At 42.8% G+C, this 72,089-nt stretch overlaps 5 protein-coding genes across 5 annotated transcripts in view; all 5 read right to left on the reverse strand.

Moving 5' to 3' along the window:
* The window catches only part of TAAR5 (trace amine associated receptor 5), a 1,173-nt gene extending 482 nt beyond the window's left edge, over positions 1-691 (reverse strand). Inside the window, exon 1 of the mRNA XM_073336668.1 lies at positions 1-691. This exon is cut by the window's left edge and continues 482 nt beyond it. Within this exon, the coding sequence (XP_073192769.1) occupies positions 1-691 (691 nt within the window).
* Positions 692-10,943: 10,252 nt separating this feature from the next.
* Positions 10,944-11,987, reverse strand: LOC140908250 (trace amine-associated receptor 4-like). Its single transcript, XM_073335200.1, has one exon. It carries the CDS (start codon positions 11,985-11,987, stop codon positions 10,944-10,946), a length of 1,044 nt encoding a protein of 347 aa, XP_073191301.1.
* Positions 11,988-25,887: 13,900 nt separating this feature from the next.
* Positions 25,888-26,931, reverse strand: LOC140908251 (trace amine-associated receptor 4-like). Its single transcript, XM_073335202.1, has one exon. It carries the CDS (start codon positions 26,929-26,931, stop codon positions 25,888-25,890), a length of 1,044 nt encoding a protein of 347 aa, XP_073191303.1.
* Positions 26,932-50,189: 23,258 nt separating this feature from the next.
* On the reverse strand, positions 50,190-51,233 carry LOC140908252 (trace amine-associated receptor 4-like). The gene has a single exon (XM_073335203.2). It carries the CDS (start codon positions 51,231-51,233, stop codon positions 50,190-50,192), a length of 1,044 nt encoding a protein of 347 aa, XP_073191304.2.
* A 13,505-nt stretch (positions 51,234-64,738) lies between these two features.
* Positions 64,739-65,668, reverse strand: LOC140908794 (trace amine-associated receptor 2-like). The gene has a single exon (XM_073336669.1). The coding sequence runs from the start codon at positions 65,666-65,668 to the stop codon at positions 64,739-64,741; it is 930 nt and encodes a 309-aa protein (XP_073192770.1).
* Positions 65,669-72,089: the final 6,421 nt, after the last annotated feature.

The following is a 72,089-nucleotide window of genomic DNA, read 5'->3' on the forward strand; positions in this document are numbered from 1 at the left end:
AGAAATGGCCCAACCCTTCCTCAATTGGATTGGTATAGAGCAAGACAAAAGTATAAATCATGGGGACCCCCCACCCAATCGCTATATATACACAAGCCACTCTTACGGTAAACTTAGTGGGGTAGAGCAAAGGATCACAGATAGCATAGTGACGATCAATGGAAATAAAACACAGATGAAATATAGAGGTCAAACAAAAGACAGTGTCCAGAAAGGTATGCAGCCTACAAAAGTCATCTCCAAAATACCAGCAGCTCTCCACAGATCGGATAGTGCTGAAGGGCAGCACCATTAACCCCAGGAGGAGATCTGCGAGGGCCAGGGAGAGTAGTAAGAAGTTGGTGGGAGTATGTAGAGTTTTGAATTGGGAGACTACAATCATCACCATCAGGTTCCCCAGTACTGTGAGCAGCATGCCCATGGCACAGACCATGTAGATGGCCAGCTGGACGCCAAAGGAGTGAAGCGTTCTGGAGCAGGAACCATTCACTTCATAGCACAATGTAGTGGACACCATTTCATTAGCACTGGGCTTCTGGACAGAGCTTATTTCTTCCTTATCAGCTGTCCACACCTTCTCCAGCTCTTCCACACTTCCAATAAATGACTCGGCTTTTAATGGGGATCCAGACACTTTATCTTCTATGTGAAAAAAAATAAAAAATAAGGTAGGAGGGAAAGAAAACCACATGTTCATGAATACATTGGAGAGTGTCTATCTTTCAAATGAAAAAGGCCAGTTTCTTGATGAATTTGCCTATAACTTTTTAAGGCATAGTTTTTCATATATATTTTTCCTTTACTCTCTCAGTCAGAAATATTTATTTATGCAACCACTTGGAATAAATGAAGGAAATATAGCAAAGGGAGAAAGGGAGATTGAGTTAACATTTTGTCATAGAAGTATACTGAGTACAAGTCTCTGGAAGCTGGGGTGTGTGAACGGGTCTTTATAGCTGATCCTATATAATAATGAATTAGTTCTTGTGAATTTCCACCAGCAGTGATGTTTTCCTTTAATTAGTTTTTGAGAGGTTTTCAATCAGTAATGAAAATAATTATTTTTTTATTGTGAGACTGACTAGAAACTGTGTTTGCTTCTTATGGAAAAATGATCTTTTCTTACAAAAAAATCCATGTCATATTGCAGATAGAAAATCCAAAAGGGCAAATTGCTCATTTTTGTATACTTCCAGTTACACAGATGAATGCAGAAAACATTATAAGACTGAATATTCCACATTCAACTAATCAGTTGTAATGACTAACAGACTTCCTAAAACTCTATCGCTACTTTTCTCCCATGTCATTACTATGTAACTCCTTATTCAATAGGAACATTAACCATAATATATATAGATATACACGTGAGAATTTTCAATGAGTATTTTTAATGAATCAGATAATTAACCAATATGATTTTAAACACACATTAGTTATGTTCCTTGAAAGTTTAGACAGATGTACTTAAATATATATTTTCCTTTATTTTATTTCAGTTTTTAATAATCACTAGGGTTGCAGCCAGAATTAGTGAAGGAAGTTAATTTCTGAACAAACACACACACAATGATGCTGGATTTCTCTTAACTGAAACAAAATACAATTATAAAACTATGTTTATAAATCATGGTACTTACAGTAAAACAGAATCACCTCTTGTTGTCTTATGTGATCTGTATTACAGTGAGTGGATCCCCCTTCTAACGATGTATCCATTGGCATACCTGGGAGATGTGCGATTAATCAACGCTTTATATAATCCAGATGGAGAGATGGGTCCCTCAGATGAATAACATGCCTGAGGGAGTGCACAAAGCATTATTTGTACAACAGAACATCACTTGTTTTAAAGAACAAGGAGTCTTAAACATGCTCATGCTCACATAGAATCTATCGACCCCTTTCAGAGGATGCCTATGAACCTCCTTGCCTATGACTTTCACTTGGAAGGGTTCTAGTAGCTCCTGGCCATGTCTTCTTGTAACATCCCTCCATCCCCACTCATTCCTGCAGATTCCAGCCCTCCTTTGACTTTTCCTCCACCACGCGCTAATAGGCTCCCAATGTCCATCCCTTTTACCTCAAAAACCAAGCAAGAAATCACAACACCCCATGATCTTCCATATTTCCTCGTGAGAGCCTGTCCTGAACTCAATCCCACAAGAAGTTCCTGACCAACTAAGATTTTCTCATCACCCAGAACAAGCGATTATTACAACCTTTCCTCCCAATAGACTTGCTGTGAATTTTAAAACAGGCTCCTGGCTCCCAGACTAAACCCTTCATATCCACAAATCCCTCCCTCCTTTTTTTGATCTAAAATTCATGACCCTCTGACTACCCACAAATCTGTCACAGACTCCCTGAAAAATATCCTTTCTCACCTGGACTCTTCTCACGATATCTGCTGCCTTGACCTGCAGCTCTAAGTTCTTTATGTGCTCCCTAAGCAAGATCTTTGCCCTTTGCCACTCTTCCTCCCTACTTCTGGTCCCCTCATTAATGCACCTTCAATTGCCCATGGCCTTTCCTCACCAGAACCCATTGTGACCGAGGTCCCAGGGAAGCCAACTGAGGTCACTCAATTAGTGTGAACTGCAAATAATGGGGCAGACAATCCCCAAAGCTGGTGGATATTCCAATACTTATATTTATGAAGCCAGCACAAAACGGCCTCTATAATGCCTCACTGATTATCCAGAAGCCAACAACACAGTTCCCTTAAAGCAACCTAGCCTCAGGCCTCCACCCAGACACCCAAGTCAACTATGATGAGGATCACTGAAAATCTTATTCATTCTATAAAAAATTTCTACCAGTCCCAAAGGATCAAACACATTACCTCCCAGGTTAAATGAATATTCCAGATCTTATCCAAATACACGCTTACAGCCAACTCTTATTAACTTAGTTAAAATTTATTAAAAAAGAAAAGAGAGAGAGAGAGTATTGGTTAAAAGATCAGTATATATACAGACATGAGTACAATTCTTGAGATTCAGATTCATAGCATAGATGCTGAGCTTTGTAGATTCAAAGAGTTCTTTCATAGGTTGCATAAAAGTGGAAAATGCAGTGAGGATTGAGGCAGTGAGGCAGCTTTGTTATGACTAAGTCAAGAATTATAACATTCATAAACCAGTCGGAGAACACTTCAATCTCTCTGGTCACACGATTACAGACATGAAAGTTGCGATATTACAACAGAAAAACTTCAAAACCAGAGTCCAGCGAGAGACTGCTGAATTGGAATTCATTTGCAAATTGGATACAATTAACTTAGGCTTGAACAGAGACTGGGAGTGGCTAAGTCATTATGCAAGGTAACCTATTTCCCCTTGTTTTTTCCTACCCCCTTCCCTGCCCCCCCCTCCATTCCTCAGACGTTCTTGTTAAACCCTAGATTTGTGCTGAAAATAGCCCACCTTGATTATCATACACATTGTAAGGAGAGTGATCACTTTACATAAGCTATTACCAGCAGGAGAGTAGGGTGGGGGGAGAGAAAACCTTTTGTAGTGATAAACACCCATTTTTTCATGGTTTGTGTATAAAAACATCTTCTGTATTTTCCACAGTATGCATCCGATGAAGTGAGCTGTAGCTCACGAAAGCTTATGCTCAAATAAATTGGTTAGTCTCTAAGGTGCCACAAGTACTCCTTTTCTTTTTGCGAATACAGACTAACACGGCTGCTACTCTGAAACCTGTCAAGGGGTAATGAAGCCTTTTACCAGGCATTTGCCAGCCCCCAAATATATGTCAGTTTCTGAATTTACTGACAAAAACAGTTGTGCATTACTGTAATATTTATTCAGAACATGTCAGTCTACAGGACCTTAGTTTAAAATTTGCTTTAAAAATACTTCATTAGTGAGTTGGTGAAGATTAAAAAATCACATCTCTAAAAAATCCTTGCATAGATTTTTAGATGCACAATCATCTTTAGCCTTAAATGCTTGGATCTTCAGACATATCATTTTTTAAATAAATCCTTTAAAAGACTACACTTATCTAAAATACACATTTTAATTGCTATAATAAAAAAAACTTGCTTCTAAAGTCTTCCAGTCCTTTCTGTCCATCCCTTTCTCCCTTCACCCCCTCTGCCCCCACCCTCCCACTGAAGAGAGCCCTTAAAGGGACAACACCCCTTTCCTTCCAGATAGCTGGACAAAGAGTTTCCCTTTCTTTACTTCTGACTATCTGATTAACTACTTTTAAGAAAACCCTCCAGTAAAATCAGTACCTTACTAAGATATAAAATCCTTTGTTATGCCTAAAATCTTTGGAAACATATTTTTTAAAGTTGGTGAAATTTCATAAACATGTCTATTGTTATGGAGCTCACACAAAGTAAATTAGAATTCCCTTTTTCTAAAAGCAATAAACATTGTTATGAACACACTAAACCTCTGTGACTGATTAATTTAAAATAATGTCTTTGTTTCAGTGAGTTAAATATGTAGTAATCTGGAATGATTACTTTATGGAGGCTTAAGAGTACATTTAAAATATAAAATCAGCTTAGAAATACAGGTTAAGAAAATGTAAAACAGAGAAGGGCTGCATCATGTATTCCATAATATTTAATGTTCTATTCAGCAAGACAGCTGAGTCACCCGTACTTCAAAGTTTTTGCAAATAAATGTCTGACAAACTTCAGGGCATATCAAAAAACCTGTGACTGACATTTTGTATTCCCAAGTTTAGTTCTTTTAATTAGGTACCTTCTGCATGTCCATTCTGCGTGAGGGAAAGGATACATGGGTCTCTGCGGGGAACTGTGACTCTCTGCCGCCGTGAGGCAGGCCGAGCGGCTTGGTATCCTTTGCTGCCTTGTCCCTCCCCACCTGGGCTGTGAGCCCGGGCTGCCGGTCGGGCATAGGGACACCAGTTTAATAGTACTGTGTAGGGCCCTATAAATCCTAAGGGTGGCCCTGTCCAAATGCACTGTGTAGCAGAGCAAACAAAAATGGGAAAGGAAGTGTGGCGGTCCCTTAGAGAGGTTGCCATGGCAAAAGTGGGAGGCACTCCTTTTATATGGATCTTTAAAAGAGGATTCTGTTGAAGTTGGAGCCAGTTCTTATCTTTCTAAGCTGGTACACATTCCATGGCAGATCTCAAGAAATGATACTAGGTCCTCTACCCTGAGTGGAAAAAAAACTTCCCCAAAACTTTCTGCATAAAGACTATAAGGGCAAGGCCTTGGACAATTTTTCCAATGGCATTTGAAGTTTTCCGGTTGTGTTTTTGCAATATAATGAAAATTTCTGTCCTATATAAAAAATTCATAGTGAAAAAATGGTGAATTTTGCATAACTTTACAAACTGCCAGAGAAAAAGGTTGCTGCCATGTCAGTTCCAAACACTGGACATATATACAGAGAGCGAGAAAGAGAGAAAAAGAGATAGAGACAGAGATTATGTTTAGAATATCAAAGGTGTTTATGGGCATTGAATAGCTCATCAGATTACTAGTATAGTACCTATCTGTCTTTGTTGTTTTGTCATCTATCCTCATATTCTTCTATGTTTTAATATAAAATGAATTCAAGGTCTCTTTCCAATTCCTGTCTATCTAACTATATATCTATCAGTAGGGACCATGGCATGAGCAGAAATGTTGAATGGTTTAGTCAGGTGTCTGGAACCTTGATCAGAGTCCGATGTCAACCCAAAGATCAGATCCAGAGACGGAGTCAGAAGTCAAACCCAAGGTCAGAACTGGAGTCAAAGTGAGGAGTCAAGCCAGGGATTGAAGCCAGAGTCAGTGCCTGGGTAAGATATAGAAGCAGGGATGAAAAGCAAGAACCATGCACAGATGGGGGAATGGGATAAGAAGGACAAGAACCAAAACCAGGGTGGACGGCAGGGCTTAGGAACCAGGCAAGTATACAGAGTCCATAATAGCAGCCATCCAGGGATTCACCTAGTTTCTCAGACAGCTTCCTAGGCCTATTTATGGTTTACGTAGTGCAAGTCAGTCAATCCATGGGACTGGATGACTCCCCCAATCATGAGCTTTGTGGATAAGGCCTTTGTGAGCTAGAGCTTTGGTGGATGTCTTCTCCGCCACTGGTTCAGATGAGCTGCTGGGTGGCGGCCATGGTCTGAGCACCGGGGTTTGAAGCCTGCAAACTCTTACATTACCCCTGCCCCATTCAAATATGTGGGCAGTGGTCTGGGTTTTCCATAGTGTTTTTTGTGGAAAGCATTTACCAGGTGAGGAGCCTGGACATTCTCACCTGTTCCCAGGAGCACTCTTCAGGACTGTAGCCTTCCCAATCTACCAGGGTGGTGGCTAGAAGTTGTGAGGGAATGTGGGGCTTCAGAATCAGGCAGGAAGGCAGGGCTTAGGAGTCAGGCAAGTAGGCAGTGTGCGTAATAGGAGCCAGCCAGGGAATCACCTAGTTTCTTAGACAGCTTCCTGTGCCTCTTTCTAGTTTAAGTATTGCTTCCCAGCCAAACAAAGGGGCTAGATGATTCCCACAGTTTAGGAGCATTGTGGGTGGGGCTTTTGTGAGCTAGAGCTTGGCTGGCCCTCTTCTCAACTGCTTTGGTAAGCTGGTGGGTGGTGACCACATTCTGGGTACTGGCGGAGAGCCCATGGGCCTGGTTTTGAGGCTCACAATTCCTCACGTTATCTATCTATGATAGCTCTAAAGTGTTCATCACCATTGTATTTAGGTAGCAAATATCAAAACTATAGATAGGTCTTAACTGTCCAGAGCAACTTCAATTGTCCATTTCATCATTATACATTTGGGTTTTTCTTTCTTCCCCCCACCCCTTTTCTTTCTTTCTGCTTCCTCATCATCTACTGACCATGTGACAAGAAACCATCTAACCAGAGGGAGAAGGTTTTCACAAAAGAGGAGCTGTGCATTATGTTCTGGAAAAGGCGAGACTTGGACTACACATGTCTTATATATATCTTTTATTTGCTTGAGTAAACAGAGGCAACTGAATTCCAGTGCAGTCAATATGGCACATTTTGTGTCAGTTTTTCAAAGAGTGACTCAGCTGCTGCACCCTCAAAAAACTGCACACACCTGCAAAATACCTAACCGAACATTACACAGTTTTTGCAATATCATGCCCATGGATATGCTGTCACCTGATGTATGCAAATGTCCACTTAATTGAGCAAATGGTGTGCGGGGGGAGAGGTTGTGAGTGCATTGCATCCACAGGCATTTTTGCCAGCACTTTCAATACACCCTCTGTCAATAATTTAGTTGTGTATGTTTAAACAGTGCTATTTGAAAAAACCAATCTTCAAGCAGGGAATGGAGGAGCTAGCAGTGCACCGGCATTGCCTGTTAGCTGTGGATGCAACCAGCTAGACGAACACTGCAGAAATCTGACCAGCAGAGGAAATACAAAAGATATGGGAGAGAGATTGTCATGCAGCACTCTCTTTCTTTTACAGGCAATTCTTGGGACTCAAGGCCTTACTGTATAATAAGAATGTACACATTCTATCCATTATTTGGGAGCCAAAATTTAACAAAGAGTTCTATCTGAAACAGCTTTAGTCAAAAAGTTCTTAAGAAGAGTCACACTAATTATGGGAGTTTAAGATGACGAAAACTCTGCAAAAAGACTGTTAATGAGACACCCATTATATCCTCTCCCCAGAGCTCACTCATTCCCTTTGCTGTTCTGCTGCATTTTGCTGCTGACTGAACATGAATCTCACATGGGAACCCTCAAACAAAACCAGCTTCTATAGGTTTATTCCCTGAGCTCTTGTCTGATGTCCTGCTCAGTGTTCAAGTTTTAAAAAACATTTTTTAAGCACCTGTGAAATTGCACTCCATAGCAAAACTAAACACTGAAATTATTTTAAAAAGTCACTTTTAAACTGGGGAAAAGAAGCCAGTTCATGGCACATGAAGGGCAAAATGGTAGAGTTTCTGAATAATAAGGACTGAAAGGTCAGATTCTCCAGTCTGTTTTTTCCTCCATAAGTGGAAGCAGCACAAAAGTGGCCTTCGAGCCTATGGAGGTTGGCAGCCTAGAGTTCCCTTTCAACAAGGAAATTTTGCATTGGCATAAAGCTGGCAGGGGTAGCACAAGTGCCTCCTGCATCAATTCCCCCACCCCACAGTGCCAGCGTAAGGAGAGGGAGGGTGCAATGTGGGGTGGGACAGTGCTCCATTATGTCCAGTTCTCCACTGGCTTAATATCTTGGTGGAGAAATAACTTGCACTGGAGCTGGGCAACTTCAGATCGGGGAGCTACAGTCAATTCTCTGCGGCTGCAATCTCTAATCAAGGCCTTTATGTCTAAGTATTACCCCTTGGGGAATTCTCCACCACTGCACACATACAGAATTCCTGTCCCCTGCAGATTTCTTTGCTTCCCCACAGAAAAATGACTTTCTGATGGGGAAGCAATGGAAGCCAAAAGAGCGGTCATGTGCCCCTCCCCAAAGCATGGACACATGGTTTTGGGCACCTGGAGCAGCTGGTGGTGTGGCAAATCACTGTGGTGGGAGGTGGGTCTGGGGCTAGGTTAGCTCCACCCCACCGTCTACCAAACCATCGCACACCCAGACCCCCACTGCTGTCTCCCCCTCCCACAGCCCAAATCCCACCACCAAGCCCTCTGCTGAGCCCCACCCCTCTCACACCTGGCCCTTCCCAGCCACAGCCAGCGGCTGCTACCCTGCACCGAGCTCAGTTGCTAGTTTCAGCTGGGCTGGGGATCGGGGCGGAGTGCACTTCCCCTGTAAAGAGCAGCCAGGCCCAAGTCAAACCCACCTCCAGAAAACTGACCTGTCTCCAAACCCCCCTACCCTGCTTCCTGCCCCATTGCTCCTCAGCCACCAGGGGAGGGGTCACTGTACTGGAAGCTGCTCCCCCATCTGCCCAACCCCCTTCACCTGGGACCCCCGGCAGAATCCCATTGCCCCTGCACTCAGATTTCCCACCATGAGCCCCTGTGCATCCAGATCCCCCGGCACCTGGACTCCCCCACTGAGCTGCCCACACCCAGATTACCCCACACCTTGATCCCCCTGCACTAAGCCCCTCCACACTTGGATCCTGCCTGTCTGCCTACACCCGGTGTGCCTACCACAGAGGTACAGGGCACTGGGGTGTTTCTGTGGCAGGCCCAGCCCTTGCACTATTTCAGGGTCAGGTTATAGCCTCACCGTCGAGTCCATGTCCTGGGTGGGGATGAAGGGTTATCTCCCACTTCCGTGTAGCCAGTGGCATGTGCACCCCACTGCCATGCTGGTGTCTCCACATTATTTAATGACAAATAAAATTTGTAGAATTTTGCAGAATTTTAAAATATTGTGTGCAGAATTTTTAAGTTTTTGGTGCAGAATTCCCTCAGGAGTAAAGTATATAAAGAACAGTATAACCAAGCTCACTTCACTCCTTCTCGGCTCTCTAGGGTCAGGGGGCATGTTAGGAGGCAGCAGGGGAAAGAAAGGGATGTTCTGGAGAGGGGCTCTTCCAGGAGCCCCGCAATGCATGGAGCTGAAAGGGGAAGACCCAGCCACCAGCCACTGGGAGCTGACAGGGAGAGCCCCAGCTGTCAGCAGCCCGGGACTCCTGGTGTCGGATGAAATTGCAGGGGAAGCCTAATATTGCTGGATCTGTAATTTCTGCACTATTACAAATTAAGTAGGGCATTAAATATAAGACATTTTATCAGTTTTTTATTTATTCCCAGTGTTTAAACTTCATCTTATCATTGCTATCTCTGCATGAAGGTTCATAAGCAGTACAAAATTAGTATGGCAAATATGAACTAGCGCTAGCCTTTCACCACAAGAGATCTTCTTTGTCCTGCTGACAGGAGCCAGCATAAAGAGGTGGAGTTTGGATTTGACTGTACAAGAGAACAAACCTAGTCACCACCATCTGCCCTCTTTCAAAAATGCACCATTTCATAAGAGCAGCCATACTGGGTCAGACCAAAGGTCTACCTAGTCCAGTATCTGGTTTGACAACAGTGGCCAATTTCAGGTGCTTCAGAGGGAATGAACAGAACAGGTAATCATCAAGCGATCCATCCCCTGTTGTCCACTCCCATCTTGTTGCAAACAGAGTCTAGGGACCCTCAGAGCATAGTGTTGCATCCCTGCCCATCCGGGCTAATAGCCATTGATGGACCTATACCCCTAGGAATATATATATAGTTCTTTTTTTGAACCCAGTCATACTTTTGGCCTTTCACAACATCCCCTGGCATCCTCTGAGCTCCCACATATTCGCTGGGACTGCTAAGATTCTCAGCTGATCTCGACTACTTTGGTAATGCATGGAGACAGAGGTGATTTCTCAGCAGCTACAACCCAAACCGAACACTGAATCAATGAACATCCAGAACACTTTTCTGCTAGACACTTAATTACTCATTGACTGGTGTGTATGAGACTGGCTTGCATAGCTTGCATGCATATAAAGATCAGTTATTCAGCCAGAGAAAACATTTTGGGCTTAGTTTTGTTACCCTTAAACATGCTGAGAATTAGAGAAAGATACTTTCAATTGGAGTAAGGGTGGAGATAGCAGGCCTACAATGCTGGGGACCCCATTTTTTCACATGGGCAACTAGATAACAATGCTTAAATACTGGACTTGGACAGAAATTACATTGTAGTGTAGTTGTCAAAATGATCACTGTGTATACAGGAACATAGCTGGATAGAATGTACTGTATAATTTGCCAGACATAGTTCTCTCACTTCCTATTATACAGACAAACAGCTCACTAAGACAGCATGCTAATCCTTCAACAATACCTACTACATGCTACAAAAGAGTTTCTCCAAAAGCATGTGCAGATTCTTGTAAATGTTGTCAAGATATAGGGCTCTATGTGAACTGTTCTAAAAGATCTCCAGAAATAGCATAGGCATCTAGCTATCTAGCATTAATGCTAATCCAGTCATAAAAGCTATACCTGGTTAATTAAGTGTATGCGTGAAACAAAGTAAAAGTAGAGGAATCTGATCTGAAAATTGTACCAGTCACAATCATTTTAAATGCTTTGCGAAACCAAGAATAAAATAAACCATAAATGATTGGATTACAAGTAGAATTGAAGTATCCCAGCCAGAGGAAGGCATTGTACAAGTCTTCAGGTGTTGAGAAGTTAATAAAAGGATCAGCTATTGTAAGAATAAAGAAAGGCAGCCAACAAAACAGAAACACCCCCATGACTAAACTTAAAGTTTTAGTTGCTTTGTTCTCTTTTTTTGCAGAGATTTTGTTTGTTGTTGCAGAGACACATATTATTGCACTGGGGATTTTAGCAATTTGTCTTGCATGTTTTCTTGCCACTGTAAATATGTGGACGTAAATTCCCACCATCACTGTGCCTGGGAAAAAGAAGGTTATTAGAGAAGCCAGCACTCCCCAAAGCTTGTTAAATATGAGTGTACAGAAACCACTGCAGTCAATTGAAACAACATATACTTCAATGCCCTCAATATTCAACTCTGAGAAAACTAGGCCAAAGGCAAATAAGAATGGGACAGACCAGCTAATTAATAAAAATAGTACTATCATGGGGATAGTTATCTTGGTGACATAATGCAGTGGGTCACATACCGCATAGTAACGGTCAACAGAGATAAAACACAGATGGAAAATAGAGGTGGTACAGAGCATTATATCACAACAAGTATGGAGTTTGCAGAAGAGGTCTCCAAAATACCAGCATGACTCAACAGACCTGATCATGCTGTAGGGCATAACCATGAAACTAAGCAAAAAGTCTGTAGTTGCCATGGAGCAGATCAGGAAGTTGGTTGGAGAGTGAAGCTGTTTGAAATGAGCGATGGAAATGATCACAAGCATATTTCCACCCATTGTGAGCACTATTGCTCCCACCATGAAGCTGTACATAGCCCAAAGACCGATTGTAGACCTTACATTTCTAGGACATGAATTGTTAACAAAGTCAAAGCAATACTGCACATTCTGTGGACTCCAGAGGGTGGATGAATTCATGATTTGGGATCAATGACAGTAACTTTTTCCAAAGTATTACAATACAGCCAGTCCTGGGGAAAAAGAAAAAATAAACAAAGTGACATGAACAGTAGCAACATCTGCAGACCTGTGTTTCACATTAGTTTATTAACATCTAAAATTAAAAATAATGGGCCTGATTCTGCTCTCAGTTGCATTCATGTCAATTCAGAATAATTCCCATTTACTTCAGAGGTGTTACTCCAGACTTACACCAGTATAAGAGATAGCGGAACTTGGCCCTATGCTAAAAAAGAATGGGCTGAACCATTTCCTAAATACTTGTGAATCTTAAGGTGCTCAGAACCTCGAAGTAATATTGGATATTTTTGCTATGGAGTTTATATTCAACACTATAAGCACCTTGATAAGGGGTTTGGAAAATGAAAGCCTCAAACACATGACACTCACCTGATTTGCACAGCTCTCCTCATCACCTCATAGATCTTTATTCCTGAAGGTACTGACCATACTTCCAGGAGAGATATTACAGCCTCAGAAAACCCAAATTGGTTGACAATGTAAAGATTTTAACATGAAGCACTTTGTGAAGCTGGCCAGACCTCAAGGTAAAAGAGTGACAAAAACTCACTGACAGCTTCCCCATTTTAGTAATCTTTCTGATGGGTCACTGAGTATATACCAGCAGACAAGTTTCTGTTTGTAATATTAATCCACTTAGGTGCTTACCCCAACACATACTTGGCTAGGATTAAGAGAAATATAATCGCATAATGCTGAGGAGTCATTCAGGTGTGCTAAACAATCTGTGCCTCAAAGCACTGAAAGATTTGAGAAACAGGTAAAACAACGCAAATGTAGTGAAATTTATTAATCCTTTATTATAGATAGTTCTTATTTAATACTTTTTTATTTAAACCAGTATTTGCTATTACAAATATACATATAAAAGAAGAAAAAAAACATATTTGTCACATTACAAGCTGCACACTCTCATCTACATGCTACTCCTTATGCCAGCAAACTGCTACACAATTCTTGGTGTATACAGTAGAATCTCAGAGTTAACGAACACCTCGGGAACGGAGGTTGTTCATAACTCTGAAATGTTCGTAACTCTGAACAAAACATTATGGCTGTTCTTTCAAAAGTTTACAACTGAACATTGACTTAATACAGCTTTGAAACTTTACTATGCAGAAGAAAAATGCTGCTTTTAACCTTCTTTATTTAAATGAAACAAGCACAGAAACAGTTTCCTTACCTTGTCAAATCCTTTTTTTAATCTTTCCTTTTAGTTTTTAATAGTTTATGTGCAACATAGTACTGTACTGTACAATATTTGCTCTTTTTTTTTTGGTCTCTGCTTCCTGATTATGTACTTCTAGTTCCAAATGACGTGTGTGATTGACTGAGCAATTTGTAACTCTGGTGTTTGTAACTGTGAGGTTCTACTGTAATAGAATTAAAGTGATGGAGTTTGAAGGTGGCGACTATGTGTGATAATGTGTGCACAGGCACATATATATATAGATGTACACATGTTATCTATATGTTCTTAGAGTTCTGGAGTTTAATCAACATTATTTCACAGTGGTAAAATTAGGAATTGTAGTGCCCCAGTAATGCTAACAAGAGTTCCTGGCTACATCATAAACCACAAGACTCAAGTTGTTGGGGGTTTCTCATGCTACAAGGTCTCCAAATTTAATTAGATGCTTACATTATGTACACATCAGGGACTCATTCTTCAATAGAATACAGATTTTAATCAAACAAACTGCCCCATCTGCAAGTCTCATTTCTTCCTCCTTTCAATTCTATAGGTCCATATACCCTCTCCTGTGTCAATCATCCCCTTTATTTGTCCCTCACCTATTCCTGGTTTTCTTTTATTTCTCCCACCTTGTCAGGTTCATTAAGCTATTTCTGAACCAAAGAGTACATGAAAGCTTTCTGGCATACTTTTCTAAAATCTATTGGAAACTCCATTGCATGATAAAAATACGAACATTTGCCATTATAAACATATTGCAGGTTTACAACAGGTATGCCAGGCTGATACCAAAATATAGCTTCATTATACTCTGTTTCTTTTATAAATAACGCTATAGTATGAATGCCCCAAAATGTGTGTATGCTTAACATTTTGTGATCTTTCTCCTTTCTTCTTTTTACACCAAAGATATAGAAAGTATCGTATCTATTGTAAGCCAAATCCTTACCCCATTAAAGTCATTGAGAGTTTTAAAAATGACTTTGATGGAATTAATATTAGACCTTATGTCTAATAAAGTTTATTCCTACAAGCATTTAAGCATCTGTATAACTTTACTCCAATGAACAGGACTACTGAAATCAATAGGTCTAGCCACCTGTGAATAAGAGTGTTTTCAGGAAAGGATCTTAGTATATTATCTTGCTTTAGTACTTTGAAAGGATATATGACATTAACATGTATAAGAAATTGGACAGCATTTGCTCAGCAACAGATTTTGTAAAAGTAAACTCTCAGAGACTGCAATCTCAGGAAAAACAAAATTTCTAGCCAGCCCTATGGTCCTCACATTGATAATTATCAGCTCACTAATACCATTTACAGATGTTTTTATCTGTCATTGGAATAGCATAAATTACTGAAGATGATCCAGCTGATCATCTCTAGACAGTTGCTCAATGATCTTGCAACACATTTTAAGATTCAATTGACTTCTTTATTCTACATCGTGGATCAAGTTATTCTTGTGATACAGAGACAAACATTTGCTCTAAATGAATCACGAGAAAACTTTTTGTCATTACAGTCATTCCGTTATTGAGACTGGAAAATCAAATAAATTGCATTTCTTCTAGTACTTTACAAAATGCAGTTGGTTACATCATTACATAGGAGTAAAAGATGTTTTTACCTGATCTCTCTCTATAATTCATCTCTTCACTGAAAATGTTTTTGGCTGTGATTTTTGCTTTTGTTTCTCGTCTTTGATTTCAGTTAGAAAATCTTCTGATCCAAATCAATGAACAGTTTTGGAGCTTATGTGTAAAATGTGTATATTTTTTTTTCTTATTAACTCACAAAGCTTGTTTGTTTGCTTTTTTCTTTGTAAGACTCCTTTGTGGCAATTTTCAATGAAAATGCATTTGAAATGTTCCCTCTGTTCTTATCAGATTAACTGGGTCACTGCTAGTGTATATATACAGCAGAGAAGACCTGTAGCTGTCTCTGGTGAGTTCACAAGTCTCCTATCGTGTCTTTTCTTTGGCAGATTTACTCTGTGACTCTTCATTCTGCTGCTGCAACTGAAAAAAATTATGCATAAACAACCCAGTGAGGAGATTATTTGATTTGGTTCACAGCCCTATTGGAACTGGGAGGATGAACTTTGCGTCTACTTAAATATGTTAAATATAAAGCCATAGAAGGTCTTTTAAATTATACCTTATAAGCTTTATGGGACAGGGGCTGTCATTTACTCTGCTAAGTAGGGCTGATTGAAAATGATCTGTCAAAACTGTTTTTTGTTGGAAAATTGGGTTTTTGGCTAAAGACATATTTTTTGCAATAAATGCCTGTTTTCAGTGGAAATTTTCAATTTCTCATCCAAAAAGTTAATGGCCACAAGCCAAAATATTTCATCCCAAGTCCAAAATATTTCAGTTCTGAAATGCTGTCAGTGCCTGACACTCCACTTCTCCTCTCTCCACACGCCACTCCAATTCTCCACAGCCAGACTTCATCTCCCATAATGCACCATCACCATGGAACTCTCATGCTATTTAACCGCCACTCAGCCAAAGGGGAGACTGTGGCACATCACAGAAGATACAGTCCAACCAGGGAGCGCAGCCCATAGAGGAGAATGGGGCCTGAGGCACTTGAACTAGAGCCCCCAGGAGGCATTAGAGTGGCAAAAAAACCACAAACATTTTCCAGCCCAAATTAATGATTTTTCATTTTCCTTGATATTTTCCATAGGGGAAAACCCTTATTTTCTAGTGCTGATGGGACCCTAACCTGTCTGAGGTCTCTATGTTCTATTGCAATGTAGATGTTAAATTATAATAATTAAGTCTCGAGATAAATGAAAAAAGGAACTACTTAAATGACTTCTAATATAGGGGAATGCCTCATAAGAGAAAGGGAATTCAAAGATGGTCAGTTACATTTAGGGATGGGCAAAATATGCTAGAAATTATAAGCGTCTCGTTCTCCTTTTTCCACTTCCACACCTCGGTCTTCGACCATTTCAACCCCCTAAAAATTATGAAGGGTCTTGAATGATCGTTCTCACCATGTGTCTCTGCATATCTAAATTCAAGCCACAACTAGACATACAGGTAGTGAAATACCACAAGGCAAACTGTTCTCACTTTATCCCTATCTCTATCCAAGGCCTCACTTCAGGAGACCATCCCTACTGAGCGAAGCACTAAAGCATGTACTTCACTTTGAACACATGGTTAGGTTCTACTGAGTTAAACAAACACTTAAGTTGTTCTGCTGAATTAGAACTCAGAACAGTAAGTAACACATATCTCAAAAGAAAACTTGTTTTTGTGATATTTTCAGCCAAGGATTCATACCTCAGGCATTTAGATTGCTTGGGTGTTCTTTCATTTTCTTCTATCCTGATATGTAACAGAAAGGCTGATACGTGCTGCCGATTTTTTCTTGCGTTTATCTGTGGACTCCAGAAGGGTATATAAAATACCAATCCAGAACAGTTCATGCTGTGAGAGGATCATACAAACCATACACAGGCATTTACAGGTGAAAATGATATATCCTTGCCATAAGCAGGCATTGTATAAATCTACAGGGATTGGTGAGTTACTACATCATTCAGCTATAATATGTCAGAATAAGGAAGGTTAATGAATAGTGCATTTGTCTGAACAAAAATCGTTGGAACTCCAGACAGCACCAGTCACTGCTGGGATGGGCAGAGCAGGAGTCATGATTTCCGAACAATGTTGTCAGACTATCAGGCACAACATGGCTCAGGGATGAAATAAGCTGATGTGTTCAGCACACATAGAAGGTTATGAACAGTTATTTTTTGTGTATAGAGATTGTGTATGAATAAGACTATTTCTGTAGTGGATTAATTTATCACCAAGGGAGAGTTGTGGTGGGGGAATCTGGCCTAGTGATTGGAACAGAATCAGAGGGCAGAACTCTCCTCACAATAGCTGCTTCCTTGACCTGCAGCTCTAGGTTCTTTATGTGCTCCCTAAACAAGATCTTTGCCACTCTTCCTCCCTACTTTTATTCCCCTCACTAACACATCTTCAATTGCACATGGCCTTTCTTCACCAGAATCCGTCTCCCACTCCCTTGATGTTCCCTTGCCTCTCATTCCCTCTGCTCCTCCAAAGTGTTTTTCAAGTGCACTGTGCCAGAGCAAACAAAAGTGGGAAAGGAAGTGTGGAGATGCTGCAGAGAGTTTGCCATGGCAAAGATGGAAGGCACACCTTTTATGTGGATCTTTAAGAGGCGATTACACTAAAGTTGGAGCCAGTTCTTATCTTTCTCAACTGGTACACACATTCCCTGGCAGAACTCCAGAAGTGATGCCAGGTCCTCTACCACGAGTGGAAAAAAACCTTCCGCAAAACTTTCTTAATAAAAACTACAAGGCCAAGGCCTTACAATTTTTTCAATGGCTTTTGAAGTGTTCCAGTTGTGTTTTAGCAACATTATGAAAACTTCTGTCCTGTATAAGAAATGTATAGAGAAAAAATGGTGAATTTTACATAACTTTACAAACTTCCAGACAAAAAGGTTGCTACAATGTCAATCCAAACACTGGACATTTTTGTGTGTGTTTATCAAAAAAACGTAGATAAATAGATAGATAGAGAGAGATTATAGTTAGAATATCAAAGGTTTTTATGGGCATTGGATAGCTCATCAGATTACTAATATAGTATCTATCTATCTTTGTTGTTTTGTCATCTTCACCATCTTCATATTCTTCTAGGTTTTAATATAAAATGAATTCAAGGTCTCTTTCCAATTCCAAGTATGAATGTATCTACATCAGAATAATGATCCTGTCTAGCTATTTATCTGTAGGGACTACGGCATGGACAGTTCTAATAGTTAGAATCAGGAGCCTGTAACCTTGGTCAGAGTCAGATGCCAACCCAAAGGTCAGATCCAGAGATGGAATCAGGAGTCATATCAAAGATGAGAACTGGAGTCAGAGTGAGGAGTCAAGCCAGGGGTCGAAGAAGGAGTAAGATGTAGAAACAGGGATGTGGAGCAAGGCAGGAAAGGAGAAACCAGGAACAGATGCAGAAGTGGGATAAGGAGGCAAGAACCAGGTTGGACAGCAGGGCTTAGGAACCAGGCAAGTATACAGAGTCCATAGTAGCAGCCATCCATGGATCCACCCAGTTTCTCAGACAACTTCCTGGGCCTGTTTATGGTTTAAGTAGTGTGTCCCAGCCAATCAGTGGGGCTGGATGACTCCCCCAATCATGAGCTTTGTGGACAAGGCTTTTGTGAGCTACAGCTTGATTGGACTTCTCCACTGGTTCAGGTGAGGAGCTGGGTGGCGGCCATGGTCTGAGCACTGGGGTTCAAAGCTTGCAATCTTTTACATCACACCTTCCTCTTCACATATGTGGGCAGTGGTCTGGGTTTTCCATGGTGTTTTTTGAGGAAAGCTTTTACCAGGTAAGCAGCCTGGATCTTTGCGCCTGTTCTCAGGAGCACTCTTCAGGATTGTAGCCTTCCCAGTCTACAAGATACCAGCGTCTACTTTGCCTGATTCTGGCATTGAAGATCTCATGGACAATATACTCACCATGGTCTTAAAAACACACCAGCGGAGGGTGGGATGGTGTTTGGGAGTGGTGAGGGAATGTGGAGCTTCAGGAGTGATACATGGAAAACTGGGTGTATTTGGAGAGAATGAAGTAATTTGTGTTCAAAGGTAACTGGATTAATTTGCCAGGAAATTCAATAGTGGCCAAGGGATTGATAACCAAATTTATGAAACAGCCTGTTCTTCTGTAGGTTTTTCAAGTATCAGACCTTCTGGCTTACCAAAAATGTGGACTCCTCCTGTCGTTGATGACCCACACATGGTTTGTAGCTGTTCTTGGCATCCTCCAGATGAACTTTTAGGTTATCTTGGGTTTGACATGTCTGTTGTGTCTAGTCTAGAGCTGCTGGGTTGTGGGAAGGTATGGGTAGCTCTGGGTAGAACTAAGGGGAGAACCCATAGTTTGAAATAAAAGGGCTTTGCCCCATAGACGTGTATTTTGCTTTGTACACAAACTTTGTACGCAAACCATTGTATTCAAACTCTGCCTGAGCTAGAAGCAAGGACCAGTCATTCTGGTGCAGGTTTATGAAGCATCAAAAATATCCTGAGGGATTGCAAAAGTCTGAAGTGTTTATTGTGTGGCACACTGGAGTCAGCACATACATTGCAAGAGGCCACATAGGCCTGCAACGAGGCCTGAATATGAGGCCACCAGAAGGCATGAGAGACTAGGAGCTGAGCTTTAAAGCAGCCAAACTGCCTGGTGAGAGTCATAATATATTTGTAGGGTTGCAGACCTTGGAGGCCTGGTAGGGGAACATATATATGTCCTTATACATAGGTTACCCTATCTTGGACATTGTGGGGTTCCTTACTTATGGCTTCCTGCTCGTCAGGAAGGATCCCATTGTCCAAAGCTGATCGTATGAGGATGACCAGATCCTGGCGGGGAGACGCACCCATTACATTATGAGGCTATCGATGCAGGAGGTTTTAAGGTTCAAGTCATTGGGCCAGTGTAATATTTGCCCTTCTGGGAGAATGTGCCAGCCCTGCTTTTTTGATGATGGGAGATGGGAATGATGGGAGATCACAAAACCAAAGCACAAAAGGAATAATGGCTACTACAGTTGTTACTGGTTGTGGTCTTGGCACAAAGTTCATATTCAAACATATATATTCAAAGTTCTTATGGTTGGTGTACACCTGGATGGGTCCCTTTTAGATGGTGGCACCACTCTTTGAAGGCCTTTTTAATTGCCAGGAGATTTTTGTCCAAAATTTCATAATTTTGCTCTACATATGTGAGTTTTCTGGAATAGAAGGCTTATGGATATAGCAATTGTTGAGGACTGTGCCTTTTGGGATAACACTGCTTTGATCACCAAGTTGGAAACATCTGCTTCAGTGATGACTTGCATGGTGTTGGGGTGGACCAACAGTGATAAATGTGAGTATTAATTGCTCAAGACCTGATGGGCCTTGAGAGATCATAGGAACCTGGTGTTTTTGTGGAGCAGGGCAGTGAGAGGGGTGATCCACTCCAAGAATTTTGGGATGAACCACTGATAAAAGTTCATCAGCCCCAGGAAACATTGTAGTTCATGATCATTCCACAGTACTTCCCACTAGAGGAGGTCTTTATCTTATGTGAGTCCATTGAGATACTAGTAGGAGACACGATGAACCCTAGGATTCTATGACAGACTGATCAAAGACGCATTTTTTTAACTTAGCCTAGAGGCCATGTTGATGTAGCCTCTTCAGGACTGAATGGACATCCAGGTTGTGTTGTTTGGTACTGTCTGGAAAAATAAATATGTCATCCAGGTATGCTATCATATATTGGTCCATAATGTCCTGTAGTACATCATTAATAAAACCTTGGAATGTCATGGGTGTGTTTGTCAAATGAAAGAGCATCATGAGATAGTCAAAGTGATCATAATGCATTTGGAAAGCGTTCGGTAACAGGTATTGGTTTCTCATGGTGACCTGCTTCATGGCCCAATAGTCTACATACAGTCCAAGGCTTCCATCTTTCTTTTTAATAAAGAGGAGTAATGCCTTGGAAAGCAAATTGGGCTTATGAATAAAACTGTTGGGTAGGTTCTCCTGAAGGTAGGTGCCCAGTGCAGCTAGGTTCACATTCAGACATGGCAAATATATGCTGAGTGGAATGTTTTCCCCGGTTGTAGTTTGATTGGGCAATCATAGTCCCTGTGCTGGGGCAAGGTGTCTGTGGATTTTTTCTAAAGACATCTTTGTAGTCACTGTAGTTTGACAGAACTTAAGCGCTGAAATTTAGCTTAGTTCACACCAGCTGATAAGAGGGTTGTAGAGGGCCAGCCAAGAAATACCCAGAATCAGAGGGAAGTGTAGGGAATGGATGGCATCGAACTATAGCATCTCTCAGTGCTCTTGGATAACAACCTGGAGAAGAACTGTTTCTATGTCCACTGGCCCGGAGGATAAGAGGGCCCTATCATGAACTTTTATTGATGGTTCATCAAAGTCAGGAGTCAAGCCTCGGGTTGAAGCCATCGTCAGGGGTAGGGCATAAGAGTGGGGACATGGAGTGAAGCAAGAAAGCAGGAACCAGGAGCTGAAGGGGGTTAGGGATAAGGAGAAAAGGAACCAGGAACAGGCAGGAAGAAAGGGCTTAAGAGTCAGGCAGGTAGGCAGAGTCTGTAATAGCAGCCAGCAAGTGAATCCCTTAGTTGCTTATACAAATTACTGTGCCTCTTTCTGCATTAAGTATTGCTTCCCAGCCAATCAGAAGATATCTCCCCTAGTTTAGGAGAATTTTGGGTGGGACTTTTTGTGAGCTAAACCTTGGCTGGCCCTCTTCTCAATTGCTTTGATAAGCTGGTGGGTTGTGACCACAGTCTGCGTACTGGCTGGGGACCCATGGACCTGGTTTTGAGGCTCGGGATCCTTCATGTTATCTATCTATGATATTTCTAAAGTGTTCGTCACCATTGTATTTAGGTAGAAAATTTAAAAACTATAGATAGGTCTTAATTGTCCAAAGCAACTTCAGTTCTCCATTTCACCATTATACATTTAGGGTTTTCTTCCCCCCCACACACATTTTCTTTCTGTCTCTCTCTCTCTCTCTGCTTCCTTATCATCTGCTGGCCATGTGATAAATGAAGTGTGTGTGGTGGGGGCTGGAGGGGGGAGCTCCCTTTGATGGACCCCAGCCAGCCAGGTAGCTGTAAAATCCCTCTTGGTAGCTGTTCTCTACTTGCTTTACCTGTAAAGAGTTAAAAAGACCCCCAGGTAAAGAAAAAAAATTAATACTTGCTACTCCAGGCTTGTATTAAACTACCAAGGTTATAGCTTTTCTCTGACCTTGGCTTGGTAAATGCTGCCACCACCCAAATGCAAAAAACCCCCTTGGACCCAGGAAGGAGCACTTGGGAATTCCTTCTTGTGGGGTACCCTCAAGCCCTTTCACACACACCCTCCCCCTGGGGAAGAGCTGAGAAAGAAAACAAAGGAAATGAGCTGTTGCTACCAGCTAATCAAACGACATGCACAAACCTCTTAGGACATCAAAAATCCAATCCTGTTCTTAAAAAAGGTAAATTTTATTAAAAACAAAAAGGAAGAAAATACATCTGGAACTTAGGGTTTTGCTAGATTTTAAAAGAGCAATTCCAAAAATTAAGCATCCAAAATAGTTTTCTTGGTGGTCATCTTAAAGGTTACAAGCAAGCAAAAGCATCTGGGGTTAACACAGAGGAGTCCACAAGCCTTAAAAAATAAACAGAAATAAACCTAATTGCATCTTCCTAAACATTCCTAATTTACATACATCTTTGGGTTGTTAAAAGGAGTTCTAGATATGATCTGATGGTTTTCATATCTGGGTCAAACTTTACACAGCATTCCTGCTGCCCATCTCTTCAGCCCAGAGAGAACAACAGACACAGGGAAAGTTTCTTTCCCCATTTTAAAAAGTTCTAGCCTTCCCATTGGCCCTTTTGGTCAGGTGCCCACTTTTTTTTTCTTTACCTGGAAGACTTTTCAACTCTTTACAGGTAAAGCAAGTAGAGAACAGCTCCGCAAAGGGGTTTTACAGCTAACTGGCTAGCTGAGTGTCCATCAAAGGGAGCTACCCCGACCCCCTGACCCCACTTCATTTATTATAGGCCACGTGACAAGAAACCATCTAACCAGGGAGAGAAGGTTTTCACAAAAGAGGAGCTGTGCATTATGTTCTGGAAAAGGCGAGACTTGGACTACACATGTCTTATATATATTTTTTATTTGCTTGAGTAAACAGAGGCAACTGAATTCCAGTGCAGTCAATATGGCACATTTTGTGTCAGTTTTGCAAAGAGTGACTCAGCTGCTGCACCCACAAAAATGTGCACCCTCCTGCACAATACCGAACAGAGCATGACACAATTTTTGCAATATCATGCCCATGGATTTGCCGTCACCTGACCTATGTATGCAAATAGCCACTTAATTGAGCAAATGGGGGAGGGGCAGAGGTTGTGAGTGCATTGCATCCATGGGCATTTTTTTGCCCGCACTTTCAATGCACCCTCTGTTGATAATTTAGTTGTGTATGTTTAAACAGTGCTATTTGACTGTTTAACAATCCGCAAGCAGGGAGTGGAGGAGGTAGTCGTCCACTCATAGGCTCCGACTCCATGGATCTCCATGGCTGGAGCACCCATGGAAAAAAATTAGCAGGTGCTTAGCATCCACTGGCAGCCTGCGTCCCCTGCTCCCTCCAGCGCTTCTTGCTTGCTGGCGGCCCCGCTGATCCACCCCTCCACCTCCCTCCCAGTGCTTCCCGCCCACCATGATCTGCTGTTCACCGGCATGCAGGAGCAACGGGGAGGGGGGAGGAGGAGTGGGGTTGGGGCATGCTTGGGGTAGGGGGCAGAAAGAGGTGGGGAAGAGGCAGGGCAGGGGTGGAGCAGAGATGGGAAGAGGAAGGGTGAGGGTGGGGGTTTGGGGGAAGGGGAGGAGTGGGGGAGGGCTTGGGGTGGAGGGGGGGTCGAGCACCCCCTGGGGGAGAGAGGAAGTTGGTGCCTATGAGTGCACTGGCATTGCCTGTTAGCTTCCACATAAGCTATGGATGCAACCTGCTATACGAACACTGCAGAAATCTGACCAGCAGAGGAAATACAAAAGATATGGGAGAGAGATTGTCATGCAGCACTCTCTTTCCTTTACAGGCAATTCTTGGGACTCAAGGCCTTACTGTATAATAAGAATGTACACATTCTATCTACTATTTGGGAGCCAAAATTTAACAAAGAGTTCTATCTGAAACAGCTTTAGTCAAAAAGTTCCTAAGAAGAGTCACACTAATTATGGGTGTTTAAGATCATGTTAATGAGACACCCATTATATCCTCTCCCCAGAGCTCACTCATTCCCTTTGCTGTTCTGCTGCATTTTGCTGCTGACTGAACATGAATCTCACATGGGAACGCTCAAACAAAAACAGCTTCTGTAAGTCTATCCCCTGAGCTCTGTCTGATGTCCTGCACAGTGTTCAGGATCTTTTAAAACATTGTTTAAGCATCTGTCAAATCGCACCCCCTATATAAACTAAACCCTGAAATTATTTTTAAAAATCACTTTGAATCTGGGAAAAAAGAAGACGCTACCATGCTGCATGGCATGGCACATGAAGGGCAGAATGGTAGAGTTCCTGAATAACAAGGACTAGAAGACCAGATTCTCCAGTCTGCTTTGTCCTCCATAAGTGGAAGCAGCACGAAGTGGCCTTTGAGCCTATGGAGCTTGGCAGCCTAGAGTTCCCTTTCAACAAGGAAATTTTGCATTGGCATAAAGCTGGCAGGGGTAGCACAACTGCCTCCTGCATCAACTGCTCCCACCCCACAGTGCCCGGCCTAAGGAGAGGAAGCCATTATGTCCAATCCATTAATATCGCTGTACAGAAATAACTTGCATTGGAGATGGGCAATTTCACATTGGGGAGCTACAGCTAACTCTCTGTGGCTCTTATCTCTAATCAAGCCCTACATGTCTAAGTATACAAAGGCCAGTATAACCAGACTCACTTCATTCCTTCCCGGCTCCCAGGGTCAGGGGGCGTGTCAGGGAAAAGAAGGGGATGTTCTGGAGAATGGAGATACAGGAGCCTTGACATGCACGGAGCTGACAATGGGAACCCTCGTCACCAGCCTCTGGGGGCTCACAGTGGGGCTATCAGCAGCCCTAGGCTCCCGCTGTCAGCCCCCAGTGGCTGATAAAATTGCAGGGGAAGCCTAATATTGCAGGTTCTGCAATTTCCGCATTATCGCAAATTAAGTAGGGCCTTCAGTACAAGACATTTTATCAGTTTTTTATTTATTCCCAGTTTTTAAACTTTATCTTATCATTGTTGTCTCTGGATGAAGGTTCATAATTTCATAAGCAGTACAAAATTAATGTGACAAATGTGACAAATATGAATTAGCGCTAGCCCATCACCACAAGAGATCTTCTTTGTCCCACCGACAGGAGCCAGAGGCTAGGGACACTCAGAGCATCAGGATGCATCCTTGCCCATACTGGCTAATAACCATAGATGGACATGTCCCCCCAGGAACATATCTAGTTCTTTTTTTGAACCCAGTGATAATTTTGGCCTTTCACAACATCCCATGGCATCCTCCGAGCCCACACATCTTTTTTGGGACTCATACGGTTCTCAGCTGATCTCGGCTACTTTGGTAATGCATGGAGACAGAGGTGATTGCTCAGCAGCTACAACGCAAACCGAACACTGAATCAGTGAACATTCAGAACACTTTTCCGCCAGAGACTTAATTACTCATTCATTGGCGTGCATGAGACTGGCTTGGGTAGCTTGTATGTAGATAAAGATCAGTTTTTCAGCCAGAGAAAAGATTTTGGGCTTAGTTCTGTTACCCTTATTCATGCTGAGAACTAGAGTAAGGGTGGCATCTATTTTCAAACATGGGCAACTAGATAACAAATTAATGCTAAAACAGTGCACTTGGAGGCTCAAACTGGTACTTGGAGAGAAATAATATTGTAGTGAAGCTGTCAAAATGATCACTGGAAAATAGCTGGATAGAATGTACTGTATAGTTTACCAATAGAGCAGTGGTGGGCAACTGCTAACTACCTGGCTAACTACGTATTTGCAGGAAATAAAGTAAGAATAGAGGAATCTGGTCTGAAGATTGTACCAGTCACAATCATTTTAAATGCTTTGCGAAACCAAGAATAAAATAAACCATAAATGATTGGATTACAAGTAGAATTGAAGTATCCCAGCCAGAGGAAGGCAATGTACAAGTCTTCAGGTGTTGAGAAGTTAATAAAAGGATCAGCTATCGTAAGAATAAAGAAAGGCAGCCAACAAAACAGAAACACCCCCATGACTATACTTAAAGTTTTAGTTGCTTTGCTCTCTTTTTTTGTGGAGATTTTGTTTGTCATTGCAGAGGCATATTTTATTGTACTTGGGATTTTATCCATTTGTCTTGCATGTTTTCTTGCCACTGTAAATATGTGGACATAAATCTCCACCATCACTGTGCCTGGGAAAAAGAAGGCTATAAGAGAACCCAGCACTCCCCAAAGCTTGTTAAATATGAAGGCACAGAAACCACTGCAATTAGTGGAAGCCACATATTCTTCAATGCCCTCAATATTCAACTCTGAGAAAACTAGGCCAAAGGCAAATAAGAATGGGACAGACCAGCTAATTAGTAAAAACAGTCCTATCACAGGGACAGTTATTTTGGTAACATAATGCAGTGGGTCACATACTGCGTAGTAACGGTCAACAGAGATAAAACACAGATGGAAAATAGAGGTGGTACAGAGCATTATATCACAACAAGTATGGAGTTTGCAGAAGAGGTCTCCAAAATACCAGCATGACTCAACAGACCTGATCATGCTGTAGGGCATAACCATGAAACTAAGCAAAAAGTCTGTAGTTGCCATGGAGCAGATCAGGAAGTTGGTTGGAGAGTGAAGCTGTTTGAAATGAGCGATGGAAATGATCACAAGCATATTTCCACCCATTGTGAGCACTATTGCTCCCACCATGAAGCTATACATAGCCCAAAGAGCGATTGTAGACCTTACATTTCTAGGACATGAATTGTTAACAAAGTCAAAGCAATACTGCACATTCTGTGGACTCCAGAGGGTGGATGAATTCATGATTTGGGATCAACGACAGTAACTTTTTCCAAAGTATTACAATACAGCCAGTCCTGGGGAAAAAGGAAAAATAAACAAAGTGACATGAACAGTAGCAACATCTGAGGACCTGTGTTTCACATTAGTTGATTAACACTTAAAAATAATGGCCCTAATTCTACTCTCAGTTGCAAAAACATCAATTCAGAACAATTCTCATTTACTTTAGAGGAGTTATTCCAGACTTACACCAATATAAGAGATAGCAGAATTTGGCCCACTGATAACCAAAAAAATTAAAATAAAATAAAAAAAATGGGCTGAACCATTTCCTAAATACTTTTGAATCTTAATGTGCTCAAAAACTCTAAGTAATATTGGATATTTTTGCTAAGGAGTTTACATTCAACACTATAAGCACTATGATGAGAGGTTTGCAAAATGAAAGCCTCAAACATGTGATACTCACCTGATCTGCACAGCTCTCCTCAGAGATCTTTGTTCCTGAAAGTACTGACCATACTTTCACGAGAGACATTACAGCATCAGAGAACTCAAAATGGTTGATGCTATAAAGAGGGGGCAGGCATAGCTCAGTGGTTTGAGCATTGGCCTGCTAAACCCAGGGTTATGAGCTCAATCCTTGAGGGGACCATTTAGGGATGTGGGCCAAAACTTGGGGATTGGTTCTGCTTTGAGTAGGGGGTTAAACTACATGACCTTCTGTGGTCCCTTCCAGCCCTGATATTCTATGATTTTAACGTGCAACACTTTGTCAAGGTGCCCAGACCTCAAGGTAAAAGAGTGAAAACTCACTGACACCTTCCTTATTTAGCATCCTTGCCAATAGGTCACTGAGTGAATACTTGCAGACAAGTTTCTCTTTGTAATATTAATCCACTGAGGTGCATACCCTCAACACATACTTGGCTAGGATTAAGAGAAATATAATCGCATAGTGCTGAGGAGTCATTCACGTGTGCTGAACAATCTGTGCCTCAAAGCACTGAAAGATTTGAAAAAAGGTAAAAACCCACCAGTTTAGTGAACGGTATCACACGTGTATTATGGATAATTGTTATTTAATACTCTGTTTTTATTTAACCAGTATTTACTATTACAAATATACATGTGTAAGAGGAAGAAACCATATTTGTCACATTACAGTCTGCACACTCTCCTCTACATGCTATTCCTTATGCCAGCAAACTGCTACACAATTCCTAGTGTATACAGTAGAATCTCGGTTAACGGACACTTTGGGAACAGAGGTTGTTCGTAACTCTGAAATGTGCGTAGCTCAGAGCAAAACATTAGGGCTGTTCTTTCAAAAGTTTACAACTGAACATTGACTTAATACAGCTTTGAAACTTTACTATGCAGAAGAAAAATGCTGCTTTTAACCTTCTTTATTTAAATGAAACAAGCACTAAAACCGTTTCTTTACCTTGTCAAATTCCTATTTTAAAACTTTCCCTTTATTTTTTAGGAGTTTAGGTTTAACACAGTACTGTACTGTATAGTATTTGCTTTTTTCCCCTCTCTAGTATCAGATTATATACTATTGGTTCCAAATGAGGTGTGTAGTTGACTGGTCAGTTCGTAACTCAGGTGTTCGTACCTCTAAGGTTCTACTCTAATAGAATAAAAGTGATGGAGTTTGAAGGTGGCCACTATGGCCTGAGAAGGTACATCGTATATGCTAGTGTGTGCATGCATACGCACATATACATAAATGTACACACATGCTATGTATATGTCATTAGCTTTTGGGAGTTTAATTAACATTATTTCACAGTAGTAACCTAAGGAATTGTATTTCCCCAGTAATTCCAACAATAGCAACATCATAAACCAGAAGACTCAAGTTTTGGGGTTTTCTCATGCTACAAGATCCCCAAATTTAATTAGATACTTAGATTATGTACACTTCAGGGGCTCATTCTTCAACAGAATACAGATTTTAATCAAATCAACTATCCCCTCTGCAAGCCCCATTTCTTCCTCCTTTCAATTCTATAGGTCCATATCCCTTCTCCTATGTTATCTATCCCCTTTATTTGTCCCTCACCTATTCCTGTTTTTCTTTTCTTTTTCCCAGCTTGTCAGGTTCATATAAAGCTATTTCTGTACAACAGAGTACATTAAAGCTTTCTGGCATACTTTTCTAAAATCCTTTGGAAACTCCATTGCATGATAAGAATATGAACATTTACCATTATAAACATATTACAGGTTTAAAACAGGTATGCCAGGCTGATATCAAAATGTAGAGTTATTATAGTAGGGTTCTTTATCTTATATAAATAATCCTCTAATATGAAAGCAAAGCCAATTATGCTGTATATATGCTTAATTTTGTGTAGTCTTTCTTCTCTCTACTTTTGACACCAAAGATTTAGAAAATATCAGATTTATATTAGGCTATATCCTTACCCCATTAAATTCATTGAGCACTTTAACAGTGACTTTGATGGAAGAAATATTGGACATTATGTCTAGTAAATTGTATTCCTACATGCATAGAAGCATGTGTATAACTTTTCTCCCACAAGCAGCACCACTGAAATCAATAAGTCTATCCACAAGTGAATAAGAGTATTTGCAGGAAAGGATTTTATATTAGTGTATTATTGTGCTTTAATACTTCGAAAGAATATATGACATTAACATGCATAAGAAATAGCACAGTGTGTGTGTGCTCAGTAAGAGACTGCAATCTCATGAAAAACAGCATTTCTAGCCCAGCCCTGCAGTCCTCACATTGGTAATTATCAGCTCATTAACACCATTTACTGATGTTCTATCTGTCACTGGTGTAGCATAAGTTCTTGAAGATGATCCATCTGTCCTTCTCTAGTCAGTTTCTGAATGATCTTGCCAGACCTTTTCAGATTCAGTTGACTTCTTTATTTTACTTAGTGGTTCAAATTATTTTTATGATACAGAGACAAACATTTCCTCTGAAAGAATAATTAGGAAACTCTTTGTCATACAGTAATTCCACTATTAAGACTGGAAAATCAAATAAATTGCAGTTCTTCTAGTATTTTACAAAATGCAGTTGGTTACATCATTACATTGGAGTAGAAGATGTTTTTACCTGACCTCTCACTATAGTTCATCTCTTCACTGAAAACATTTTTGGCTGAGATTTTTGCTTTTGTTTCTAGTCTATTATTTCAGTTAGAAAAATCTTCTGATTCAAACAATGAATAGTTTTACAGCTTACCTGTAAAGTGTGTATAAATCTTCTTTTTCTTATTAAATTGCAAAGCTCATTTGATTATTTTTTCTCCATATGACTCATTTGTGGCAAAACTCAATAAAAATGCATTTGAATTTTTTCCTCTTTTTTTATTAGATTAACTGGGTTGCTGCTAGTATATATACAGCAGAGAAGACCTGTAGCTGTCTCTGAGGAGTTCACTAGTCTCCTATGTGTCTTTCCTTTGGCAGACTTACTCTGTAACTCTTCATTCTGCTGCTGCAACTGAAAAAAATTATGCTCAAACAACCCAGTGAGGAAATTATTTGATTTGGTTCACAGCCCTATTGGAAATGGGAGGATGAACTTTGCCTCTGCTTCAATATGTTAAATATAAAGCCATGGAAGGTCTTTTACCTTAGAAAGTTTATGGGACACAGGCTGTCATTTACTCTGCTCAGTAGGACTGGTTGGAAATGTTCTGTCAAAACAGTTTTTTATTAGAAAACTGGGGTTTTGGCTAAACACTTTTGTGTCTGTGTGTGTGTGTTTGGGTGTGCAATAAGTGTCTGTTTTCAGTGGAAATTTTCAATTTCTCATCTAAAAACTGAACGGCCACAAGCCAAAATATTTCAGATCTGAAATGCTGCCACAGTACCTCATGGGAATTGTAATTCCAGTGTCTGGCACTCCGGTTCTCCTCTCTCCACATGCCACTCCAATTCTCCACAGCCAGACTTCATCTCCCATAATGCACCATCACCATGGAACTCTCATGCTATTTAACCGCCACTCAGCCAAAGGGGAGACTGTGGCACATCACAGAAGATACAGTCCAACCAGGGAGCGCAGCCCATAGAGGAGAATGGGGCCTGAGGCACTTGAACTAGAGCCCCCAGGAGGCGTTAGAGTGGCAAAAACCACAAGCATTTTGCAACCAAAATGGATGATTTTTCACTTTCACTGATATTTTCCATGGGGGAAACCCCTTATTTTCTAGTGTTGATGGGACCCTAACCTGTCTGAGAGATCTCTAGGTTCCACAGATAAACGCAAGTAAAAATGGGCAGAACATATCTTAGCCTTTACATTACATAACCAAGGGAGGAAAGTAAGGGAGAAATCTCCAAATCTGCTGTTATCAAAAACTGGAAGTAGGAGCAATACAGAGGAGAGGTGTCAGCAGGCCAACAGTGACAAAAGGCTCCGAAGGGCTTTGAGAACTGGCCCAAAATAACTCAAGATTTTGGGTCACATTAGGTTTTAGGGTGATTCCAAATTTTTAAACCAAAGTTATTAATACTAATATTATTATTAATGGGGGAGCAGTAGGGTGGGAGAAATGTTGTATTAAGCAGAAGTGTGAGCTGCTGAGCATATAGCTTCTGGCTAAATGACAAAGGGAGTAACCAGGGCAGAGATGGCAATTCTTGGAGGGTGAATATGGCTGCTCTTCACAATGTGGTCAAGCAGCCCAAAACATGTACAGCAGATATATGGATCACCAAATAAAAACTATGCAATAACATGTGCCAGCCATAAATAAGAGGAAACCTGAATGATCCTTTTTAGAGGAAATGTCCATTTCAGAGCCAGAGTAAAATCATAATACCTCTTTGGTAAACATGATTTCAGGACACGACACATAGAGGTCATCAGACTATCAGGCACAACATGGCTCATGGAAGAAATATGCTGATGCGTTGGGCACACGTAGAAGGTTATGAACAATTATTTTTGTGTGTCAGGATTGTGTATGACTAAGACTATTTCTGTAGTGGATTTATTTACACCAACGGGGAGTTGGGGGGTAGGGGTGGGAAATGCTTGTGATCCAAAGTAGTAATTCAAAAGAATATCTGGCATACACTGAAGTGCAGGTGGTGCGACCTAGTGGTCAGAGCAAGGGTCCGGCCTAGTGTTTGGAACAGAATTAGAGGACAGAACTGGAGGCCTGGTCAGGAGACAAGCCAAGGATCAGAAGTTCATAGGTAGGCAGGGACGAGAACTGACACAGAAGCCGGCAGAGGTTGGTGCAAGGGCTGGACAAGAAGCAAGTCTGACACAGCTACAGGCATGGAACACACTCAGCCATCACTGTGCTGCTGTTACTCCAGGGTTAAAATGGTGATCTGTTGTTCCTGCTGACCAGCTGGGGAGCACAATCACTTAGTGAGAGTTTATTGGGTTGCTAGGCGAGCAAGCCGGGAGGCAGCTGAGTTCCTGACACTATCCACCTGATACTAGACAATGATGGAAAGGAGGGAAATGAATGATTTGGCAGGAAATGCCACCCTCTACATGAATGGTGGACACTCCTACACAATGCAGTCATGCGCTGTTGATCTGCCTGTGCCACATAGGCAAATGGGGAAAACATTTGACTGTAAACACCCACCTACATACCCAGCATTGATTGGAGAAGTGTATTTTCATTTTTTAAAATCACATATTGACCTAACAACTCTACAGCTGCCAAATTAAGGCTACTGTGCATAATAAAAAACACAACTGGAACATATGAAAACCCGATTAGCCTAGGAAAAAAACTGCAACTTGTGTAATTAACAATTCAGATGAAATCAGGAGATAGCAGCAATTGCAGGCCACCTTTGCTTAGTAATGTCAGTGCCAATATGCAGGACCAGATTTACCATGAAACAAACCGTGCAGTGGCATGGGGCCCCTAACAACAGAGGAGCTCCCAAAATGCAGGACAAATATCTGACAACCTGCCCCGAGTCCCAGTTGGCGGCGCAGCAGGGCTCAGGCAGGCTGCCTGAAAGCCGTGGCTGGTGGCCCCACGCTGATCCTGGAAGCGGCCGGCTGCTGGCACATCTCTGTGCACCTCTGGCGGCAGGGGGGAGGTGGCTCTGGATGCTGCCCCCACCCCGAGCAGTGTACGGAGACCCGCTGCCCCCCTCTCTCCAAGAGGCGTGCAGAGACGTGCCACTAGCAGAGCTAAGGTGGCTCCCTGCCCACTCTGCCTCCCTCCCTCCATGCCGCTTCACTCCCGGAAGCGGCCAACATATCCCTGTGGCCCCTGGGAGGGGGGTGTCTCTGCATGCTGCCCCGCCCCAAGCGCCAACTCTGCAGCTCCCATTGGCTGGGAACAGCGGCCAATGGGAGCTGCAGGGGCGGCGCCTGCAGGAAGCGGCGCACAGAGACCCCCTGCCTCCCCCACTTAGGAGTCGCTGAAAGAGGGGTGTGTGAACCCCTGACCCAGCCCAGAGCCTGCCCCCCCCACAGTCCCCCCCCCATTACTTATATATAGGAGGAGGATGAAGTAAAAATGACAAACGGGGGAGAGCTATGAGAGAATGTTCTTTTTCTTGGCTGGGTCCTGAAAAGGGGGTGGGGGGGCAAAAATGAAGCTGCGCACAGGGACCCACTAATTCTAAATCTGCCACTGCCACTATGTCAAAAATTCCAGCCCAAAGCACTGTTCACAGAGCTCCTGAATAAAGAAATAATGTAGCTAGGCTCATCCATTACATAAAAAAAATTGAGGATCTAGCCCAGGGGTTTTAATGACAGGTGGCCCATTTCCTCCATCAGCATAGTGACTCCAGTATTTAAAGTGTTGTGATGCTATATCCAAGTCCTTTCAGGGCTGCTGCAAAGATAGGATGTGCAATAGAGTCTGCAGAACTTTACCAGCTTGTGGGGGAAGCTTCCTGCTCTACCACTACACCATTCTTGGGCTACTTCTCAAATGCCCACAAATAGAGTCTATGACAGTGAGGAAATGGTCCCAGAGAAGAAAGCTCAAGTTTATTAAGAAGGCAATGCTGGTAGTTCAGAGTTCAAGGCTGGAGGCAATGAGTAGGTAACTGTGATTCCTGTTTCTTCTCAGTGGGGAAGGACGAAATAACCCAAAGGATCTGAAGAATATATTTTAAATTATATAGAGAGTCCTATTCTCACTTTGCAAGTGAGATAAAATCATCTGTGAACAAATTCCCAGGGTAACCTCCAGCATCCAAACAGTGACAACATATATCAACAGATTTTTTTTCATAATTTTTCTCAGATGTCTTTCGATTTGGTTCAGTTCTGTGCTTCATTGTGGCCCACTGTATACCACGCCGATCACTCGGACAGTGTCCAATGCATTCTTTTGCTTATTTGCAGTTTTGCCTGCTTGCTCACACTATAAGCAACCTCCAGGTGTGTGATGGGGGTAATATTTTTACTTTCTACTGATGGATGGAGTGGACAGGAGGATGAGGATAGAATTTTCGGTTTCTGCCCAAGGCAACAAAAAGACTCTATCTAGCACAACAGCTTGCCTAATGCACTCGGGTTTGATATTCTATCAGTACTTCTTCTGGTGGGGAATCCAGAGAAGTTGATGTCACCTCCAGATGACTCCATCATGTGACTTTTTCTCTCCCCTGTTGCTGGGGTAAAAGTGTAAGGTTTATTCAATCCCCTCTCAAACCAGTTAACTGTGATTTTAATGGTTGGAGGAAATAATTCCTGCACTTTTAGTTTTTCTATTTTTCCTGGAATTAGCATGGCTTGTTCTAATACTACAGCAGTTTCCAAAATAAAACGGAGGGAACAACAGATGGTGAATGAATGAAATGAGGTTGAATGTCACTCTCGATAAAGGTAGTGAGTATCATAGATGCACTGAATGAGGAAAACATGTACGCACATTCTTAAGTGCATCTCTATTCAAGATAGCCCTTAAGCATGTGCTTTAGGGCTGCCTTGAATACTGCTGTTTTTTCTGAATTGGGGATAGAGATTAAGGACTTCTTAGATTAATAAAAAAGGCACGCATAATGAAATATTCAGATGCTGGGAACATACTTACTGCTAAGCCCAATGACGTACCCCATTTGTACTTTGGCAAGTTCATTCTTGTATATTGAATAAAGTGTATTCTTGTTATGGAAAAAGTTTACTAATATGAAACTCTGTTGGTGGCAAAACATTAAGTTATTTGGCTTTGTTTTGTTAAATATGCTGATTACAGTATGCAAGGAACTAATTCATTGAGTTCATGCTTTGTACCATACTGTTTTCATCTGTAACACTTGCTAGTGTGAACCCTTTTTGTTGTATTTTTACTTATAAGCCCTCATTCAAAACCTAGGGAAGTCAATGTAAAGCCCCTATTGATTTTAGTGTGTTTTGCCTCAGGTTCACACTGATAATCTTCCTGTTAGCTATATGCAACCTGTTCTTTAACTGTAACTGACTAGCATACACCACAGTTTGTTCCTTATCTTGTTTGTGACGGAAAAACATATGTACAACCTGACTATGACGTGCAGTGATTAAAAAAAATCTGCAGGCTTAAAAATTTTATAAGTTTTCATGTCAACAATGTGTTTATATACAACTAAATAAACAATAGAAAACAGAAAAAATACTTGTCATTACTTAGTTGCTCATTTATTTTTGTAAAAGAGATTTTACTATATTTAACAGATTTTTAGAAAAATTTCTGGGAAGTACTGTCATAAATATAGTGGGAAGAGTAACAAACTTTATGTATGCAGTAGCATAAAATCCCTCCTGGCCAGATGTACTGAATCACTTTACCTGTAAGGGGTTAAGAAGATCTAATAACCTAGTTGGCACCTGACCAGAAGGACCAATGAGGAAAGAAAATACTTTCAAATCTGGGGGGCAGGGAGGTTTGTTTGTGGCTCTCTTTGTTGGTTCCCTCTCTGGATGGAGAGAGAGACCAGCAGGTAAAACATCTCCTGAAAGCATACCTGAATGACAGGTTTCAGAGTAACAGCCGTGTTAGTCTGTCTTCGCAAAAAGAAAAGGAGTACTTGTGGCACCTTAGAGACTAACCAATTTATTTGAGCATAAGCTTTCGTGAGCTACAGCTCACTTCATCGGATGCATACAGTGGAAAATATAGTGGGGAGATTTTATATACACAGAGAACATTAAATAAGGGGTGTTACCATAAAGACTGTAACAAAAGTGATCAGGAAAGGTGAGCTATTACCAGCAGGAGAGTGGGGTGGGGGGTGGGGAGAACCTTTTATAGTGATAATCAAGGTTGGCCATTTCCAGCACTTTACAAGAACAGTAGGAGGGGAAAGAAACAAGGGGAAATAGTTTTACTTTGTGTAATGATCCATCCACTCCCAGTCTTTATTCAAGCCTAAGTTAATTGTATCCAGTTTGCAAATTAATTCCAATTCAGCAGTCTCTCGTTAGAGTCTGTTTCTGAAGTTTTTTTGTTGAAGAATTACTTTTACATCTGTAATCAAGTGACCAAAGAGATTGAAGTGTTCTCTGACTGGTTTTTGAATGTTATAATTCTTGACATCTGATTTGTGTCCATTTACTCTTTTACGTAGACACTGTCCAGTTTGGCCAATGTGCATGGCAGAGGGGCATTGCTGGATGATTCATATAAGATTTAAAAAACTGTAAGTAAGGGCAAGGAAATGCATTAGATTATCTTTTGTTTTAGCTTGTGAATTTTTCTTGTGATAAAAGGTAGTTTTATTCCTGTTTTTTGTAACTTTGAAGCTAGCCTAGAGGGGAATCCTCTGTGTTTTAAATCTTTTTCTTTATTACCCTGCAAATTTATCTTTCATCCTGATTTTGCAGGTGTGATTCTTTTACTTGGTGGTAGCAGCAATATACCATCGAAGGACAAGGAAAGGAATTGTACCTTGGGGAATTTTTAACCTAAGCTGGTAGAAAATAAGCTTAGGGGGTCAGTCATGCGGGTCCTCATATCTGTACCCCAGAGTTCAGAATGGGGAGGGAACCCTGACAAATACATTCAGAGCAGTCTAGTGATAATATTAGAATTTTAAAAGCTTACCAACTCTATAAAACAAACAAAAGGCTTTGACAATTTAGTTGCAGATATGATTGTTCTGGAAGGTAAATGACAAGGATGTATTGTCAAGTTAGGGGTCTGTCTGATCTAACTGCTTTGAGAAAGATGGAGATTGAGTTGAATAATGGCAGCTCACTGAATGTTCCAGTATCCATTATGAGAACTGGTTTGGTGATTTGTAGTTCAGTATTTCCTGGACTTTTTCTGATGTTGTCTTTCAGGATTTTGGCTCAAAGATGCCTAAATAAAATTAGAGGAATTGGGCCTCCCAACACTGTAGGTTGCTTTAAAAACCTCACCCTTCCATTGGGCAGAAATAATCTGGGTCAGTAGTATTTACCAGAGTTTTTATTTCTTATCATGTTCTCAGAATCTCTTCTCATTTCTTACCACTTTAATACATAACTAAAAGGAAAGGGTCTCCTCCTGGGGGCCATGTTTATGGTTGTGAGCTATATTCACATACAGTGTTATCTAAAAGCTCTGGTCATTCCTGGTATAAGTCTTTGGTAGATGTCTTAGAACCAAAGATATTGCAAGTTAAAACTTCCTAAACCGTCAGTCACCCAATTTTGAGAGATCCTTTTGTAACTCTTCACAGTCTGCCTGGGACTTAACTATCTTGAATAGTTTTGTATCATCTGCAAATTTTGCCACCTCACTGTTTACCCCTTTTCTCAGATCATTGATGAATATGCTGCATAGGACTGGTCCAAATACAGACCCCAGGGGGACACCACTATTTACCGCTCTCCATTCTGAAAGTTGACCATTTATTCCTACCCCTTTTTTCCTATCTTTTAACCATTTACCAATCCATGAGAGAACCTTCCCTCTTATCCCACAACTGCTTACTTTGCTTAAGAGCCTTTGGTGAGGGACCTTGTCAAAGGCTTTCTGAAAATCTAAATACACTATATCCACTGGATCCCCTTATCCACATGCTTGTTGACCCCCTCAAAGAATTCTAGTAGATTGGTGAGGCCTGATTTCCTTTTACAAAAAACATGTTGACTATTCCCCAACAAATTACGTTCATCTATGTGTCCGACAATTTTATTCTTTACTATAGTTTCAATCAGTTTTCCCGGTACTGAAGTCAGGCTTACTGGCCTGTAATTGCCAGGGTCACCCCTGGAGCCCTTTTTAAAAATTGGCATCACATTAGCTATCCTCCAGTTATTTGGTACAGAAGCTGATTGAAATGATAGGTTACAGACTACAGTTAATAGTCCTGCAATTTTCACATTTGAGTTCCTTCAGAACTCTTGGGTGAATAACATCTGGTCCTGGTGACTTATTTCTGTTAGTTTATCAATTTGTTCCAAAACCTCCTTCCTCTATAGGTGCCCCCTTTTCCAAAAGTTTCCCCAGTTCCTAATTCTGAACCCCACCTCCCTACACCTCAGTGCGTCTTATTCACACATTGAGAGCCTACAGTTCTGCCTGTCTAACTGGCCCTGTGTATGGAACTGGAAACATTTCAGAGACTGCTACCATGGAGGTCCTGGACTTCAATCTCTTACCTAACAGCCTAAATCTGGCCTCCAGGACCTTTCTCCTATCCTTCCCTATGTCATTGGTACCTATATGTACCATGACCACTAGCTCCTCTCCAGCACTATGCATAAGTCTATCTAGATGTCTCGAGAGATCCGCAACCTTTGCACCAGGCAGGCAAGTCACCATGCGTTCTCCCAGTCATCTCAAACCCAGCTATCTATGTTTCTAATGATTGAATTGCCCTTTACTAATACCTGTCTGTTCCGAATAACTGGAGTTCCCTCCCCCAGAGAGGTATCCTCAGTGTGAGAGGATACCACATCATCATCTGGTAGGAGGGTCCCAACTATGGGATCATTTCCTTCTGCTCCAGTTGGATGTTCTCCTTCCCTGAGGCTTTCATCCTCCTCAACAGCACAGAGGCTGTCAGACCGGGGGTGGGATCAATCTACTGTGTCCCAGAAAGTCTCATCTGTGTACCTCTCTGTCTCCCTTAGCTCCTCCAGCTCAGCCATCCTGGTGTCCAAAGCCCATACACAGTCTCTGAGGGCCAGGAGCTCCTTTCACCGAATGCACACATGCCACCTGCCCATAGGGCAGGTAATCATACATGCTGCATTGGGTGCAATAAACTGGGTAGCCCCCACTCTGTTGCTGGACTTCTGCCTGCATTCTCTTTTTACTCCTGCAGCTGGTTCCTTTGTTGTTATTGTAATCAATGCCTTATTTAATCCAGATGGAGAGATGGGTCCCTCAGATGAATAGCACGCCTGGGAGAATGCACAAAGCATTATTTGTACAACAGTACGTCACTTGTTTTAAAGAACAATGAATCTTAAACACACACATGCTCACTTGCCCATAAAATCTATAGATCTCTTTCAGAGGATGCCAATGAACCCCTTTGCCTATGGCTTTCACTTGGAAGGGTTCTAGTAGCTCCTGGCCATGTCTTCTTGTAACATCCCTCCATCCCCACTCATTCCTGCAGATGCCAGCCCTCCTTTGACTTTTCCTCCACCACGCGCTAATAGGCCCCCAAGAACCAAGGATTACGTCCCAGGATCTTCCATATTTCCCAGTGAGAGCCTGTCCTGGCCTCAATCCCACAACAAGTTCCCGACAAACTGAAATTTTATCATCACCCAGAAAAGGTGATTATTACAAGCTTCCCTCCCCATAGATGTTCTGACAGTCTATTGGTTTTCTCTGACTCAGAGTAAGTTCCCAGTACCACAAAATAGCCTGGTTTAATGGGACCCTGGACAATCTCTCCAAGACTATCCAGAAATGTGCTCCAGGCTCCCCACATCATAGCTGTGAATTTTAAAACAGGCTCCTGGCTCCCAGACTAAACCCTTCATATCCACAAATCTCTCCCTCCTTCTCTTGAGGACAAATTCATGGTTCCATGACTACCCACAAATCTGTCATAGACTCCCAAAAATACCCTTTCTCACCTGGACATTCCTCACAATATCTGCTTCCTTGACCTGCAGCTCTAGGTCCTTTATGAGCTCCCTAAACAAGACCTTCCTCCCTACTTCTGGTTCCCTCACTAACGCTCCTTCAGTTGCACAATGCTTTTCTTCACCAGAACCCATCTCCCACTCCCTTGATGTTCTTTTGCCTCTCATTCCCTCTGCTCCTGCCAAGTGTTTTCCAAGTGCACTGTGTGCCAAAACTGCCCCCCCACAAAAAAAAGTGGGAAAGGAACTGCAGAGGTGCTGCAGAGAGAGTGGGAGTTTGTAGATATTTGTATTGGTATTTATAGAGGCTGGTGGGGGCAGTGTGCTGGGAGAGAAGCTGAGCCCCGATTAGGGGGTGGGGCTTCTCTGACTAGGGGTCCTATAAAGGTAGCCAGCCAGCCAGTCAGACAGCAGTACAGACAGCTGCAGTGGTACAGGAGCCAGGAAACAGAGCTGTTAACAGGGGTGTTTGAGTGGGAGTTGTTTGTAGGGAAGAATAAGAGCCAGGCAAAGGAGCAGACAGGCTAGTGAAGGGAGTGTGTGGTGGTCTGGCAGTGTTTTGGTGCTCGTTAGGAGTTTGTTTTTGCTGTGGGTGCTGGTGTTTTGGTTTGGTTTGGTTTGTGTTTCCCAGCTAACAGGATTTAGGTGGGAAGGCTATGACAGATACAGAGGCAGCAGTGGTAGTGATCCAAGTAGTGGAAGACACTATGAAGATGACTGGATGTAGAAGCTGTGGCATGTACATGATCCTGGAGGGGGTACCTGAAAAGAATTTTGTCTGCATGAAGTGCCACCTGATAGAGCTGATGGAAGAGAAGATCTGAGGATTAGAGATGCAGGTTGAGACTCTGGTTGAGTTTAGAAGGGGGGTTGAGCAGATGATGGAGCAAAGACATGAGGAGGCTGAAGGGAAAAGCTCAGCCTTGCAGATAGAAGCAGGACCAAAGAACTCTGAGGGGATACTGCTGGGTGAGGAAAGTGGACAGTGGAAGCATGTGACTAAGAGAACCAGGCAGAGGAAAAGATGTGGCAGTGAAGGAGAAATAGAGCTTAGGAACAGGTTTGCAGAGTTGGAAAATAAGGAAGGGGCACAGCAGGTGGTCACTGAAGGTGAGAAGGCAAGGAAGAAGAGAAGAGCAGATAGTCCTACAGGAAGAAGGCAAGAATCAATGGAGATAACAGGACTAAATATGAGCCCCAGGAGGATACAGGACGGGTTGCAGAGGATTGCAAGGGACAATAGGAATCGAGAGGACTTGCGGCCAGAGGGAACAGGGGATAGACTAGAGAATCACACCATTGCCAGGGAAAGGCAGGTCTACGAGACTGGGGATTCATTACTGAGAAGAACAGACAGGCCTGTAACAAGAGCTGATCCAGAGAACAGAAGGGTGTGCTGTCTGCCGGGTGCTAAGATATGGGATGTGGACCTGAGGCTGAGGAGGATTCTAACGGGAGCAGGAAAGAATCCATTGATTATCCTTCATGTGGGAACAAATGATATGGCTAGATTCTCACTGGAACGTATCAAGGGAGACTATGCCAGGCTGGGGAAGACACTTAAGGAAATCGAGGCTCAGGTGATCTTCAGTGGGATTCCACCTGTTCCTAGAGAAGGACAACAAAGGTGGGATAAGATTATAATGCTCAACAGATGGCTCAGGCAGTGGTGCTATAAGGAGGGCTTTGGGATGTATGGCCACTGGGAAGCATTCATGGACAGAGGACTGTTCTCTCGGGAGGGACTTCACCTGAGTAAGTGGGGAAATAGACTTCTAGGATGGAGGGTGGCACAACTGATCAAGAGAGCTTTAAACTAGGAATTCGGGGGAGATGGTTCGGAGATGTCCAAGTAATCTCCATGCCAGATTTTCTCTTTGAGAGGGAAGAAAATGAAGTAAGAAAGGATACAGCCGTGGGTAGGAGAATGGACATAAGGCAGAAGGGCAGTGTACATACCAAGCTAATAGGTAATATTGGCGGTAGAATGTCTGTGCCCAATTGGGTGAAGAATGTGAGCGAAGCCAAACAGAAAAAATTAAGATGTTTGTAAACTAATGCGGGGAGCCTAGGTAACAAAATGAAGGAACTAGAGCTACTGGTGCAGGAAGTGAAACCAGATATTGTAAGGATAACAGAAACATGGTGGAATAGTCGTCATGACTGGAGTATGGGTAGTGAAGGGTATGTGCTGTTCAGGAAAGACCAAAATAAAGGCAAAGGTGGTGGAGTAGCACTGTATATCAGTGAGGTAGACTGTAAGCAGCGTTTCCCAAACTTTTTTGGCCACAGAACGCTTTTTAGCCTATTACGGAACACTTATAATATTATTTTGTAGTCGTTTGGTTTTCAAATTAAAAAATGCGTTATTTATGCTCAAATTTATTTTATAAAACAAAGCAAAAATACAAATTTAAAATAACTTGAACTAACAATTTCTAACTGGAAAGCGTGTATAAAGTAGTACAAAAATCAAGTGCAAGAGTCAAAATTAAATTCTAGGTTCTTTCACGGAACACCTATTCACATCATGCGGAACACCAGTGTTCTGCGGAACACAGTTTGGGAAACGCTGATGTAAAGAAATAAGAAGCGATGGAATGGATAAGACAGAGTCTGTTTGGGCAAAAATCACATTGGGGAAGAAAGCTACTAGAGCCTCCCCTTGGATAGAGCTTGGTGTGTGCTATCGACTGCCAAAATCCAATTTGGATATGGATAGAGACCTCTTTCATGTTTCTAATGAAGTAAATACTAATGGAAATTGTGTGATCATGGGAGACTTAACTTCCCAGATATAGACTGGAGGACAAGTACTAGTAATAATAATAGGGCTCAGATTTTCCTAGATGCGATAGCTGATGGATTCCTTCATTAAGTAGTTGCTGAACCAAGTAGAGGGGATGCCATTTTAGATTTGGTTTTGGTGAGCAGTGAGGACCTCATAGAAGAAAAGGTTGTAGGGGACAACCTTGGTTCGAGCGATCATGAACCTAATTGAGTTCAAACTAAATGGAAGGATAAACAAAAATAGATCTGTGACTAGGGTTTTTTATTTCAAAAAGGCTAACTTTAAAAAATTAAGGAAATGAGTTAGGGAAGTGGATTGGACTGAAAAACTTGTGGATCTAAATGTGGAGGAGGCCTCGAACTACTTCAAGTCAAAGTTGCAGAAACTATCAGAAGCCTGCATCCCTAGAAAGGGGAAAAAATTCATAGGAAGGAGTTGTAGACCAAGCTGGATGAGCAAGCATCTCAGAGAGGTGATTAAGAAAAAGCAGAAAGCCTATAAGGAGTGGAAGATGGGAGTGATTAGCAAGGAAAGCTACCTTACTGAGGGATACATGTAGGGATAAAGTGAGAAAGGCCAAAAGCCATGTAGAGTTGGACTTTGCAAAGAGAATTAAAAGCAATAGTAAAAGGTTCTATAGTCATATAAATAAGAAGAAAACAAAGAGAGAAGAAGTGGGACCACTTAACACTGAGGATGGAGTGGAGGTTAAGGATAATCTAGGCATGGCCCAATATCTAAACAAATACTTTGCCTCAGTCTTTAATGAGGATCTTAGGGATAATGGTAGAAAGACAAATGGGAATGAGGATATGGAGGTAGATATTACCACATCCGAGGTAGAAGCCAGACTCGAACAGCTTAATGTGACTAAACTGCTAGGCCCGGATAATCTTCATCCAAGAATATTAAAGGAACTGGCACATGAAATTGCAAGCCCATTAGCAAGAATTTTTAATCAATCTGTAAACTCAGGGGTTGTACTGTATGACTGGAGAATTGCTAACATAGTTCCTATTTTTAAGAAAAGTTAAAAAAAAAAAAGTGATCTGGGTAACTACAGGCCTGTTAGTTTGACATCTGTAGTATGCAAGGTCTTGGAAAAAATTTTGAAGGAGAAAATAGTTAAGGACATTGAGGTCGATGGTAATTGGGACAAAATACAACATGGCTTTACAAAAGGTAGATCATGCCAAACCAACCTGATCTCCTTCTTTAAGAAGATAACAGATTTTTTAGACAAAGGGAACACAGTGGATCTAATTTACCTCTATTTCAGTAAGGCATTTGATACGGTTCCACATGGAGAATTATTAGCTAAATTGGAAAAGATGGGGATCAATATGAAAATTGAAAGGTGGTTAAGGAACTGGTTAAAATGGAGACTACAGCGGGTCACACTGAAAGGTGAAGTGTCAGGCTGAAAGGAGGTTACTCGGATCGGTTTTGGGACCAATCTTATTTAATCTTTTTATTACTGACATTGGCACAAAAAGTGGGAATGTGCTAATAAAGTTCATGGATGACACAACGTTGGGAGACATAGCCAATATAGAGAAGGCCGGGATATCATACAGGAAGATCTTGATGACCTTGTAAACTGGAGTAATAGTAATAGGATGAAATTTAATAGTGAAAAGTGCAAGGTCATGCATTTAGGGATTAATAACAAGAATTTCTGTTATAAATTGGGGATGCATCACTTGGAAGTAACAGAGGAGAAGGACCTCGGAGTATTGGTTGATCACAGGATGACTATGAGCCGCCAATGTGATATGACCGTGAAAAAAGCTAATGCGGTCTTGGGATGCATCAAGTGAGGTATTTCCAGTAGAGATAAGGAGGTGTTAGTACCATTATACAAGGCACTGATGAGACGTCATCTGGAATATTGTGTGCAGTTCTGGTCTCCCATGTTTAAGAAGGATGAATTCAAACTGGAACAGGTACAGAGAAGGGTTACAAGGATGATCCGAGGAATGGAAGGCCTGTCTTATGAAAGGAGACTCAAGGAGCTTGGCTTGTTTAGCCTAACCAAAAGAAGGCTGAGAGGAGATATGATTGCTCTCTATAAATAGATCAGAGGGATAAATACCACAGAGGGAGAAGAATTATTTAAGCTCAGTACCAATGTGGACACAAGAACAAATGGATATAAACTGGCCATCAGGAAGTTTAGACTTGAAATTAGACAAAGGTTTCTAACCATCAGAGGAGTGAAGTTCTGGAACAGCCTTCCAAGGGAAGCAGTGGGGGCAAAAGACATATCTGGCTTCAAGACTAAGCTTGATAAGTTTATGGAGAAGATGATATGATGGGATAGCCTAAATTTGGCAATTAATTTATCTTCGACTATTAGCGGTAGATATGCCCAATAGTCTGTGATGGGATGTTAGATGGGGTGGGATCTGAGTTGCAACAGAGAATTCTTTCCTTGGTGTCTGGCTAGTGAGTCTTGCCCACATGCTCAGTGTTTAGCTGATCGCCATATTTAGGGTTGGGAAGGAATTTTCCCCCAGGGCAAATAGGCAGAGTCCATGGGGGTTTTTCTCCTTCCTCTGCAGCGTGGGGCATGGGTTACTTGCTGGAGGATTCTCTGCACCTTGAAGTCTTTAAACCATGATTTGAAGACTTCAAGAGCTTGGACATAAGTTAGGGGTTTGTTACAGGAGTTGGTGGGTGAGATTCTGTGGCCTGCGTTGTGCAGGAGGTCAGACTAGATGATCATAATGGTCCCTTCTGACCTTAAAGTCTATGATTCTGTGAGATAGCCATGGCAAAGGTGGGAGGCAGATCTTTGTTGTGGATCTTTGAAAGGGGATTACACTAAAGTTGGAGCCAATTGTGTCTAAACTGATACACCCATTCCAATGCAGAAGCCAAAAAGTATTCTAGGTCATCTACCCTAAGGGGGAAAAAACTTCCAAAAAACTGTCTTCATAAAGACTTTAAGGCCAAGGTCTTGGACAATTTTTTCCAATGGCATTTGAAGTTTTCAAGTTATGTTTTTGCAACATTATGAAATTTTCTGTTCTGTATAAAAAAATCACTGTGGAAAAAATGAAGTCAGAGTCAGGAATCAAGCCAGGAGTCGAAGCTGGAGTCAGTGTCAGGGGTAGGATGTAGAAACAGGGATGTGGAGCAAGGCAGGAAAGTCAGAACCAGCAACAGGTGGGGGAGTGGGATAAGGACAGGAGCCAGGAACAAGCAGGAAGGCGGGGTTTAGGAATAAGGAGGTAGATAGAGTCCATGGTATCAGCCATCCAGGAATTCACCTGCTTACTCAGACAACTTGCTCTAACTTCCCTCCCCCACTCTGGCCTCAGGAGGAGCTCACTCTTCACTCCACCCTGACAGGTGCTCGCTCTTCCCCTGGGGCCGGAGAAGTTCTGTGAGCCCAATGATTACGGGGGGAGAGGGGAGGCTTGCCCCAACCTTGTGTATGCCCCTGTCAGGATGGTCTTTGTGGAACACCTCCTGGAGGCCATTTACAGCAACATAACCAAGTGCAGTGTCTACACTGACACTTTGTCACTATAACTTTGACACAAAAAGCAAACTGGACAGTCTCCACGTAAAAGAATAAATGGACACAAATCAGATGTCAAGAATTATAACATTCATAAACCAGTCGGAGAACACTTCAATCTCTCTGGTCACGCAATCACAGACATGAAGGTCACTATCTTAAAACAAAAAAACTTCAAATCCAGACTCCAGCGAGAAACTGCTGAATTGGAATTCATTTGCAAATTGGATACTATTAATTTAGGCTTAAATAGAGACTGGGAGTGGCTAAGTCATTATGCAAGGTAGCCTATTTCCTCTTGTTTTTTCCTACCCCCCCCCAATGTTCTGGTTTAACTTGGATTTAAACTTGGAGAGTGGTCAGTTTGGATGAGCTATTACCAGCAGGAGAGTGAGTTTGTGTGTGTATGGGGGGGGGGGGATGTGAGAAAACCTGGATTTGTGCTGGAAATGGCCCACCTTAATTATGCACATTGTAGGGAGAATGGTCACTTTGGATGAGCTATTACCAGCAGGATAGTGAGTTTGTGTGTGTGGTTTTTGGGAGGGGGCTGAGGGGGTGAGAGAACCTGGATTTGTGCAGGAAATGGCCCAACTTCATTATCATGCACATTGTGTAAAGAGTTGTCACTTTGGATGGGCTATCACCAGCAGGAGAGTGAATTTGTGTGTGGGGGTGGAGGGTGAGAAAACCTGGATTTGTGCTGGAAATGGCCCACCTGATGATCACTTTAGATAAGCTATTACCAGCAGGACAGTGGGGTGGGAGGAGGTATATTTTCATATTCTCTGTGTATAAATAAAGTCTGCTGCAGTTTCCACGGCATGCATCCGATGAAGTGAGCTGTAGCTCACGAAAGCTCATGCTCAAATAAATTGGTTAGTCTCTAAGGTGCCACAAGTACTCCTTTTCTTTTTGCAAAAAGCACTACACCACTCGTCGAGGTGGTTTTATTTTGTTGGCAAAGCTGGAGAGTTTTGTCGGCAGAAGGAGCACTGTAGTATGTCCATTTCCACTGTTTTGTCAATGACACCTGACTTTTGTCAACAAAACTGTAGGGCAGACGAGGGCTAATAACCACCTGTGGCCTATCTAGGAGTTTTTCCATCATCCTCTGCAACACTGAGTAGGGATTATCTATTAGGATGAAGTGGGCATATCCCATGTAATCAGTTTCCCATAATTTCAGGATTTTCATTGCTGGATTTTAGTCCTTTTTTTGGTCATCTCCATTATCTTCTCAGTGTGCAAGGAATTCATTCCAATCCACCTGTACAAGTATCTCCATCAGAATACTGCTCATATCTTATATGTATCTTTTATTTGATTGAACGAGCAGCAGCTTCTGATTTCCAATGCAGTCGGTATGAACCATTTTGTGTCAGTTTTTCAAAGAGTGACTCAGCTGTTGTACCCACAAAAATGTGCACCCAGCTGCAAAATCCCTAACAGAACATGACACAGTTTTTGTAATATCATGCCCATGGATATGCCGTCACCTGACCTATGTATGCAAATATCCACTTAATTGAGCAAATGGGTGGTGGGGGGAGAGGTTTGCGAGTACAAAGCATCCATGGGCATTTTTCTTGCACTTTCAATACACCCTCTGCTGATAATTTAGTTGTGTATGTTTAAACAGTACAATTTTTAAAAAAAAATCTCCAAGCAGGGAGTGGAGGAGCTAGCAGTGGACTGGCATTGCCTGTTAGCTGCCACATCAGCTGTGGATGCAACCAGCTAGACGAACACTGCAGAAATCTGACCAGAAAAGGAAATACAAAAGATATGGGAGAGAGATGGTCATGCAGCATTCTCTTTCTTTTGCAGGCAATTCCTGGGACTCATGGCCTTTGTATAATAACAAAGTACTCATTCTGCCAATTATTTGGAAGCCAGAATGTAACAAAGAGTTCTATCTGAAACAGCTTTAGCTGAAAAGTTCTCTTAAGAAGAGTCACACTAATTATGCGTATTTAAGATCATGAAAACTCTGCAAAAAGACTGTTAATGAGATACCCACTATATCCTCTCACTGATTCCTTTTGCTGTTTTGCTGCTGTTTGCTACTGAGAGAAGATGAATCTCAGATGGGAACCCTCAAACTAAAACAGCTTCCATAGGTCTATCCCCTGAGCTCTATCTGATCTCCTGCTCAGTGCTCAGGGTTTTTTAAAACATTGTTTAAGCACCTGTGAAATCTCATTGCATATCAAAACTAAACACTGAATTTATTTTAAAAAGTCATTTTGAATCTGGGAAAAAAAGAAGACGCTACCATGCTGCATGGCATGGCACATGAAGGGCAAAATGGTAGAGTTCCTGAATAACAAAGACTGAAAGATCAGATTCTCCGGTTTGCTTTGTCCTCCATAACTGTAAGCAGCACAAAGTGGCCTTTGAGCCTATGGAGGTTGGCAGCCTAGAGTTCCCATTCAACAAGTAAATTTTGCATTGGCATAAAGCTGGCTGGGGTAGCACAACTGCCTCCTGCATCAATTCCCCCACCCCACAGTGCCCGGCCTAAGGAATGGGAGGGTGTAGTCAGATGTGGGACAGTGATCCCCTATGTTCAATCCTCCAGTGATTTAATATCGCTGTACAGAAATAACTTGCATTGAAGATGGGCAACTTCAGATCGGGAAGCTACAACCAACTCTCTGTGGCTCTTCTCTCTAATCAAGCCCTACATGTCTAAGTATGCAAAGGCCAGTATAACTAGCCTCACTTCTTTCCTTTCCAGCTCCCCAGGGTCGGGGGACATGTCAGGGTCAGCAGGGAGAAGAAGGGGATATTTTGGAGGGAAACTATACCATGGGACCATTCTAGCTGGCTGTTCTGACTTGCCCTAGAGCCAGTTCTTATTTACCAATTTCTATCTACCTCATTCCTTGCTCTATATAAACACTCAAGTATTATATTAGGCCTGCTAATTTTTTGATATCCAGATATTTTGTGGCAACTATTAATGCAAGGGGCTGACAGTGGGAGTTCTGGCCACCAGCCACCAGGGGCTGAGAGCAGGAGCCCTGGCTGTTAGCCACCCCAGGGCTCCCGTTGTCAGTCATAGAATCATAGAATATTTGGATTGGAAGGGACCTCAGGAGGTCATCTAGTCCAACCCCCTGCTCAAAGCAGGACCAGTCCCCAATTTTTGCCCTAGATCCCTCAATGGCCCCCTCAAGGATTGAACTCACAACCCTGGGTTTAGCAGGCCAATGCTCAAACCACTGAGCTATCCCTCCCCCGTGTCCCTGGTGTCTGGCAAAATTGCAGGGGAAGCCTAATATTGTGGGATCTGCAATTTCTGAAATATCACAAATTTAGTAGGGCCTTAAATATAAGACATTTTATCAGTTATTTTATTTATTCCCGTTTTTTAAATAAACTTTATCTTATTGTTGTTTCATAAGCAGTACAACATTAGTATGGCAAATATGAACTAGCACTAGCCTTTCACTACAAGAGATCTTGTATTATTCATGCTAATAATTAGAGAAAGATACTTTCAGTTGGAGTAAGGGTGGTGCTATCAGGTCCACAACAATTGGGAGAACATTTTCAAACATGGGTAACTAGATAAATTATTACTTAAATGCTGCACTTGGAGTCTCAAACTGGTACTTGCAAAGAAATGACATTGTAGTGTAGTTGTCAAAATGATCACTGTGTATACAGGAACATAGCTGGATAGAATGTAGTATATAGTTTGCCAGACTGTTCTCTCACTTCCTATTATACAGACAAACAGCTCACTAAGACAGCATGCTAATCCTGAAACAATACCTACAGAGACATGGTACAGAAGAGTTTCTCCAAAAGCATGTGCAGATTCTTGTAAATATTGTCAAGATATATGGCACTATGTGAACTGTTCTAAAAGATCTCCAGAAATAGCATAGGCATCTATTAATGCTAATCCAGTCATAAAAGCCATACCTGGTTAATTAAGTGTATACAGGAAACAAAGTAAAAGTAGAGGAATCTGACCTGAAGATTGTACCAGTCACAATCATTTTAAATGCTTTGCGAAACCAAGAATAAAATAAACCATAAATGATTGGATTACAAGTAGAATTGAAGTATCCCAGCCAGAGGAAGGCAATGTACAAGTCTTCAGGTGTTGAGAAGTTAATAAAAGGATCAGCTATCGTAAAAATAAAGAAAGGCAGCCAGCAAAAAAGAAACACCCCCATGACTATACTTAAAGTTTTAGTTGCTTTGCTCTCTTTTTTTGCAGAGATTTTGTTTGTCCTTGCAGAGACACATATTATTGCACTGGGGATTTTAGCAATTTGTCTTGCATGTTTTCTTGCCACTGTAAATATGTGGACATAAATTCCCACCATCACTGTGCCTGGGAAAAAGAAGGCTATAAGAGAAGCCAGCACTCCCCAAAGCTTGTTAAATATGAGTGTACAGAAACCACTGCAGTCAATTGAAGCAACATATACTTCAATGCCCTCAATATTCAACTCTGAGAAAACTAGGCCAAAGGCAAATAAGAATGGGACAGACCAGCTAATTAATAAAAATAGTACTATCATGGGGATAGTTATCTTGGTGACATAATGCAGTGGGTCACATACCGCATAGTAACGGTCAACAGAGATAAAACACAGATGGAAAATAGAGGTGGTACAGAGCATTATATCACAACAAGTATGGAGTTTGCAGAAGAGGTCTCCAAAATACCAGCATGACTCAACAGACCTGATCATGCTGTAGGGCATAACCATGAAACTAAGCAAAAAGTCTGTAGTTGCCATGGAGCAGATCAGGAAGTTGGTTGGAGAGTGAAGCTGTTTGAAATGAGCGATGGAAATGATCACAAGCATATTTCCACCCATTGTGAGCACTATTGCTCCCACCATGAAGCTGTACATAGCCCAAAGACCGATTGTAGACCTTACATTTCTAGGACATGAATTGTTAACAAAGTCAAAGCAATACTGCACATTCTGTGGACTCCAGAGGGGGGATGAATTCATAATTTGGGATCAACGACAGTAACTTTTTCCAAAGTATTACAATATAGCCAGTCCTGGGGAAAAAGGAAAAATAAACAAAGTGACATGAACAGTAGCAACATCTGCAGACCTGTGTTTCAGATTAATTGATTAACACTTAAAAATAATGGCCCCAATTCTACTCTCAGTTGCAAAAACATCAATTCAGAACAATTCTCATTTACTTTAGAGGAGTTACTCCAGACTTACACCAGTATAAGAGACAGCAGAATTTGGCCCAATGATAACCAAAAAAAAAAAAAAAAGACTGAAGCATTTCCTAAATACTTTTGAATCTTAAGATGCTCAAAAATTCTAAGTAATATTGGATATTTTTGCTAGGGAGTTTACATTCAACACTATAAGCACTATGATAAGAGTTTTGCACAATGAAAGCCTCAAACGTACGACACTCACCTGTATTGCAAACACAGATGGATTACGGTTTTGTGGGGCCCTGGGCCAGAGCAAGTGGGGGCCCCTCTCTACCCCTTCCACCTGCAGTCCCCTCGCACACCTCCCCCACACTCCTGCCATGGAAATGGGGTTTAGGCGCAGGGGACTTGCCCTGCTCTGCCCGCCTGGTTCTCCTGCCAGGGAGCAGGGTCGAGGTTCAGAGGCTTCCCCCACTTCCAAGCAGGAGCGCCAGGTTGGCGCGAAAAGCAGGGCAGGCCTCCCCACTCCCTCCAACCGCGCTCCCCGGCAGGAGCGTAGGGGAGGTAGAGCGGGTCAAGGCACGGGGGAGCTCATTTTCTGGAGCCCCCCCCCAATTGACCGGAGCCCCAGGGCACGGGGCCTCATTGGCTGAGTGGCTAATCCACCACTGATTGCACAGCTCTACGTATCATCTCAGACATTTTTGTTCCTGGAGGTGCTACTCATCCTTCTAGGAGATACATTACAGCATCAGAAAATCCAAAATGGTTGATGCTATAAAGATTTTAACATGCAGCAGTTTGTAAAGCTGGCCAGACCACAAGGTAAAAGAGTGACACAAACTCACTGACACCTTCCTCGTTTTAGCATGCTTGCCAGTAGGCCACTGAGTGTATACCTGTTTCTGATTGTAATATTAATCCGCTGAGGTGCATACCCTCAACATTTACTTGGCTAGGATTAAGAGAAATACAATTGCATCGTGCTGAGGAGTCACTGAGGTGTACTGAACAATCTGTGCCTCAAAGCATTGAAAGATTTGAAAAACAGGTAAAAGGACACCACTTTAGTGAACTGTATTAAAACTTTATTATGGATAATTGTTATTTAAGACTTCTGGGTTTTTTTTTTATTTAAACCAGTATTTACTATTACAAATATACATGTGTAAGAGGAACAAACCAGATTTGACACATTACAATCTGCACACTCTCCTCTGCATGCTATTCACACAGTTCTTTGTGTACAATAGAATGAAAGTGATGGAGCTTGAAGGTGGCCACTATGGCCTGAGAAGGTACATCGTATATGCTAGTGTGTGCATGTATTCGCACATATACATAAATGTACACACATGCTATGTATATGTTATTAGAGTTTGGGAGTTTAATTAACATTATTTCACAGTAGTAAACTAAGGAATTGTATTCCCCCAGTAATTCCAACAAGAGTTTCTAGCAACATCATAAACCACAAGACTCAAGTTTTGGGGTTTTCTCATGCTACAAGATCCCCAAATTTAATTAGATACTTAGATTATGTATACATCAGGGACTCGTTCTTCAATAGAATACAGATTTTAATCAAATCAACTATCCCCTCTGCAAGCCCCATTTCTTCCTCCTTTCAATTCTATAGGTCCATATCCCTTCTCCTATGTTATCTATCCCCTTTATTTGTCCCTCACCTATTCCTGTTTTTCTTTTCTTTTTCCCAGCTTGTCAGGTTCATATAAAACTATTTCTGTACAACAGAGTACATTAAAGCTTTCTGGCATACTTTTCTAAAATCCTTTGGAAACTCCATTGCATGATAAGAATATGAACATTTACCATTATAAACATAGTACAGGTTTAAAACAGGTATGCCAGGCTGATATCAAAATGTAGTGTTATTATAGTAGGGTTCTTTATCTTATATAAATAATCAAGCACCCAAAAGCCAATTATGCTGTGGGTATGCTTAACATTTTGTGATCATTCACCTCTCTACTTCTTACATCAAAAATATAGAAAGTATCAGGTCTATTTGTAGGCCAAATCCTTACCCCATTAAAGTCATCAAGAGTTTTAACACTGACTTTGATGGATCTTATGTCTAATAAAGTGTAGTCCTACAAGCATTTAAGCATGTGTATAACTTTACTCCCATGAATAGCACCAGTGTTTACTCTTTACCCACAAGTGAATAAGAGTGTTTGCAGGAAAGGATCTTTGTATATTATCTTGCCTTAGTACTTTGAAAGGATATATGACATTTACATTCATAAGAAATAGCACAGTGTGTGTGCTCAGTAAGAGACTGCAATCTCATGAAAAACAATATTTCTAGCCCAGCCCTGCAGTCCTCACATTGGTAATTATCTCATTAACTGATGTTCTATCTGTCACTGGCATAGCATAAGTTGTTGAAGATGACCCAGCTGTCTTTCTCTAGTCAGTTTCTGAATGATCTTGCCAGACAATTTAAGATTCAACTCACTTCTTTATTTTACAGTGGTTCAAGTTATCTTTATGATACAGAGATAAACATTTCCTTGGAAAAAGTCACAAGAAACCTTTTTCTCATTACAGTCAGTCCAATATTTAGACTGGAAAATCAAATAAATTGCAGTTCCTCTAGTGCTTTACAAAATGCAGTTGGTTACATCATTACATTGGAGTGAAAAATGTTTCACCTGATCTCTCTCCATAGTCCATCTCTTCATAGAAAACATTTTTGGCTGTGATTTTTGCTTTTATTTCTAGTCTTTGGTTTCAGTTAAAAAATCTTCTGATTCAAATCAATGAACAGTTTTAGAACTTACCTGCAAAGTGTGTATAAATCTTTTTCTTATTAACTCACAAAGCTTGTTTGATTGCTTTTTTTCAAGCTATGACTCCTTGTGGCAATGCTTAATGAAAATGCATTTGAAATTTTTTCCTCCTTTCTTACCAGATTAACTGATTGCTAGTATATATACAGCAGAGAAGACCTGTAGCTGTCTCTGAGGAGTTCACAAGTCTCCTATCGTGTCTTTCCTTTCGCAGATCTACTCTGTATCTCTTCATTCTGCTGCTGCATCTGAAAAAATTATGCACAAACAACCCAGTGAGGAGATTTTTTTTTATTTGGTTCACAGCCCTATTGGAAATGGGAGGATGCTTCTACTTCAATATGTTCAATATAAAGCCATGTAAGGTCTTTTACATTACAAGCTTTAAATGACAGGGGCTGTCATTTACTCTGCTCAGTAGGGCTGGTTGAAAATGTTCTGTCAAAACTGTTTTTTGTTGGAAAAATGGGTTTTTGGCTAAACACATTTTTTTTTTTTTTGCAAGAAGTGTCTCTTTTCAATGGAAATTTAGAATTTCTCATCAAAAAACTAAATGGCTACAAGCCAAAATATTTCATCCTAAACCCAAAATATTTCAATTCTGAATTTCTGCCACAGTGCCTCATAGGAATTGTATTTTGAGTGCCAGTTCTCCTCTCTCCACACGCCACTCCAGTTCTCCACAGCCAGACTTCATCTCCCATAATGCACCATCACCATGGAACTCTCATGCTATTTAACCACCACTCAGCCAAAGGGGAGACTGTGACACATCACAGAAGATACAGTCCAACCAGGGAGCGCAGCCCATAGAGGAGAATGGGGCCTGTGGCACTTGAACTAGAGCCCCCAGGAGGCGTTAGAGTGGCAAAAAACCACAAGCATTTTGCAACCAAAATGAATGATTTTTCACTTTCACTGATATTTTCCATGGGGGAAACCCCTTTTTTTCTAGTGTTGATGGGACCCTAACCTGTCTGAGGTCTCTATATTCTGTTGCAATTGTAAGGGGACTGTTGCCACCTTACTAACATTCAGTGGGGGTGTTTTAGTTGCTAGCTCCCAGTACTAAAAAGGGGGAAGGGTAGATGGAGAATCAGGACCCTGAGACTGACAGCCCCCAGGAACAATGGGGATAGGCCAATGCTCCAGGTCAGCCTGAATGACAGGGCGAGCAGGGTAATCAGGGAGTCAGGAGGCCCCATCCTCCATGTGAGCTGGATTTGCCTGGGTCAGACAGAGTGGGACCGAGCTAAGGAGAAAGCAGGGGCCCAAGCTAAGCTGGAGAGCAGGGCTGGGCCAGATCCAGAGGGACCAGAAAAGCAGCCCAGAGAGAGCAGACCTGTCCTGGGAGCAGAGCTGCAGCAACCAGAGCTAGAGGGGCCAGAAAAGCAGCCCAGGGAGCTGGAGGCAGAGCAGCAGCAGTGCAGAGACAGAGTGGTGAAGCTGGGGCTGGAGCAGTCTGGAGCTGGGTGCAGTGAGCAGCTGGGTAGACCGAGGGGGACCTTGGGCAGCGGGCCCAGCACAGGGAGACGCCTCAGCCAAGAGGCTCTGTAGGCCAGGCTTGGATCATATACCCTTATTTATACTGTTTACATACATGCCCTTTCAGTCTTAAATCACCACCTGCACCCACAACCATTCCCAGCTCTGCCATGCTTAGATCTGGCCAGGAACAGCTGCCTTTGTCACTTTGCTACTGATTTCCAGCCATTTCAGCTGCCAGGGAACCTTCCCTCTCTTGGCTGCTCTATCTGGTCAGGACCCAGAAAAGCAGTAGCAGAGTCACCCAGAGCTGTTTCATCACAGTGCCCTCTGCTGACTTATCGCTCAGGAGATTTTCCATACTATTTATCTAGGTAATTTTAGCACATGGGATCTGAGTGCCTCCTTTAAAGGGTTTCAGAGGCCATTGTTTACAACTGAAAATGTAGATGATGGCTTTTTTTCCTGCCATTTGTCTCTCCAGATGCCAAATCTCTCTTTCCCTGAGCTCTATTCCCTGCTTTGGTGTCTGGTCACTGGAGACTTTTGACACGGTCTCCCACAGTATTCTTGTCAGCAAATTAAAGAAGTATGGGCTGGATGAATGCACTATAAGGTGGGTAGAAAGTTGGCTAGATTGTCGGGCTCAACGGGTAGTGATCAATGGCTCCATGTCTAGTTGGCAGCCGGTGTCAAGTGGAGTGCCCCAGGGGTCGGTCCTGGGGCCGGTTTTGTTCAATATCTTCATAAATGATCTGGAGGATGGTGTGGATTGCACTCTCAGCAAATTTGCAGATGATACTAAACTGGGAGGAGTGGTAGATACGCTGGAGGGCAGGGATAGGATACAGAGGGACCTAGACAAATTGGAGGATTGGGCCAAAAGAAATCTGATGAGGTTCAATAAGGATAAGTGCAGAGTCCTGCACTTAGGACGGAAGAACCCAATGCACAGCTACAGACTAGGGACCGAATGGCTAGGCAGCAGTTCTGCGGAAAAGGACCCAGGGGTGACAGTGGACGAGAAGCTGGATATGAGTCAGCAGTGTGCCCTTGTTGCCAAGAAGGCCAATGGCATTTTGGGATGTATAAGTAGGGGCATAGCGAGCAGATCGAGGGACGTGATTGTTCCCCTCTATTCGACATTGGTGAGGCCTCATCTGGAGTACTGTGTCCAGTTTTGGTCCCCACACTACAAGAAGGATGTGGAAAAATTGGAGAGAGTCCAGCGAAGGCCAACAAAAATGATTAGGGGTCTGGAACACATGAGTTATGAGGAGAGGCTGAGGGAACTGGGATTGTTTAGTCTACAGAAGAGAAGAATGAGGGGGGATTTGATAACTGCTTTCAACTACCTGAGAGGTGGTTCCAGAGAGGATGGTTCTAGGCTATTCTCAGTGGTAGAAGAGGAGAGGACAAGGAGTAATGGTCTCAAGTTGCAGTGGGGGAGGTTTAGGTTGGATATTAGGAAAAACTTCTTCACTAGGAGGGTAGTGAAACATTGGAATGCATTACCTAGGGAGGTGGTAGAATCTCCTTCCTTAGAAGTTTTTAAGGTCAGGCTTGACAAAGCCCTGGCTGGGATGATTTAATTGGGGATTGGTCGTGCTTTGAGCAGGGGGTTGGACTAGATGACCTCCTGAGGTCCCTTCCAACCCTGATATTCTATGATTCTATGAAGAGGTTGGGAGAACTTCAGTCTGTTTATTTTTACATTTATATTTACGTATCAGTTACTCTCCTCCCTGGGGGAACTTGACATCTGGGAAAGAACTGACTTTAATCTCATTTCCAACTGAATGAGGAAAGGACACTCAGTTTTAGCCTAGGCAATGCAGAGAAGGGGCATCATAAAGAAGCAGTAAAGGATATCAAGGATTTATTTTGGGTTCACAATTCACCTTGAATGCCCTCTGTTGGCAACCCTTGGTATGGCAGCAGACGCAGTGTAAGTAGGATGAGCCATATGCCCACACAGTTCATATTTTACCTTAATCTTTTTTCAATCCATGTTATTTCTGAATTGCAGACACTCAGGTCTGGGGAGAGCACACAAGGGGTAGATTCTGTTTTCTCCCATGTAACAGTGTCTCTAGGAGAAACTACTGACGTCATTCTGCATTCCCTGTTTGAAACTAGTGTTCTACATTAAAATAAGACCTAAAAGGAGAAGCTGATATCACTTTCATGCCTAATTCAACTTTTCATATAAAGCAGCATTTAGAGCCTGATCCTGTACCACTGAACTCAGTGGGATCCCTGTCATTAACTTCAATGAGAAAAGAAATAAACTCTTAGGCTCTGGTCCTGGAAGTGGCTCCATGTAGGTGGACCAAGGAGCCCCAGTAGAGCAGCATAATAATCTATGGAGCTCAGCAGGGGTTGGAGGTCTGCCAGCATATAAGATTATGATTTCAGTGGGTAGCTCACAGTCCTGAAATCTCTGTTGCAGTAGCTCTTCTTAAAAATAAAACACAAATATAGGCAATACAAGAGTCCAGTCATGCATTTCACACACACATCATTTTCCCTCCCCTTACGTGCCTATGTCCAGGGGAAGCCTTGATAGATCACAGGCTGGTTTTAAAACAACTTTCTTATTGTTCCCCTGCTTGTGCAAAGGGTAATATTGAACTTTAAGGGGAGATTTGCTCAGAGTGACTGCCTGGAATTACTAATGGGTACAACACACTGTGCTTCTATAACTTTACAAACAGATCTCAAGAGATTTGCGAAAAAACCCGAGAACTACTTGGCCTTTAGTAAGTAAATGAAGGAAAATCTCTTGCGGGTACTAATCTGCTCTCCCCAGATCTCAACATTGGTTTCTGCTTCCTTTGCCACCTCCATTTTTCTCTTTTACCTTCAGCAATTAAATGGCTCCAATCTTTTGATTACAGATGACTCTTAAGAAAATACCATCATTTTGAAGCCATGATTTCTGTTAACGTAATTACTCCCTTCTCTGGCTTTAAAATTATGGTGATTTTTCTATGAAAGGTAATTACTGTCTTCTGGTCAAAGTGCACAATAGATTTGTGGCAAAGGCAACTACTAAACAAGATTTTCTCCTAAACAAAAATACACGATGTTTGAATTTTGGTGCATTTGTGGTTAGTCAGTCTAAATGCCTTTCTGATCATTTTGAATGGCAGGAAGAATTTATCATCTTTTCCTTTGCTTCCCACTGTACTGATAGTATGTTGTCACGTCCTGCTTCTCACTATCCTACAGAATATATCCAGAAACATTACCACTATGGAAATTAGACTCAGTAACAATTGTCCTTCATTCTTGTCCTATGTTCCAGGGTGTTGTATAAAAGTTAACAGCATGTTTCTGGTGTTAGAACAGAAGACAGGTTGACAGGATTGCCTGAGTACTAATTTATACTCTTAACACTGACTTTTTCTGCACTTTGGATAAATCACTTACCCTCTCTGCCTTAGGGCTTGTCTACACTTAAACATTCCAGCAGCACAACTGTAGCCCTTCAGTGAGGACACAACCTATGCCAACAGATGGAGTTCTCCATCGGCATAGGGAATCCATCTCCCTGAGAGGTGGTAGCTAAGTTGACAGGAGAATTCTCCCACCAACCTAATGCTGTCTACACCAGTTTAACTCCATCACTCAGGGATATGGATTTTTCACATCCCTGAGCCATGTAATTATACTGATCTAATTTCCTAATGTAGACCAGCCCTTAGTCTCCCCCTCGGTAAAACAGGCTGCCTTTAGCTCCTTGGGTCTCTGCCTGCAGCACTGCTCTGCCCAGGGTGCTTGCTGCCTTCAGCCTGCAAGACAGCCAGTCCTCCTCCCTCCTCAAGCTCCAGGGAATGACGGAAGCTGCTCTGCAGCCCTTCTTATATGGGCCAGCCTGGCCCTGATGGGCTGCTCCACACAGCCTCTCTCCAATTGGCTCTCCCTAAGGCTCTATTAATCATAAGTAGGGATTTTGTTTTGGTAAGTCAGGTGATAGCTCTTTGTTACCAAGTCCACACCTGTATATCTGTTTCATGTAGAACTTAACATGAACTTTTCATCTTGGGCAAGCTTTGCTTAATCCATTCTTCTGTTGAAGGTGTTGCTCTGCTTCATCATTTTCTGGTTGCAAATGTTCATTTAGATTGATAATCCTTTGCAAATATATTGTGACAGGGTTGGGCCAGATGGCTACAGGAGAGTGATCCTATTGGGATCCAGGAAGTGGGTGGGTAGAAGCCCGCCCACTACTTTAAAGGACCTCCCACCAGCCTAAGGGGAGTATCCACAGGACTGGGATACCAAGCAAGTACGGGGGACAACTAAAGATAAAACAGTGACAGGAGTGAGGTGAGAGGGCTAAATGAAGGGAAACTGACAGGGACACTGAGCAGAGAACCCTGGACAGTGCCCACTGCTCCTCGAAGGTGTCAAGGGAGCCAGTGGACGCCTCCCAGAGGAACTCTGCCCGGATGCGTGAGCGGATGGATGATCAGAAATAGGACCCACAGTCACAGGAGACCCCATCAGCCAACTTCCTCTCCCTGGTCTTGTAGATGCCCATTTTGGCTAGGCTAGGAGGAGGTTGACAAGGAGGTCCAGTGACTTTGTGGGGCCATGGATAGGAAGTGCATATATGAGCAGAAGAGAGGAAAAGTGCAACTAAAAACATAAGAGGATGTTTAAGAGGAGCTGGAATAAGGGCTGCAACCTGGCACACTCCAGGTAAATGTGCGCCAGGGTATCCCTCATGCCGCAGAAGGGGCAGGTGTCTGGGACAGTGGTGAACTGCACCAAGTACACGCATGTGCTCACGGCTCTGTGAAGGAGCCGCCAGCTGGTGTCCCCAGCAGGCCTCAGGACCAGGGTGGAATACAGACTGGCCCACCGGAACTCCTCACCCTCCAGAGGTGGCAGGAGGTCCCACCACTTTGTGTTGGGGTGGGACATGAGGGTGAGGACATGAAGGGTGTGGAGCATGAGCGTGTATAGATGCTTCCTTGGTGTGGTCTGGAAGCAGACCGGCTGCAGATCATGCAGCTGGCTGGCGGAAAAGGGGTGGGATGGCCGGGTAGGTCCACAGAGCAGGGGCCCAATGAAAAGGTCTGGAGGGCCTGGGGTGGAGGGTGGGCGGGGTGTGCCCTCTCGCAGGACCCGGTTGAGGAAAACCCGAGCAGTGGGCAGTAAAGTGGCCTTCACCTCCTGAAGTACGCGCCAGGGAGTACGAGACCTGGAGAGCCCCATGTGCCGAGCGAACATCAGGGGATCCAGGCAGTCTCCCTGGTCATAGTCCAGAGGTCTCCAACTCTGGTGACGTCTGCCAGGATCACCCTCTGGTGCACCAAGGGGGACTTTGCCACCTGCACATGGAGCTGGGGGCTGTGTAGCAGGGGCTCTGTGAGGAGATCCGCCCCCTCAGTGGCTGCCATGGACCTGGTCACCGAGAGCAGTTTCCAGGTCTGGAGGAGGTCCTGGTAGAAAATTAGCAGCCCAGAGAGATCTTGGTAAAGACCTCTCAGATGGAGATAAAGGCGCTGCCGGTCATATCGGAGCCCTCGGAAGCAGCTCAGGAAGGCATGCGCCAGTACGCTCCACTCCAGACTACCTGCACCATAAAGGAGCCTCTGCAGGGACTGGAGGCAGAAGACATGGACCTGAGTGCGCAGTCACTTCAGGCCCTGCCCTCCCTCCTCCAAGGGCAGGTGGAGGACCCCTGAAGAGACCCAGTGCAGTCCTGGCCAGAAGAATTCCAGAACCAATGTCCGGAGGTTGGCCAAGAAGCCCAGGGTGTTGAGCCAGTGCCAAAGCATGGACAGGACTAGCTGATTGAGCACCAGTACCCTCCCTCGGAGGGAGAGGCACTGGAGTAGTCTTGTCCATTTCTGGAGCAGCTCTGTCACCCTGCCCTCTAAACCTTGCCAGTTCTCCAGCAGAGACAGATGAGTGGCAGAAAGGTAAACGCCGAGATAGAGCAGCGGACCCAGGCTCCACCAGATGGCCTGAAGCACGGGTGGGAGGGATCTCGCCTGCCACCCAACCCCGACCATCAGGCCCAGTTGAGCTCTTGACCCAGTTGACTCGGGCAGAGGAGGCTGCCAAGTATATGGCCTGGCACGCCTCCACCCGCACCAAGTCGCCCGGATCCTGGACCAAAAGGAGCACATTGTTGGCATACACAAACAGGACCAACCGCAGCTCTAGATCTCGCAGCACCAACCCCATCAGCCTCTGGCAGAGGAGACAGAGGAAGGGCTCAATCACCAGAGTGTACAGCTGGCCCGAGAGGCGGCACCCTGCCGTACTCCCCGCCCAAAGCTGACCGGCTCGGTCAGGGTTCAGTTAAGCCTGACCAGACACTCCACAGAGGTGTACATCACCTGATGAAAGCCCACAAATTGGAGTCCGAACCCAAATGCTCGCAGAGTGCCCAGGAGATTCCCACGGTCCCACTGTCAAACACCTTCTCCTGATCCAGGGACAGAAGGGCGAACAACAGACTATCACCTACATCCGAGCTCCAAGAGATCCCGGACCAAATACAGATTATCAAAGATTGTACGCCCCAGGATGGGTGTAGGTCTGGTCGGGATGGATCACGTCCACCAGCACGGACCCCAGCCACAGCGAGTTGGCTTTCACTATGACTTTGTAGTCCATGCTGAGGAGCAAGACAGGATGCCAATTCCGAAGGTCACCGGGGTCCCCCTTCTTCAAAAGCAAGGCAAGCATGGCTCACGTGCATGACAAGGGGAGATCCTGCTCTCCAATGACTCAGCCCAGGTGGTGACAAGGTCCAGGCCGCAGATGTCCCAGAACACGTGGTAGAACTCCATGGTCAGCCTGTCCATACCAGGAGATTTTTTGGTGGGAATGCGGCGGAGGGCTTCCCAGAACTCAGCCAGAGTGAGAGGCAGCTCTAGATGGTCTTGGTCACTCATGCTGACCATCAGGAGTCTGTCCCAGAGCACTCTGCAAGCATTAGGATCAGTCGGATCCGGGGAGAGAAGGCCTGCATACAAGGTCCTGGCCTTCCTGCACATCTCCTCCTGACCCGTGAGGGGGTGCTGTCCTCTGCCAGAAGGCAGCTGATGTGCTTCTTGGCCCCCCTCCTTTTCTCCAGGGCATAAAAGAAGTGGGAGCCATGATCCATCTTCCGAAGGAGGCAGATGAGGGATCGAACAAAGGCACCCTGGGGCCTGATGGTTTTCGAGAGCCCGAAGCTCCTCCCACTTCTCCCGGCACACTCCGCAGAGGGATGGATCCTCGGGGCTGGTGGCCAGACATCTCTCCAGCTCTAAGACCGCCCATTCCAACTGCTTTGTTGCCTCATGCTTGGGTCCAAGCAGGAGCAGTGGTGGGCTGGGAAGGAGGAGGGATGGCTCCAGGCGCTGGGCAGCCAGGGCTGCCAGCAGCCAGGCCCTTCTCCACCACCTCCTGGGCAGTGGCCTCCAATGCCAGCAAGAAGATGACCTTCCCATACATTTTGGAGGCTGCCATGATAGCCGTGGGCCCCACCACCCTCGCCAACGTCCGCAAGTGCTTCCTGGTCAAGGTGGGGAATGGGCCCCGGCCACCAGAGATGGTAGCAGAGGCAGTGGCCGGGAGAGATGACGTAGTGGCAGGCAGGAGAGCCACCTTCACCTGGGCATACGCCTTGGGGGCTGGGAGAAGCCCCCCCCCAGAGCTGGTGGAAGGAGCAGCGGGGAGGGAAGCCACAGCCGGTGGCAGGGCCGCGGCAGTGGGGGCAGCCCCTACCATGGAGGGGCCCTTACCCTTCTTTTTGCCCTGGCCTTTCCTGCCGGCTGGGGGGTCTTCCCCAGAATCGGAGGGGGCGAGGGACATGGCAGCAGTGGAGTTCACCCCATTGCCTGCCGCTGCTGGTGCCCCAGCAGGGCCGGTAGCAGATGGTTCAGCAGTGGCGGCTGAGGTGGGAGCCAGAGAGAGTGATGAGGGGCAGACGGAGGAGGAGCAGTGGGGTCTGCCTGAGGGGTCCCACCCACCTTGTACCCCACCATAATGAGCAGGGATGAAGGAGAAACACTGGAGAGGGGGTAGGGAAAGGGGGAAACAGGTCGACCACTCCTCCCCACTAGGCTGGAGGCAGGGGAGGAGGGCACCGGAAGTGGGGGTTGGGATGTGGATAAGGGCAGCCTATGAAGGCAAAGGCTGGAGGTGGGGGTTCAGTCACCAACACAGGATGGGATTCCGGCTCCTCTAGCTGCACTAGGGGAGGAGGGGTTATAATAGCATTGCGGGGGTGCAGTGAGGCAGGGGTTCAAACTGAAACAAGGGAGGGGCACGCACATGGGAGGGGCATGGGCACACAGAGCAAAGGGCCAGTCAGGGCAGGGGGACCGCGTTGGGGGTGGGGGTGGGGGGAAATAACCAGGCTGGAGGTAGAACAGGGAAACCAAGGGGCCAGCTTCAGAGGCTGGGATGGGGCAAACAAAAACTGAAGTGAGAAAGGGCAGGGCAAGCAAACAAACTGAAGTGGCCGAGGGCTGGGGCAAAGGGGGGGCAGGAAAAAGCTGCAAGGGTCAGGTGGGGCAGGTAGTAAGGGCAAAAGTGGGGGTCTGCTGCAGGGGTAGGGGGGATGCAGTCCAAGGCGGGGGGCACGTGCACCCACGTGTACTTGTGAAAAGTCAGTGATGAGGTTAGCTGAGTTAATGGCAGGTCTGAGCCACTAGCAAAAGTGGCCAAACTGAGGGCTGCCGTGAATCTCCGAGGCGAGCAAATCCGCCAATAAGCATAGGACCCACCAAGGCAGAGGAGGAACTTTGTCACAGTATATATATTACTGAATTATGAGAGACATGTACTGACATTTTCTACTGAGTGCTTACTTAAACATAATAATTCACTCTGTATTGCCACTGCATATTGTTGGGAGATAATCAGTGAAAACTATTAGATGATAGCATTCTGCAATAATAATTATGACAGATAAATAAGACATCTTTAATTTTACACTATAATATTCAACCAAACTATGCCCCCTTTTTTAACTGAAAATCACCACTGGATTTATTTGTTATAACCAGACACATTATTGATTTTCAGGAAACAGACTAGCTGTACAGAAGTGTGTCTGGAATATTTTACCTAATAAGTATCTCAGTGCTTTTCGAAACCATGGGTAGAAAAAACCATATATTAATGGATTACAGGTAGAGTTAAAATAGCCACACCACGTTAAGGCATCGAACAACATTGCAGGAGTAGAGAAATTTAAAAATGGGTCAATTAAAATTGTGAAGAAACATGGAAACCAGCATATTAGGAACACCCCCATGACTATACTTAGTGTCTTAGCCGCCTTCCTGTCTTTATTCTTGGAAAGTTGATTTGACTTTTCACGATTTGCATTTTCAGGCATGCTGCTCATAACATGTGCATGCTTTTTGGATACTAAAAAAATTTTGACATAAATTCCTATCATAACACAGCCAGGAGTAAAGAAGCCAACTGTGAACAAAACTGTTCCCCATAATTTATTAAACATAACTGGACAAGAACTAGAGCATGTAACTAAAATCTGATAGCCCTCTATTCCAGAAGCATATGCTTCTGAGAAAACCACTCCGAAAGCAAAAGCAGCTGGTATTGACCAACAAACTGCTAGCATTCGCTTTATCACAGAGATGGTTATTTTGCTAGAATAATGCAGTGGGTAACAGATAGCATAAAAGCGATCAACAGCAATGGAACAAAGATGGAAGATAGAAGTTACACAGAGCATCAGATCAAAACTATAGTGGACTTTGCAGAAAGTGATCCCAAAGTACCAGCAGTTCTCCACAGATCTGACCATGCTGTAGGGCATAATGGTGAATCCCAGAAGAAAGTCTGTAATAGCCATGGACAGAATCAAGAAGTTGGTTGGAGAGTGAAGCTGTTTGAAATAGGAGATTGAAATGATTATGGCTAGATTCCCGAAGATGGTGATGAAGATGGCTCCAGTCATGGACAAATACATTGCACCTCGAACGCCTGATGATCTGAACATTTCAGGACAAGATCCATTTCCAAATTCAGAGCAATCAATCAGGTCCTTGGAGATATTAGGAAAAGCCATAATCCTTTATCAGATATTTTCTTATTAAGATAGACAATATTTTTACGTGCAGTTTTAATGTTCAGGCATTTCCAATGGACTACAGCTCCTAACATAGAATACAATATAAAGTTAATTGGAAGTAACCAGTAAACACTGTTTAAAGTTATCAGGTGAAATCCTGGTCCCACTGAAGCCAAAGACAAAACTCTTATTGATTTCAGTGGGGCCAGGTTTTTATCCATCATTTCTCTGATAGATGCTGAAGTAATTTACATGGGTTGACACTGGAAATGATGATAAATATCATTTACAAAAATGTTTTTAAATAAAAATGTTAAAAGTACATACTTTTTTCACCTCATTAATTTGACTATTAGTATCACTTTTCTTTTGTGCAATCTATTACTTAAGTTCCACATTTTAAAAAGCTATTTATTTTCTACAGATGTCAAAATCAGCTCTTTTAATTAATGCCAAACATTCAAAAGGGAGGTGGGGAAGCAAAGAATTAGAGTTATAATGTGTGTGGGGGGGGTTGTTTTTTGTGTTGGTCTGTAATTTTAACTTCTACTTAGCTGGGCCTCCAATTTTTTCATTCTATGGGCCACTTTGTAAAACGAATTCTCCCACATGGACTATTTCTTCTCCTAGCCTCCTACTGCATGGAACTGACCACTGCTTTCCCACAAATCACAGTTTGAGAGCTGCTATTTTTAACAAATTGACTAGTTCAGAGCAAGCCTGTTCGGTAAGGGGAGTTTTGTGCCCAGCTCGCACTTCCCTGGAGACCTTTGAGAAGTCAGGTAATGAGTTACACTCCACAAACACTGATCTTACAAGTGTCACAAATTCAAAACTCCACTCTCTGCCTTTCAGCCATTCCTGTTGATGCTAAGCTCACATGCTATGGAGGATAAAGTACCCATCATGAACATTTGTAACTAAAATTGGTTGTAAAAGCGAGAAAGCATATGACAACAAATAGCCATATCTTTATTTTCTTCTCACATACACCAGTTTTACACTCTTGTAACTCTACTGATTGAAATGGAGTTACTCTTCATTTACACCAGTATAAGTGAGAGGTGAATCAAACCCTGTGTATTAGCCATTTCAGAACATTACTTTGAACAAAATGTATATAACAAGCTAACAATAAAGTTTGTATTCTCTCTTATTTGAACTATTTGTAAGCTTTCACTTTTATCCCTGAAGAAATCTGAAGGCTGTCAACCAAATGAATGCTGAGGAGGATGTAAATACAGTATCTGTCCATCATCTGCAAAGGGTTATTATTTTAATATTATATAAATCCTTTTTTCTAAAAACACGGCATGTTATTTTCTGCACTGCAGATTCTTGCTTATGCAGCAAGAGACGGCAAATTCTATTTTCTTCCCTCTGTTAGGGTCTGATCCCATTTCCATGGAAGTGAATGAAAAACTCCCATTGATTTCAACAAGAGATGGATCAAGTCCTTAGTTTTTTTTGTGAAAACACAGCCTCACCACTTTCTCCCCTTCTGCATACTCTGCTAGAGATCATCCTATATTATATAAAAAATAGAAGCAGAGAGAGATACCATATCTATGCCAAGTCAGCCTATATGTAAAGAAACATGTGATGTGGGGAACAGCTCAGCCCCATTGCTTCTATCCCCACAGATATTGTCTTAAAAGTAAGAAAAGATAAACATACAAGCAATGCAAGATTTAAAATAAATACTATAGATTCATGCTTCTTTACCCTGCCCCTACCTCCATCAAGCTAGGTAACATCATCAATACATTCTTGAAGGTTTATTCTTCTATTATTGTCCAGCTTATGTGAAATATTAATGTGGAATTTGAAGGGTAGCTCCCGTTGATGTCTTTGCCCAGAATAAGCAGGAAATGCATATTACCGAGCATTTTATGACATTACAGTCAGGTCTCAAGAGAATTTAAGCCAAAAGGATCATTAGGGGGGTTGCTGCTACAAGAGGTACATGAAGCCAGGTCCCCTGAAGGGATTGTTCTGTCCTCCATAACAGGATCAATATCTGTGCCTGCTTCATCTGCACTGACGCACTCACCTGTGAGAGCAGTTTTGGTGATTTGGAATGGATGAAAGTCAGCATGGAAGGGGCTCCCTTCTCTCCTTCTAGAAAGGAGATAGATGAAAAGCTGAGGTGTCAGGTGTAGATGGCACAATCTCTTCCTATTGTAGTGGATAATACTTTGTTTCTTTTGGATATTTGAGTAATTACCAGTCCTACAGGAACATAACAAATCTGACAAAATTACCTTCTTGACAATTTGAATGAGATGTAAATCCTCTCACTTTTCCCACCCTGTATCCCATTATATTTTTACTTGATTCCTCTGCATACATGTCAAACATTCGTCATAGGTCCAGTATTTTTCCTGTAGCCTCATAATGAAGTGTCCAGCCAAATCTCGGCAAGTGTTAAGAGTTTCTGGTTTGTTAAGAGTTTGTCCCTCAACCTTAGCATCTATGATTGATACAATGAAAGGCCTTTGCAGGCATAAGGTACTGGCTACTTTTTCAGTAGGTGCTGGCTTAGGAAGACTGTGCATTAGTTTGCTTTTTGCCTGGCACGTATACATTGTTCCATCAAATTTGAACATCAGTCATGGTACCACGGAGAACTCACATTTTCCCAAGGTGTCATATAGATCAACTTCATGCTGAGAGCTGGTCAGGACCAGGAGATGAGCAAACAATAATCTTTCTGTGATTAGGTCTGTAACAGTACCTGCAACCTTCATCCTTATTTTCTTTTTTGTATTTGAGCACACCTTATTCTGTTCTTCTTGATTGGAGCCCATAGACTGATGGATCCTTGGATAATTCTTGGGTTTTGAAGGTTTCATATAAGTCAAGACCGAAAGTATCCATTTGACTTACATCTTTAGCTATCTCATCACTGAAGGCTTCTTTTTTCATGATATTAATCCTACGCAAATGGGTTGCCAGTGTGAGTAAGCTGTAGCTTTAAAATTGCCCCATCTTGGCATTTAACAGCACCTAATTTGTCTAGATAATGCTTGGTTATTTCTGTGGAAGTCATACCAGTCATGCTTAATGTTTCATTCGAAATTTTATGGCATTCTGGGGTTGTCAGGTTCTCTGGCAGCTTCAAATTTTTCCTGATGCTTAATGTGCTTCTTCTCCAGCCTTGCCAAATTCAGGTTATTGGTGCACGTCTTATAGCGTAGAAGATGCCACAGAGCATTGTGTTTAATCAGCTCCTCCACAGTGGTATTCTCCAAAGCTTCAGTTACTCACTAGCTTGGTACACTATAACTCCCCCATTGGTAGCTAAAAATGATCAACACCAGAGTAAAAATAAGGATTTTGTAATAAATTACTTTGGGATTGTATTTATGTTATGAAATGTACATTATGTAACTGTGGATACCGTTTGCTGATGGATTCCAGCAATTTTTGGCTGAATGCTGACCTCTTAACCGGTGCTCATTGTAACTATTTTGGCAAAATAAACAAACCTGATAATCAATATCACTGAACTGCTTCTTTTTTGCCGATGATGACAAAACAATTTGAAGCACTCCTTCAATTTATAGTAATCTGTAACATTAAAAAAATTCATCAGGTATCATCTTCTGTGCATTAACTGATGACGCAGTGCTGTCAGTCAAGGGCCACACTTTAACACTGTGAGGGCTGCATGTTTGACATGCCTGTGTTAAATTATCATTTAAAACATGCTGATTTTGAAATATATATTTTCTCAAATATATATCTACTTAATTGTTCTAGGTTTATCATGGTGGATATCATTATGCTCCCTGGAGAAAGGACACTGTATCAGCACAATTTCCACAAACCAGAGGACCTGGAGCTGAGAGCCAGGATGGGCAGCGAGTTCCCCCTGCCAGGCTGCAAAGGATGATACCACTGAAATTATGATTCTGTAGCTTTTTACAACTCAAATGACACCTCCCTGACCTTTTATAGTAAATACTATTAATATCAAACTATAGTAAAACTATTTCCCCATGTTTATTCCACACACACCCCCACCCCATTCCTCTCACATTCTTGTCAACTGCTGGAAATGGCCCACCTTGATTATCATTACAAAAGGTGGGTTTTTTTCCTCTCCAGCTGGTAATAGCTCACCTTAAGTGATCACTCTTGTTACAGTGTGTATGATAACACCCATTGTTTCATGTTCTCTGTGTATATAAAATCTCCCCATTGTATTTTTCCCTGAATGCATCCAATGAAGTGGGCTGTAGCTCACGAAAGCTTATGCTCAAATAAATTGGTTAGTCTCTAAGGTGCCACAAGTACTCCTTTTCTTTTTGAGGATACAGATTAACACGGCTGCTACTCTGAAACATGACCTATGAGGGAAGATTGAAAAAATTGGGTTTGTTTAGTCTGGAGAAGAGACAACTGAGAGGGGACATGATAACAGTTTTCCAGTACATAAAAGGAGTTTATTGTTACAAGGAGGAGGCAGAAAAATTGTTCTCCTTAACCTCTGAGGATAGGACAAGAAGCAATGGGCTTAAATTGCAGCAAGGGTAGTTTAGGTTGGCCATTAGGAAAAACTTCCTAACTGTCAGGGTGGTTAAGCACTGGAATAAATTTCCTAGGGAGGTTGTGGAATCTCCACCATTGGAGATTTTTGAGTGCAGGTTAGACAAATACCTGTCAAGGATGGTCTAGATAATACTGAGTGCAGGGGACTGGATTAGATGACCTCTTGAAGTCCCTTCCAGTCCTATGACTCTATGATTCCATTTCCTCTTGTTATAGAGGCTGGGGATGTGTCTGAAGCTATGTGAGGTAATCTAGGAGCAGGTCCTGGCCTAACAGAGAAGGCGCTTGGTTCCATGGAAAAGCAATCATTTGAGGCTTATGAAATCACCGTGTTCTTATAGTAAGATTTCCCCCAGTTTCACTATTAACCAGAGATTGGCCCAAACCCATCCTCCCTAGGTCTACACCTGGGAGCTGTATTTGGATCCAAGTTCATAGTCTAATACACAGCAGTCTCCAGTTAAGTCAATCCACAAGTTCACCAGCTTGGAGAAGGCTGGGCTCGGATCTGGATTTCTAGCGCTTGCATTCAGTGTGTCGAGGTCCAGGATTTCGATTCGCCCCATGATGGGGAGAAGCATCTCTGTTCAGATCTGCTGTTCTGATTGGGGAGGGCTGGTCCAGACTCAGGGAGAATTGGTTCAGACCAGACCGGATTCTGCCATTCCGGCAATTCCCACCGATACACCTAACATTGCTGTGCATTCCAGCCGTGCCTCTTGGGCAGGAACAGGACTCCTGTTCTTCTTCTAGCCTTCTCTGCTTGATCTTGATGTACTGCTGAACAGCTTAATATGTCAGTCATAATGTTACACTGGTACTGTTGTGTGCTTGTTTTTTAACGTAACTGTTTTAAATACTCCTGTGTTGGCCTTTAATTCTGTCTCTGGGTTCTGGAAATGAATAAGGCACAACATAGAAATTATAGAATCATAGAATATTAGGGTTGGAAGAGACCTCAGGAGGTCATCTAGTCCATCTCGTCCAATCCCCTGCTCCAAGCAGGACCAACACCAACTAAATCATCCCAGCCAGGGCTTTGTCAAGTCAGGCCTTAAAAACCTCTAAGGATGGAGATTTCACCACCTCCCTAGGTAACCCATTCCACCACCCTCTTAGTGAAATAGTGTTTCCTAATATCCAACCTAGACCTCCCCCACTGCAACTTGAGACCACTGCTTGTTCTGTCATCTGCCACCACTGAGAACAGCCTAGCTCCATCCTCTTTGGAACCCCCCTTCAGGTATCTGAAGGCTGCTATCAAATCTCCCCTCACTCTTCTCTTCTGTAGACTAAATAACCCCAGTTCCCTCAGCCTCTCCTCGTAAGTCATGTGCCCCAGCCCCCTAATCATTTTTGTTGCCCTCCACTTCACTCTTTCCAATTTGTCCACATCGCTTCTGTAGTGGGGGGACCAAAACTGGACGCAGTACTCCAGGTGTGGCCTCACCAGTGCCGAATAGAGGGGAATAATCACTTCCCTCGATCTGCTGGCAATGCTCCTACTAATACAGCCCAATATGCCGTTGGCCTTCTTGGCAACAAGGGCACACTGCTGACTCATATCCAGCTTCTCATCCACTGTAATCTCCACATCCTTTTCTGCAGAACTGCTGCTTAGCAATAGACTTTGGGTTAATGGGACCTTTGCCTTTGACATTTTTAGCAGCAAAATGGAGCAGGGGTGCTGGAACAATTTTTATAGTGAGGGTGCTGAGAGCCATTGAACCAAACTGTAAACCCTGTGTATAATGGAATCCAC

Source organism: Lepidochelys kempii, chromosome 3 (assembly GCF_965140285.1).
Source record: "Lepidochelys kempii isolate rLepKem1 chromosome 3, rLepKem1.hap1, whole genome shotgun sequence".
NCBI lineage: Eukaryota > Metazoa > Chordata > Testudines > Cheloniidae > Lepidochelys > Lepidochelys kempii.

Excerpts from the sequence above, each read along its gene's own strand:
- LOC140908250 (XM_073335200.1), bottom strand. The coding sequence starts at position 11,987 with ATGAATTCATCCACCCTCTGGAGTCCACAGAATGTGCAGTATTGCTTT.
- LOC140908251 (XM_073335202.1), bottom strand. The coding sequence starts at position 26,931 with ATGAATTCATCCACCCTCTGGAGTCCACAGAATGTGCAGTATTGCTTT.
- LOC140908252 (XM_073335203.2), bottom strand. The coding sequence starts at position 51,233 with ATGAATTCATCCCCCCTCTGGAGTCCACAGAATGTGCAGTATTGCTTT.
- LOC140908794 (XM_073336669.1), bottom strand. The coding sequence starts at position 65,668 with ATGTATTTGTCCATGACTGGAGCCATCTTCATCACCATCTTCGGGAAT.